The 71,498-nt window shown below is 39.8% G+C and overlaps 1 protein-coding gene across 1 annotated transcript; it reads left to right on the forward strand.

The window, feature by feature from the left end:
- The first annotated feature begins 42,429 nt into the window (after positions 1–42,429).
- LOC119722197 (ornithine decarboxylase-like) lies at positions 42,430–59,825 on the forward strand. The gene is made up of 11 exons (XM_038192243.1): positions 42,430–42,546; positions 44,896–44,992; positions 45,328–45,404; positions 46,117–46,289; positions 47,193–47,327; positions 50,866–51,031; positions 52,917–53,091; positions 53,497–53,606; positions 56,519–56,645; positions 57,759–57,846; positions 59,610–59,825. Exons 1-11 carry the CDS (start codon positions 42,430–42,432, stop codon positions 59,641–59,643), a joined length of 1,299 nt encoding a protein of 432 aa, XP_038048171.1. The 3' UTR covers positions 59,644–59,825.
- The last annotated feature ends 11,673 nt before the right edge of the window (positions 59,826–71,498 follow it).

Below are 71,498 nucleotides of genomic sequence, written 5' to 3' on the forward strand. Positions count from 1 at the left end.
AGCAAAATTCTTCCCAAAAAGTGAGGAAAAATGGCGTTATGGCTTTGGAAGGAAAAGTCTTTGAATTGATGTTGAAATTAAGTTGAGAATGGATGTAGACTCACAAACACCGTTTTCTTTTTCTCTTTGCAGTTTTTTTTTTTCCCTTTCTCTTGTTGCAGGTACTGACGACGGCCGGGACGGGATGTTCTCTACTGAGGGTGCTGTTGGCGGTTTCCGAGTTGAGTTCGTTCCATGTTTAATTTCATGTGTTTTTTTTCTTAGTGTTTTATTGTATCGTGGGCCCCTGTGTTTTGTATGTGTAGGTGTTGAAGTCAAAGACTTACTTTCCAAAATGCAATATAGCCATTTGGAATACTGGTGCCAAATGTCTCGAGTTTTAAGACTCCAGAGATTAACTGCCAGTAGAAAAGCTGGCTCTCAAGCAAAATTCTTCCCAAAAAGTGAGGAAAAATGGCGTTATGGCCTTTGGAAGGAAAAGTCTTTGAATTGATGTTGAAATTAAGTTGAGAATGGATGTAGACTCACAAACACCGTTTTCTTTTTCTCTTTGCAGTTTTTTTTCTTCCCTTTCTCTTGTTGCAGGTACTGACGACGGCCGGGACGGGATGTTCTCTACTGAGGGTGCTGTTGGCGGTTCCGAGTTGAGTTCGTTCCATGTTTAATTTCATGTTTTTTTTTTTCTTAGTGTTTATTGTATCGTGGGGCCCCTGTGTTTTGTATGTGTAGGTGTGAAGTCAAAGACTTACTTTCCAAAATGCAATATAGCCATTGGAATACTGGTGCCAAATGTCTCGAGTTTTTAAGACTCCAGAGATTAACTGCCAGTAGAAAAGCTGGCTCTCAAGCAAAATTCTTCCCAAAAAGTGAGGAAAAATGGCGTTATGGCCTTTGGAAGGAAAAGTCTTTGAATTGATGTTGAAATTAAGTTGAGAATGGATGTAGACTAACAAACACCGTTTTCTTTTTCTCTTTGCAGTTTTTCTTCCCTTTCTCTTGTTGCAGGTACTGACGACGGCCGGGACGGGATGTTCTCTACTGAGGGTGCTGTTGGCGGTTTCCGAGTTGAGTTCGTTCCATGTTTAATTTCATGTGTTTTTTTTTTCTTAGTGTTTTATTGTATCGTGGGGCCCCTGTGTTTTGTATGTGTAGGTGTTGAAGTCAAAGACTTACTTTCCAAAATGCAATATAGCCATTTGGAATACTGGTGCCAATGTCTCGAGTTTTAAGACTCCAGAGATTAACTGCCAGTAGAAAAGCTGGCTCTCAAGCAAAATTCTTCCCAAAAAGTGAGGAAAAATGGCGTTATGGCCTTTGGAAGGAAAAGTCTTTGAATTGATGTTGAAATTAAGTTGAGAATGGATGTAGACTCACAAAACACCGTTTTCTTTTTCTCTTTGCAGTTTTTTTTCTTCCCTTTCTCTTGTTGCAGGTACTGACGACGGCCGGGACGGGATGTTCTCTACTGAGGGTGCTGTTGGCGGTTTCCGAGTTGAGTTCGTTCCATGTGTTTTTTTTTTCTTAGTGTTTTATTGTATCGTGGGGCCCCTGTGTTTTGTATGTGTAGGTGTTGAAGTCAAAGACTTACTTTCCAAAATGCAATATAGCCATTTGGAATACTGGTGCCAAATGTCTCGAGTTTTAAGACTCCAGAGATTAACTGCCAGTAGAAAAGCTGGCTCTCAAGCAAAATTCTTCCAAAAAGTGAGGAAAAATGGCGTTATGGCCTTTGGAAGAAAAGTCTTTGAATTGATGTTGAAATTAAGTTGAGAATGGATGTAGACTCACAAAACACCGTTTTCTTTTCTCTTTGCAGTTTTTTCTTCCCTTTCTCTTGTTGCAGGTACTGACGACGGCCGGGACGGGATGTTCTCTACTGAGGGTGCTGTTGGCGGTTTCCGAGTTGAGTTCGTTCCATGTTTAATTTCATGTGTTTTTTTTTTCTTAGTGTTTATTGTATCGTGGGGCCCCTGTGTTTTGTATGTGTAGGTGTTGAAGTCAAAGACTTACTTTCAAAATGCAATATAGCCATTTGGAATACTGGTGCCAAATGTCTCGAGTTTTAAGACTCCAGAGATTAACTGCCAGTAGAAAAGCTGGCTCTCAGCAAAATTCTTCCCAAAAGTGAGGAAAAATGGCGTTATGGCCTTGGAAGGAAAAGTCTTTGAATTGATGTTGAAATTAAGTTGAGAATGGATGTAGACTCACAAACACCGTTTTCTTTTTCTCTTTGCAGTTTTTTTCTTCCCTTTCTCTTGTTGCAGGTACTGACGACGGCCGGGACGGGATGTTCTCTACTGAGGGTTGCTGTGGCGGTTTCCGAGTTGAGTTCGTTCCATGTTTAATTTCATGTGTTTTTTTTTTCTTAGTGTTTTATTGTATCGTGGGGCCCCTGTGTTTTGTATGTGTAGGTGTTGAAGTCAAAGACTTACTTTCCAAAATGCAATATAGCCATTGGAATACTGGTGCCAAATGTCTCGAGTTTTAAGACTCCAGAGATTAACTGCCAGTAGAAAAGCTGGCTCTCAAGCAAAATTCTTCCCAAAAAGTGAGGAAAAATGGCGTTATGGCCTTTGGAAGGAAAAGTCTTTGAATTGATGTTGAAATTAAGTTGAGAATGGATGTAGACTCACAAACACCGTTTTCTTTTTTCTCTTTGCAGTTTTTTTTCTTCCCTTTCTCTTGTTGCAGGTACTGACGACGGCCGGGACGGGATGTTCTCTACTGAGGGTGCTGTTGGCGGTTTCCGAGTTGAGTTCGTTTCATGTGTTTTTTTTTCTTAGTGTTTTATTGTATCGTGGGGCCCCTGTGTTTTGTATGTGTAGGTGTTGAAGTCAAAGACTTACTTTCCAAAATGCAATATAGCCATTTGGAATACTGGTGCCAAATGTCTCGAGTTTTAAGACTCCAGAGATTAACTGCCAGTAGAAAAGCTGGCTCTCAAGCAAAATCTTCCCAAAAGTGAGGAAAAATGGCGTTATGGCCTTTGGAAGGAAAAGTCTTTGAATTGATGTTGAAATTAAGTTGAGAATGGATGTAGACTCACAAACACCGTTTTTTCTTTTCTCTTTGCAGTTTTTTTTTCTTCCCTTTCTCTTGTTGCAGGTACTGACGACGGCCGGGACGGGATGTTCTCTACTGAGGGTGCTGTTGGCGGTTTCCGAGTTGAGTTCGTTCCATGTTTAATTTCATGTGGTTTTTTTTTCTTAGTGTTTTATTGTATCGTGGGGCCCCTGTGTTTTGTATGTGTAGGTGTTGAAGTCAAAGACTTACTTTCCAAAATGCAATATAGCCATTTGGAATACTGGTGCCAATGTCTCGAGTTTTAAGACTCCAGAGATTAACTGCCAGTAGAAAAGCTGGCTCTCAAGCAAAATTCTTCCCAAAAAGTGAGGAAAAATGGCGTTATGGCCTTTGGAAGGAAAAGTCTTTGAATTGATGTTGAAATAAGTTGAGAATGGATGTAGACTCACAAACACCGTTTTCTTTTTCTCTTTGCAGTTTTTTTCTTCCCTTTCTCTTGTTGCAGGTACTGACGACGGCCGGGACGGGATGTTCTCTACTGAGGGTGCTGTTGGCGGTTTCCGAGTTGAGTTCGTTCCATGTTTAATTCATGTGCTTTTTTTTTCTTAGTGTTTATTGTATCGTGGGGCCCCTGTGTTTTGTATGTGTAGGTGTTGAAGTCAAAGACTTACTTTCCAAAATGCAATATAGCCATTTGGAATACTGGTGCCAAATGTCTCGAGTTTTAAGACTCCAGAGATTAACTGCCAGTAGAAAAGCTGGCTCTCAAGCAAAATTCTTCCCAAAAAGTGAGGAAAAATGGCGTTATGGCCTTTGAAGGAAAAGTCTTTGAATTGATGTTGAAATTAAGTTGAGAATGGATGTAGACTCACAAACACCGTTTTCTTTTTCTCTTTGCAGTTTTTTTTCTTCCCTTTCTCTTGTTGCAGGTACTGACGACGGCCGGGACGGGATGTTCTCTACTGAGGGTGCTGTTGGCGGTTTCCGAGTTGAGTTCGTTCCATGTTTAATTTCATGTGTTTTTTTTTTCTTAGTGTTTTATTGTATCGTGGGGCCCCTGTGTTTTGTATGTGTAGGTGTTGAAGTCAAAGACTTACTTTCCAAAATGCAATATAGCCATTTGGAATACTGGTGCCAAATGTCTCGAGTTTAAGACTCCAGAGATTAACTGCCAGTAGAAAAGCTGGCTCTCAAGCAAAATTCTTCCAAAAAGTGAGGAAAAATGGCGTTATGGCCTTTGGAAGGAAAAGTCTTTGAATTGATGTTGAAATTAAGTTGAGAATGGATGTAGACTAACAAACACCGTTTTCTTTTTCTCTTTGCAGTTTTTTTCTTCCCTTTCTCTTGTTGCAGGTACTGACGACGGCCGGGACGGGATGTTCTCTACTGAGGGTGCTGTTGGCGGTTTCCGAGTTGAGTTCGTTCCATGTTTAATTTCATGTTTTTTTTTCTTAGTGTTTTATTGTATCGTGGGGCCCCTGTGTTTTGTATGTGTAGGTGTTGAAGTCAAAGACTTACTTTCCAAAATGCAATATAGCCATTTGGAATACTGGTGCCAAATGTCTCGAGTTTTAAGACTCCAGAGATTAACTGCCAGTAGAAAAGCTGGCTCTCAAGCAAAATTCTTCCCAAAAAGTGAGGAAAAATGGCGTTATGGCCTTTGGAAGGAAAAGTCTTTGAATTGATGTTGAAATTAAGTTGAGAATGAGAATGGATGTAGACTCACAAACACCGTTTTCTTTTTCTCTTTGCAGTTTTTTTTCTTCCCTTTCTCTTGTTGCAGGTACTGACGACGGCCGGGACGGGATGTTCTCTACTGAGGGTGCTGTTGGCGGTTTCCGAGTTGAGTTCGTTCCATGTGTTTTTTTTTCTTAGTGTTTTATTGTATCGTGGGGCCCCTGTGTTTTGTATGTGTAGGTGTTGAAGTCAAAGACTTACTTTCCAAAATGCAATATAGCCATTTGGAATACTGGTGCCAAATGTCTCGAGTTTTAAGACTCCAGAGATTAACTGCCAGTAGAAAAGCTGGCTCTCAAGCAAAATTCTTCCCAAAAAGTGAGGAAAAATGGCGTTATGGCCTTTGGAAGGAAAAGTCTTTGAATTGATGTTGAAATTAAGTTGAGAATGGATGTAGACTAACAAACACCGTTTCTTTTTCTCTTTGCAGTTTTTTTTCTTCCCTTTCTCTTGTTGCAGGTACTGACGACGGCCGGGACGGGATGTTCTCTACTGAGGGTGCTGTTGGCGGTTTCCGAGTTGAGTTCGTTCCATGTTTAATTTCATGTGTTTTTTTTTCTTAGTGTTTTATTGTATCGTGGGGCCCCTGTGTTTTGTATGTGTAGGTGTTGAAGTCAAAGACTTACTTTCCAAAATGCAATATAGCCATTTGGAATACTGGTGCCAAATGTCTCGAGTTTTAAGACTCCAGAGATTAACTGCCAGTAGAAAAGCTGGCTCTCAAGCAAAATTCTTCCCAAAAGTGAGGAAAAATGGCGTTATGGCCTTTGGAAGGAAAAGTCTTTGAATTGATGTTGAAATTAAGTTGAGAATGGATGTAGACTCACAAACACCGTTTTCTTTTTCTCTTTGCAGTTTTTTTTCTTCCCTTTCTCTTGTTGCAGGTACTGACGACGGCCGGGACGGGATGTTCTCTACTGAGGGTGCTGTTGGCGGTTTCCGAGTTGAGTTCGTTCCATGTTTAATTTCATGTGTTTTTTTTTCTTAGTGTTTTATTGTATCGTGGGGCCCCTGTGTTTTGTATGTGTAGGTGTTGAAGTCAAAGACTTACTTTCAAAATGCAATATAGCCATTTGGAATACTGGTGCCAAATGTCTCGAGTTTTAAGACTCCAGAGATTAACTGCCAGTAGAAAAGCTGGCTCTCAAGCAAAATTCTTCCCAAAAAGTGAGGAAAAATGGCGTTATGGCCTTGGAAGGAAAAGTCTTTGAATTGATGTTGAAATTAAGTTGAGAATGGATGTAGACTCACAAACACCGTTTTCTTTTTCTCTTTGCAGTTTTTTTTCTTCCCTTTCTCTTGTTGCAGGTACTGACGACGGCCGGGACGGGATGTTCTCTACTGAGGGTGCTGTTGGCGGTTTCCGAGTTGAGTTCGTTCCATGTTTAATTTCATGTGTTTTTTTTTTCTTAGTGTTTTATTGTATCGTGGGGCCCCTGTGTTTTGTATGTGTAGGTGTTGAAGTCAAAGACTTACTTTCCAAAATGCAATATAGCCATTTGGAATACTGGTGCCAAATGTCTCGAGTTTTAAGACTCCAGAGATTAACTGCCAGTAGAAAAGCTGGCTCTCAAGCAAAATTCTTTCCCAAAAGTGAGGAAAAATGGCGTTATGGCCTTTGGAAGGAAAAGTCTTTGAATTGATGTTGAAATTAAGTTGAGAATGGATGTAGACTCACAAACACCGTTTTCTTTTTCTCTTTGCAGTTTTTTTTTTCTTCCCTTTCTCTTGTTGCAGGTACTGACGACGGCGGGACGGGATGTTCTCTACTGAGGGTGCGTTGTTGGCGGTTTCCGAGTTGAGTTCGTTCCATGTTTAATTTCATGTGTTTTTTTTTTCTTAGTGTTTTATTGTATCGTGGGGCCCCTGTGTTTTGTATGTGTAGGTGTTGAAGTCAAAGACTTACTTTCCAAAATGCAATATAGCCATTTGGAATACTGGTGCCAAATGTCTCGAGTTTTAAGACTCCAGAGATTAACTGCCAGTAGAAAAGCTGGCTCTCAAGCAAAATTCTTCCCAAAAAGTGAGGAAAAATGGCGTTATGGCCTTTGGAAGGAAAAGTCTTTGAATTGATGTTGAAATTAAGTTGAGAATGGATGTAGACTCACAAACACCGTTTTCTTTTTCTCTTTGCAGTTTTTTTTCTTCCCTTTCTCTTGTTGCAGGTACTGACGACGGCCGGGACGGGATGTTCTCTACTGAGGGTGCTGTTGGCGGTTTCCGAGTTGAGTTCGTTCCATGTTTAATTTCATGTGTTTTTTTTTCTTAGTGTTTTATTGTATCGTGGGGCCCCTGTGTTTTGTATGTGTAGGTGTTGAAGTCAAAGACTTACTTTCCAAAATGCAATATAGCCATTTGGAATACTGGTGCCAAATGTCTCGAGTTTTAAGACTCCAGAGATTAACTGCCAGTAGAAAAGCTGGCTCTCAAGCAAAATTCTTCCCAAAAAGTGAGGAAAAATGGCGTTATGGCCTTTGGAAGGAAAAGTCTTTGAATTGATGTTGAAATTAAGTTGAGAATGGATGTAGACTCACAAACACCGTTTTCTTTTTCTCTTTGCAGTTTTTTTCTTCCCTTTCTCTTGTTGCAGGTACTGACGACGGCCGGGACGGGATGTTCTCTACTGAGGGTGCTGTTGGCGGTTTCCGAGTTGAGTTCGTTCCATGTTTAATTTCATGTGTTTTTTTTTTCTTAGTGTTTTATTGTATCGTGGGGCCCCTGTGTTTTGTATGTGTAGGTGTTGAAGTCAAAGACTTACTTTCCAAAATGCAATATAGCCATTTGGAATACTGGTGCCAAATGTCTCGAGTTTTAAGACTCCAGAGATTAACTGCCAGTAGAAAAGCTGGCTCTCAAGCAAAATTCTTCCCAAAAAGTGAGGAAAAATGGCGTTATGGCCTTTGGAAGGAAAAGTCTTTGAATTGATGTTGAAATTAAGTTGAGAATGGATGTAGACTCACAAACACCGTTTTCTTTTTCTCTTTGCAGTTTTTTTTCTTCCCTTTCTCTTGTTGCAGGTACTGACGACGGCCGGGACGGGATGTTCTCTACTGAGGGTGCTGTTGGCGGTTTCCGAGTTGAGTTCGTTCCATGTTTAATTTCATGTGTTTTTTTTTCTTGTGTTTTATTGTATCGTGGGGCCCCTGTGTTTTGTATGTGTAGGTGTTGAAGTCAAAGACTTACTTTCCAAAATGCAATATAGCCATTTGGAATACTGGTGCCAAATGTCTCGAGTTTTAAGACTCCAGAGATTAACTGCCAGTAGAAAAGCTGGCTCTCAAGCAAAATTCTTCCCAAAAAGTGAGGAAAAATGGCGTTATGGCCTTTGGAAGGAAAAGTCTTTGAATTGATGTTGAAATTAAGTTGAGAATGGATGTAGACTCACAAACACCGTTTTCTTTTTCTCTTTGCAGTTTTTTTTCTTCCCTTTCTCTTGTTGCAGGTACTGACGACGGCCGGGACGGGATGTTCTCTACTGAGGGTGCTGTTGGCGGTTTCCGAGTTGAGTTCGTTCCATGTTTAATTTCATGTGTTTTTTTTCTTAGTGTTTTATTGTATCGTGGGGCCCCTGTGTTTTGTATGTGTAGGTGTTGAAGTCAAAGACTTACTTTCCAAAATGCAATATAGCCATTTGGAATACTGGTGCCAAATGTCTCGAGTTTTAAGACTCCAGAGATTAACTGCCAGTAGAAAAGCTGGCTCTCAAGCAAAATTCTTCCCAAAAAGTGAGGAAAAATGGCGTTATGGCCTTTGGAAGGAAAAGTCTTTGAATTGATGTTGAAATTAAGTTGAGAATGGATGTAGACTCACAAACACCGTTTTCTTTTTCTCTTTGCAGTTTTTTTTCTTCCCTTTCTCTTGTTGCAGGTACTGACGACGGCCGGGACGGGATGTTCTCTACTGAGGGTGCTGTTGGCGGTTTCCGAGTTGAGTTCGTTCCATGTTTAATTTCATGTGTTTTTTTTTCTTAGTGTTTTATTGTATCGTGGGGCCCCTGTGTTTTGTATGTGTAGGTGTTGAAGTCAAAGACTTACTTTCCAAAATGCAATATAGCCATTTGGAATACTGGTGCCAAATGTCTCGAGTTTTAAGACTCCAGAGATTAACTGCCAGTAGAAAAGCTGGCTCTCAAGCAAAATTCTTCCCAAAAAGTGAGGAAAAATGGCGTTATGGCCTTTGGAAGGAAAAGTCTTTGAATTGATGTTGAAATTAAGTTGAGAATGGATGTAGACTACACAAACACCGTTTTCTTTTTCTCTTTGCAGTTTTTTTTCTTCCCTTTCTCTTGTTGCAGGTACTGACGACGGCCGGGACGGGATGTTCTCTACTGAGGGTGCTGTTGGCGGTTTCCGAGTTGAGTTCGTTCCATGTTTTTTTTTTTTAGTGTTTTATTGTTATGTGGGGCCCCTGTGTTTTGTATGTGTAGGTGTTGAAGTCAAAGACTTACTTTCCAAAATGCAATATAGCCATTTGGAATACTGGTGCCAAATGTCTCGAGTTTTAAGACTCCAGAGATTAACTGCCAGTAGAAAAGCTGGCTCTCAAGCAAAATTCTTCCAAAAAGTGAGGAAAAATGGCGTTATGGCCTTTGGAAGGAAAAGTCTTTGAATTGATGTTGAAATTAAGTTGAGAATGGATGTAGACTCACAAACACCGTTTTCTTTTTCTCTTTGCAGTTTTTTTTCTTCCCTTTCTCTTGTTGCAGGTACTGACGACGGCCGGGACGGGATGTTCTCTACTGAGGGTGCTGTTGGCGGTTTCCGAGTTGAGTTCGTTCCATGTTTAATTTCATGTGTTTTTTTTTCTTAGTGTTTTATTGTATCGTGGGGCCCCTGTGTTTTGTATGTGTAGGTGTTGAAGTCAAAGACTTACTTTCCAAAATGCAATATAGCCATTTGGAATACTGGTGCCAAATGTCTCGAGTTTTAAGACTCCAGAGATTAACTGCCAGTAGAAAAGCTGGCTCTCAAGCAAAATTCTTCCCAAAAAGTGAGGAAAAATGGCGTTATGGCCTTTGGAAGGAAAAGTCTTTGAATTGATGTTGAAATTAAGTTGAGAATGGATGTAGACTAACAAACACCGTTTTCTTTTTCTCTTTGCAGTTTTTTTTCTTCCCTTTCTCTTGTTGCAGGTACTGACGACGGCCGGGACGGGATGTTCTCTACTGAGGGTGCTGTTGGCGGTTTCCGAGTTGAGTTCGTTCCATGTTTAATTTCATGTGTTTTTTTTTTCTTAGTGTTTTATTGTATCGTGGGGCCCCTGTGTTTTGTATGTGTAGGTGTTGAAGTCAAAGACTTACTTTCCAAAATGCAATATAGCCATTTGGAATACTGGTGCCAAATGTCTCGAGTTTTAAGACTCCAGAGATTAACTGCCAGTAGAAAAGCTGGCTCTCAAGCAAAATTCTTCCCAAAAAGTGAGGAAAAATGGCGTTATGGCCTTTGGAAGGAAAAGTCTTTGAATTGATGTTGAAATTAAGTTGAGAATGGATGTAGACTCACAAACACCGTTTTCTTTTTCTCTTTGCAGTTTTTTTTCTTCCCTTTCTCTTGTTGCAGGTACTGACGACGGCCGGGACGGGATGTTCTCTACTGAGGGTGCTGTTGGCGGTTTCCGAGTTGAGTTCGTTCCATGTTTAATTTCATGTGTTTTTTTTTCTTAGTGTTTTATTGTATCGTGGGGCCCCTGTGTTTTGTATGTGTAGGTGTTGAAGTCAAAGACTTACTTTCCAAAATGCAATATAGCCATTTGGAATACTGGTGCCAAATGTCTCGAGTTTTAAGACTCCAGAGATTAACTGCCAGTAGAAAAGCTGGCTCTCAAGCAAAATTCTTCCCAAAAAGTGAGGAAAAATGGCGTTATGGCCTTTGGAAGGAAAAGTCTTTGAATTGATGTTGAAATTAAGTTGAGAATGGATGTAGACTCACAAACACCGTTTTCTTTTTCTCTTTGCAGTTTTTTTTCTCCCTTTCTCTTGTTGCAGGTACTGACGACGGCCGGGACGGGATGTTCTCTACTGAGGGTGCTGTTGGCGGTTTCCGAGTTGAGTTCGTTCCATGTTTAATTTCATGTGTTTTTTTTTTCTTAGTGTTTTATTGTATCGTGGGGCCCCTGTGTTTTGTATGTGTAGGTGTTGAAGTCAAAGACTTACTTTCCAAAATGCAATATAGCCATTTGGAATACTGGTGCCAAATGTCTCGAGTTTTAAGACTCCAGAGATTAACTGCCAGTAGAAAAGCTGGCTCTCAAGCAAAATTCTTCCCAAAAAGTGAGGAAAAATGGCGTTATGGCCTTTGGAAGGAAAAGTCTTTGAATTGATGTTGAAATTAAGTTGAGAATGGATGTAGACTCACAAACACCGTTTTCTTTTTCTCTTTGCAGTTTTTTTTCTTCCCTTTCTCTTGTTGCAGGTACTGACGACGGCCGGGACGGGATGTTCTCTACTGAGGGTGCTGTTGGCGGTTTCCGAGTTGAGTTCGTTCCATGTTTAATTTCATGTGTTTTTTTTTCTTAGTGTTTTATTGTATCGTGGGGCCCCTGTGTTTTGTATGTGTAGGTGTTGAAGTCAAAGACTTACTTTCCAAAATGCAATATAGCCATTTGGAATACTGGTGCCAAATGTCTCGAGTTTTAAGACTCCAGAGATTAACTGCCAGTAGAAAAGCTGGCTCTCAAGCAAAATTCTTCCCAAAAAGTGAGGAAAAATGGCGTTATGGCCTTTGGAAGGAAAAGTCTTTGAATTGATGTTGAAATTAAGTTGAGAATGGATGTAGACTCACAAACACCGTTTTCTTTTTCTCTTTGCAGTTTTTTTCTTCCCTTTCTCTTGTTGCAGGTACTGACGACGGCCGGGACGGGATGTTCTCTACTGAGGGTGCTGTTGGCGGTTTCCGAGTTGAGTTCGTTCCATGTTTAATTTCATGTGTTTTTTTTTTCTTAGTGTTATTGTATCGTGGGGCCCCTGTGTTTTGTATGTGTAGGTGTTGAAGTCAAAGACTTACTTTCCAAAATGCAATATAGCCATTTGGAATACTGGTGCCAAATGTCTCGAGTTTTAAGACTCCAGAGATTAACTGCCAGTAGAAAAGCTGGCTCTCAAGCAAAATTCTTCCCAAAAAGTGAGGAAAAATGGCGTTATGGCCTTTGGAAGGAAAAGTCTTTGAATTGATGTTGAAATTAAGTTGAGAATGGATGTAGACTCACAAACACCGTTTTCTTTTTCTCTTTGCAGTTTTTTTTCTTCCCTTTCTCTTGTTGCAGGTACTGACGACGGCCGGGACGGGATGTTCTCTACTGAGGGTGCTGTTGGCGGTTTCCGAGTTGAGTTCGTTCCATGTTTAATTTCATGTGTGTTTTTTTTTCTTAGTGTTTTATTGTATCGTGGGGCCCCTGTGTTTTGTATGTGTAGGTGTTGAAGTCAAAGACTTACTTTCCAAAATGCAATATAGCCATTTGGAATACTGGTGCCAAATGTCTCGAGTTTTAAGACTCCAGAGATTAACTGCCAGTAGAAAAGCTGGCTCTCAAGCAAAATTCTTCCCAAAAAGTGAGGAAAAATGGCGTTATGGCCTTTGGAAGGAAAAGTCTTTGAATTGATGTTGAAATTAAGTTGAGAATGGATGTAGACTACAACAAACACCGTTTTCTTTTTCTCTTTGCAGTTTTTTTTCTTCCCTTTCTCTTGTTGCAGGTACTGACGACGGCCGGGACGGGATGTTCTCTACTGAGGGTGCTGTTGGCGGTTTCCGAGTTGAGTTCGTTCCATGTTTAATTTCATGTGCTTTTTTTTCTTAGTGTTTTATTGTATCGTGGGGCCCCTGTGTTTTGTATGTGTAGGTGTTGAAGTCAAAGACTTACTTTCCAAAATGCAATATAGCCATTTGGAATACTGGTGCCAAATGTCTCGAGTTTTAAGACTCCAGAGATTAACTGCCAGTAGAAAAGCTGGCTCTCAAGCAAAATTCTTCCCAAAAAGTGAGGAAAAATGGCGTTATGGCCTTTGGAAGGAAAAGTCTTTGAATTGATGTTGAAATTAAGTTGAGAATGGATGTAGACTCACAAACACCGTTTTCTTTTTCTCTTTGCAGTTTTTTTTCTTCCCTTTCTCTTGTTGCAGGTACTGACGACGGCCGGGACGGGATGTTCTCTACTGAGGGTGCTGTTGGCGGTTTCCGAGTTGAGTTCGTTCCATGTTTAATTTCATGTGTTTTTTTTTTCTTAGTGTTTTATTGTATCGTGGGGCCCCTGTGTTTTGTATGTGTAGGTGTTGAAGTCAAAGACTTACTTTCCAAAATGCAATATAGCCATTTGGAATACTGGTGCCAAATGTCTCGAGTTTTAAGACTCCAGAGATTAACTGCCAGTAGAAAAGCTGGCTCTCAAGCAAAATTCTTCCCAAAAAGTGAGGAAAAATGGCGTTATGGCCTTTGGAAGGAAAAGTCTTTGAATTGATGTTGAAATTAAGTTGAGAATGGATGTAGACTCACAAACACCGTTTTCTTTTTCTCTTTGCAGTTTTTTTTCTTCCCTTTCTCTTGTTGCAGGTACTGACGACGGCCGGGACGGGATGTTCTCTACTGAGGGTGCTGTTGGCGGTTTCCGAGTTGAGTTCGTTCCATGTTTAATTTCATGTGTTTTTTTTTTCTTAGTGTTTTATTGTATCGTGGGGCCCCTGTGTTTTGTATGTGTAGGTGTTGAAGTCAAAGACTTACTTTCCAAAATGCAATATAGCCATTTGGAATACTGGTGCCAAATGTCTCGAGTTTTAAGACTCCAGAGATTAACTGCCAGTAGAAAAGCTGGCTCTCAAGCAAAATTCTTCCCAAAAAGTGAGGAAAAATGGCGTTATGGCCTTTGGAAGGAAAAGTCTTTGAATTGATGTTGAAATTAAGTTGAGAATGGATGTAGACTCACAAACACCGTTTTCTTTTTCTCTTTGCAGTTTTTTTTCTTCCCTTTCTCTTGTTGCAGGTACTGACGACGGCCGGGACGGGATGTTCTCTACTGAGGGTGCTGTTGGCGGTTTCCGAGTTGAGTTCGTTCCATGTTTAATTTCATGTGTTTTTTTTTTCTTAGTGTTTTATTGTATCGTGGGGCCCCTGTGTTTTTGTATGTGTAGGTGTTGAAGTCAAAGACTTACTTTCCAAAATGCAATATAGCCATTTGGAATACTGGTGCCAAATGTCTCGAGTTTTAAGACTCCAGAGATTAACTGCCAGTAGAAAAGCTGGCTCTCAAGCAAAATTCTTCCCAAAAAGTGAGGAAAAATGGCGTTATGGCCTTTGGAAGGAAAAGTCTTTGAATTGATGTTGAAATTAAGTTGAGAATGGATGTAGACTCACAAACACCGTTTTCTTTTTCTCTTTGCAGTTTTTTTTCTTCCCTTTCTCTTGTTGCAGGTACTGACGACGGCCGGGACGGGATGTTCTCTACTGAGGGTGCTGTTGGCGGTTTCCGAGTTGAGTTCGTTCCATGTTTAATTTCATGTGTTTTTTTTCTTAGTGTTTTATTGTATCGTGGGGCCCTGTGTTTTGTATGTGTAGGTGTTGAAGTCAAAGACTTACTTTCCAAAATGCAATATAGCCATTTGGAATACTGGTGCCAAATGTCTCGAGTTTTAAGACTCCAGAGATTAACTGCCAGTAGAAAAGCTGGCTCTCAAGCAAAATTCTTCCCAAAAAGTGAGGAAAAATGGCGTTATGGCCTTTGGAAGGAAAAGTCTTTGAATTGATGTTGAAATTAAGTTGAGAATGGATGTAGACTCACAAACACCGTTTTCTTTTTCTCTTTGCAGTTTTTTTTCTTCCCTTTCTCTTGTTGCAGGTACTGACGACGGCCGGGACGGGATGTTCTCTACTGAGGGTGCTGTTGGCGGTTTCCGAGTTGAGTTCGTTCCATGTTTAATTTCATGTGTTTTTTTTCTTAGTGTTTTATTGTATCGTGGGGCCCCTGTGTTTTGTATGTGTAGGTGTTGAAGTCAAAGACTTACTTTCCAAAATGCAATATAGCCATTTGGAATACTGGTGCCAAATGTCTCGAGTTTTAAGACTCCAGAGATTAACTGCCAGTAGAAAAGCTGGCTCTCAAGCAAAATTCTTCCCAAAAAGTGAGGAAAAATGGCGTTATGGCCTTTGGAAGGAAAAGTCTTTGAATTGATGTTGAAATTAAGTTGAGAATGGATGTAGACTCACAAACACCGTTTTCTTTTTCTCTTTGCAGTTTTTTTTCTTCCCTTTCTCTTGTTGCAGGTACTGACGACGGCCGGGACGGGATGTTCTCTACTGAGGGTGCTGTTGGCGGTTTCCGAGTTGAGTTCGTTCCATGTTTAATTTCATGTGTGTTTTTTTTTTCTTAGTGTTTTATTGTATCGTGGGGCCCCTGTGTTTTGTATGTGTAGGTGTTGAAGTCAAAGACTTACTTTCCAAAATGCAATATAGCCATTTGGAATACTGGTGCCAAATGTCTCGAGTTTTAAGACTCCAGAGATTAACTGCCAGTAGAAAAGCTGGCTCTCAAGCAAAATTCTTCCAAAAAGTGAGGAAAAATGGCGTTATGGCCTTTGGAAGGAAAAGTCTTTGAATTGATGTTGAAATTAAGTTGAGAATGGATGTAGACTAACAAACACCGTTTTCTTTTCTCTTTGCAGTTTTTTTTTTCCCTTTCTCTTGTTGCAGGTACTGACGACGGCCGGGACGGGATGTTCTCTACTGAGGGTGCTGTTGGCGGTTTCCGAGTTGAGTTCGTTCCATGTTTAATTTCATGTGTTTTTTTTTCTTAGTGTTTTATTGTATCGTGGGGCCCCTGTGTTTTGTATGTGTAGGTGTTGAAGTCAAAGACTTACTTTCCAAAATGCAATATAGCCATTTGGAATACTGGTGCCAAATGTCTCGAGTTTTAAGACTCCAGAGATTAACTGCCAGTAGAAAAGCTGGCTCTCAAGCAAAATTCTTCCCAAAAAGTGAGGAAAAATGGCGTTATGGCCTTTGGAAGGAAAAGTCTTTGAATTGATGTTGAAATTAAGTTGAGAATGGATGTAGACTAACAAACACCGTTTTCTTTTTCTCTTTGCAGTTTTTTTTCTTCCCTTTCTCTTGTTGCAGGTACTGACGACGGCCGGGACGGGATGTTCTCTACTGAGGGTGCTGTTGGCGGTTTCCGAGTTGAGTTCGTTCCATGTTTAATTTCATGTGTTTTTTTTTTCTTAGTGTTTTATTGTATCGTGGGGCCCCTGTGTTTTGTATGTGTAGGTGTTGAAGTCAAAGACTTACTTTCCAAAATGCAATATAGCCATTTGGAATACTGGTGCCAAATGTCTCGAGTTTTAAGACTCCAGAGATTAACTGCCAGTAGAAAAGCTGGCTCTCAAGCAAAATTCTTCCCAAAAAGTGAGGAAAAATGGCGTTATGGCCTTTGGAAGGAAAAGTCTTTGAATTGATGTTGAAATTAAGTTGAGAATGGATGTAGACTAACAAACACCGTTTTTCTTTTTCTCTTTGCAGTTTTTTTTCTTCCCTTTCTCTTGTTGCAGGTACTGACGACGGCCGGGACGGGATGTTCTCTACTGAGGGTGCTGTTGGCGGTTTCCGAGTTGAGTTCGTTCCATGTTTAATTTCATGTGTTTTTTTTTTCTTAGTGTTTTATTGTATCGTGGGGCCCCTGTGTTTTGTATGTGTAGGTGTTGAAGTCAAAGACTTACTTTCCAAAATGCAATATAGCCATTTGGAATACTGGTGCCAAATGTCTCGAGTTTTAAGACTCCAGAGATTAACTGCCAGTAGAAAAGCTGGCTCTCAAGCAAAATTCTTCCCAAAAAGTGAGGAAAAATGGCGTTATGGCCTTTGGAAGGAAAAGTCTTTGAATTGATGTTGAAATTAAGTTGAGAATGGATGTAGACTAACAAACACCGTTTTCTTTTTCTCTTTGCAGTTTTTTTTCTTCCCTTTCTCTTGTTGCAGGTACTGACGACGGCCGGGACGGGATGTTCTCTACTGAGGGTGCTGTTGGCGGTTTCCGAGTTGAGTTCGTTCCATGTTTAATTTCATGTGTTTTTTTTTCTTAGTGTTTTATTGTATCGTGGGGCCCCTGTGTTTTGTATGTGTAGGTGTTGAAGTCAAAGACTTACTTTCCAAAATGCAATATAGCCATTTGGAATACTGGTGCCAAATGTCTCGAGTTTTAAGACTCCAGAGATTAACTGCCAGTAGAAAAGCTGGCTCTCAAGCAAAATTCTTCCCAAAAAGTGAGGAAAAATGGCGTTATGGCCTTTGGAAGGAAAAGTCTTTGAATTGATGTTGAAATTAAGTTGAGAATGGATGTAGACTAACACAAACACCGTTTTCTTTTTCTCTTTGCAGTTTTTTTTCTTCCCTTTCTCTTGTTGCAGGTACTGACGACGGCCGGGACGGGATGTTCTCTACTGAGGGTGCTGTTGGCGGTTTCCGAGTTGAGTTCGTTCCATGTTTAATTTCATGTGTTTTTTTTTCTTAGTGTTTTATTGTATCGTGGGGCCCCTGTGTTTTGTATGTGTAGGTGTTGAAGTCAAAGACTTACTTTCCAAAATGCAATATAGCCATTTGGAATACTGGTGCCAAATGTCTCGAGTTTTAAGACTCCAGAGATTAACTGCCAGTAGAAAAGCTGGCTCTCAAGCAAAATTCTTCCCAAAAAGTGAGGAAAAATGGCGTTATGGCCTTTGGAAGGAAAAGTCTTTGAATTGATGTTGAAATTAAGTTGAGAATGGATGTAGACTAACAAACACCGTTTTCTTTTTCTCTTTGCAGTTTTTTTCTTCCCTTTCTCTTGTTGCAGGTACTGACGACGGCCGGGACGGGATGTTCTCTACTGAGGGTGCTGTTGGCGGTTTCCGAGTTGAGTTCGTTCCATGTTTAATTTCATGTGTTTTTTTTTTTCTTAGTGTTTTATTGTATCGTGGGGCCCCTGTGTTTTGTATGTGTAGGTGTTGAAGTCAAAGACTTACTTTCCAAAATGCAATATAGCCATTTGGAATACTGGTGCCAAATGTCTCGAGTTTTAAGACTCCAGAGATTAACTGCCAGTAGAAAAGCTGGCTCTCAAGCAAAATTCTTCCCAAAAAGTGAGGAAAAATGGCGTTATGGCCTTTGGAAGGAAAAGTCTTTGAATTGATGTTGAAATTAAGTTGAGAATGGATGTAGACTAACAAACACCGTTTTCTTTTTCTCTTTGCAGTTTTTTTTCTTCCCTTTCTCTTGTTGCAGGTACTGACGACGGCCGGGACGGGATGTTCTCTACTGAGGGTGCTGTTGGCGGTTTCCGAGTTGAGTTCGTTCCATGTTTAATTTCATGTGTTTTTTTTTCTTCTTGTTTTATTGTATCGTGGGGCCCCTGTGTTTTGTATGTGTAGGTGTTGAAGTCAAAGACTTACTTTCCAAAATGCAATATAGCCATTTGGAATACTGGTGCCAAATGTCTCGAGTTTTAAGACTCCAGAGATTAACTGCCAGTAGAAAAGCTGGCTCTCAAGCAAAATTCTTCCCAAAAAGTGAGGAAAAATGGCGTTATGGCCTTTGGAAGGAAAAGTCTTTGAATTGATGTTGAAATTAAGTTGAGAATGGATGTAGACTCACAAACACCGTTTTCTTTTTCTCTTTGCAGTTTTTTTTCTTCCCTTTCTCTTGTTGCAGGTACTGACGACGGCCGGGACGGGATGTTCTCTACTGAGGGTGCTGTTGGCGGTTTCCGAGTTGAGTTCGTTCCATGTTTAATTTCATGTGTTTTTTTTTCTTAGTGTTTTATTGTATCGTGGGGCCCCTGTGTTTTGTATGTGTAGGTGTTGAAGTCAAAGACTTACTTTCCAAAATGCAATATAGCCATTTGGAATACTGGTGCCAAATGTCTCGAGTTTTAAGACTCCAGAGATTAACTGCCAGTAGAAAAGCTGGCTCTCAAGCAAAATTCTTCCCAAAAAGTGAGGAAAAATGGCGTTATGGCCTTTGGAAGGAAAAGTCTTTGAATTGATGTTGAAATTAAGTTGAGAATGGATGTAGACTCACAAACACCGTTTTCTTTTTCTCTTTGCAGTTTTTTTTCTTCCCTTTCTCTTGTTGCAGGTACTGACGACGGCCGGGACGGGATGTTCTCTACTGAGGGTGCTGTTGGCGGTTTCCGAGTTGAGTTCGTTCCATGTGTGTTTTTTTTCTTAGTGTTTTATTGTATCGTGGGGCCCCTGTGTTTTGTATGTGTAGGTGTTGAAGTCAAAGACTTACTTTCCAAAATGCAATATAGCCATTTGGAATACTGGTGCCAAATGTCTCGAGTTTTAAGACTCCAGAGATTAACTGCCAGTAGAAAAGCTGCTCTCAAGCAAAATTCTTCCCAAAAAGTGAGGAAAAATGGCGTTATGGCCTTTGGAAGGAAAAGTCTTTGAATTGATGTTGAAATTAAGTTGAGAATGGATGTAGACTAACAAACACCGTTTTCTTTTTCTCTTTGCAGTTTTTTTTCTTCCCTTTCTCTTGTTGCAGGTACTGACGACGGCCGGGACGGGATGTTCTCTACTGAGGGTGCTGTTGGCGGTTTCCGAGTTGAGTTCGTTCCATGTTTAATTTCATGTGTTTTTTTTTTCTTAGTGTTTTATTGTATCGTGGGGCCCCTGTGTTTTGTATGTGTAGGTGTTGAAGTCAAAGACTTACTTTCCAAAATGCAATATAGCCATTTGGAATACTGGTGCCAAATGTCTCGAGTTTTAAGACTCCAGAGATTAACTGCCAGTAGAAAAGCTGGCTCTCAAGCAAAATTCTTCCCAAAAAGTGAGGAAAAATGGCGTTATGGCCTTTGGAAGGAAAAGTCTTTGAATTGATGTTGAAATTAAGTTGAGAATGGATGTAGACTAACAAACACCGTTTTCTTTTTCTCTTTGCAGTTTTTTTTCTTCCCTTTCTCTTGTTGCAGGTACTGACGACGGCCGGGACGGGATGTTCTCTACTGAGGGTGCTGTTGGCGGTTTCCGAGTTGAGTTCGTTCCATGTTTAATTTCATGTGTTTTTTTTTCTTAGTGTTTTATTGTATCGTGGGGCCCCTGTGTTTTGTATGTGTAGGTGTTGAAGTCAAAGACTTACTTTCCAAAATGCAATATAGCCATTTGGAATACTGGTGCCAAATGTCTCGAGTTTTAAGACTCCAGAGATTAACTGCCAGTAGAAAAGCTGGCTCTCAAGCAAAATTCTTCCCAAAAAGTGAGGAAAAATGGCGTTATGGCCTTTGGAAGGAAAAGTCTTTGAATTGATGTTGAAATTAAGTTGAGAATGGATGTAGACTAACAAACACCGTTTTCTTTTTCTCTTTGCAGTTTTTTTCTTCCCTTTCTCTTGTTGCAGGTACTGACGACGGCCGGGACGGGATGTTCTCTACTGAGGGTGCTGTTGGCGGTTTCCGAGTTGAGTTCGTTCCATGTTTAATTTCATGTGTTTTTTTTTCTTAGTGTTTTATTGTATCGTGGGGCCCCTGTGTTTTGTATGTGTAGGTGTTGAAGTCAAAGACTTACTTTCCAAAATGCATATAGCCATTTGGAATACTGGTGCCAAATGTCTCGAGTTTTAAGACTCCAGAGATTAACTGCCAGTAGAAAAGCTGGCTCTCAAGCAAAATTCTTCCCAAAAAGTGAGGAAAAATGGCGTTATGGCCTTTGGAAGGAAAAGTCTTTGAATTGATGTTGAAATTAAGTTGAGAATGGATGTAGACTAACAAACACCGTTTTCTTTTTCTCTTTGCAGTTTTTTTTCTTCCCTTTCTCTTGTTGCAGGTACTGACGACGGCCGGGACGGGATGTTCTCTACTGAGGGTGCTGTTGGCGGTTTCCGAGTTGAGTTCGTTCCATGTTTAATTTCATGTGTTTTTTTTTTCTTAGTGTTTTATTGTATCGTGGGGCCCCTGTGTTTTGTATGTGTAGGTGTTGAAGTCAAAGACTTACTTTCCAAAATGCAATATAGCCATTTGGAATACTGGTGCCAAATGTCTCGAGTTTTAAGACTCCAGAGATTAACTGCCAGTAGAAAAGCTGGCTCTCAAGCAAAATTCTTCCCAAAAAGTGAGGAAAAATGGCGTTATGGCCTTTGGAAGGAAAAGTCTTTGAATTGATGTTGAAATTAAGTTGAGAATGGATGTAGACTCACAAACACCGTTTTCTTTTTCTCTTTGCAGTTTTTTTTCTTCCCTTTCTCTTGTTGCAGGTACTGACGACGGCCGGGACGGGATGTTCTCTACTGAGGGTGCTGTTGGCGGTTTCCGAGTTGAGTTCGTTCCATGTTTAATTTCATGTGTTTTTTTTTTCTTAGTGTTTTATTGTATCGTGGGGCCCCTGTGTTTTGTATGTGTAGGTGTTGAAGTCAAAGACTTACTTTCCAAAATGCAATATAGCCATTTGGAATACTGGTGCCAAATGTCTCGAGTTTTAAGACTCCAGAGATTAACTGCCAGTAGAAAAGCTGGCTCTCAAGCAAAATTCTTCCCAAAAAGTGAGGAAAAATGGCGTTATGGCCTTTGGAAGGAAAAGTCTTTGAATTGATGTTGAAATTAAGTTGAGAATGGATGTAGACTAACAAACACCGTTTTCTTTTTCTCTTTGCAGTTTTTTTTCTTCCCTTTCTCTTGTTGCAGGTACTGACGACGGCCGGGACGGGATGTTCTCTACTGAGGGTGCTGTTGGCGGTTTCCGAGTTGAGTTCGTTCCATGTTTAATTTCATGTGTTTTTTTTTCTTAGTGTTTTATTGTATCGTGGGGCCCCTGTGTTTTGTATGTGTAGGTGTTGAAGTCAAAGACTTACTTTCCAAAATGCAATATAGCCATTTGGAATACTGGTGCCAAATGTCTCGAGTTTTAAGACTCCAGAGATTAACTGCCAGTAGAAAAGCTGGCTCTCAAGCAAAATTCTTCCCAAAAAGTGAGGAAAAATGGCGTTATGGCCTTTGGAAGGAAAAGTCTTTGAATTGATGTTGAAATTAAGTTGAGAATGGATGTAGACTAACAAACACCGTTTTCTTTTTCTCTTTGCAGTTTTTTTTCTTCCCTTTCTCTTGTTGCAGGTACTGACGACGGCCGGGACGGGATGTTCTCTACTGAGGGTGCTGTTGGCGGTTTCCGAGTTGAGTTCGTTCCATGTTTAATTTCATGTGTTTTTTTTTTCTTAGTGTTTTATTGTATCGTGGGGCCCCTGTGTTTTGTATGTGTAGGTGTTGAAGTCAAAGACTTACTTTCCAAAATGCAATATAGCCATTTGGAATACTGGTGCCAAATGTCTCGAGTTTTAAGACTCCAGAGATTAACTGCCAGTAGAAAAGCTGGCTCTCAAGCAAAATTCTTCCCAAAAAGTGAGGAAAAATGGCGTTATGGCCTTTGGAAGGAAAAGTCTTTGAATTGATGTTGAAATTAAGTTGAGAATGGATGTAGACTAACAAACACCGTTTTCTTTTTCTCTTTGCAGTTTTTTTTCTTCCCTTTCTCTTGTTGCAGGTACTGACGACGGCCGGGACGGGATGTTCTCTACTGAGGGTGCTGTTGGCGGTTTCCGAGTTGAGTTCGTTCCATGTTTAATTTCATGTGTTTTTTTTTTCTTAGTGTTTTATTGTATCGTGGGGCCCCTGTGTTTTGTATGTGTAGGTGTTGAAGTCAAAGACTTACTTTCCAAAATGCAATATAGCCATTTGGAATACTGGTGCCAAATGTCTCGAGTTTTAAGACTCCAGAGATTAACTGCCAGTAGAAAAGCTGGCTCTCAAGCAAAATTCTTCCCAAAAAGTGAGGAAAAATGGCGTTATGGCCTTTGGAAGGAAAAGTCTTTGAATTGATGTTGAAATTAAGTTGAGAATGGATGTAGACTAACAAACACCGTTTTCTTTTTCTCTTTGCAGTTTTTTTCTTCCCTTTCTCTTGTTGCAGGTACTGACGACGGCCGGGACGGGATGTTCTCTACTGAGGGTGCTGTTGGCGGTTTCCGAGTTGAGTTCGTTCCATGTTTAATTTCATGTGTTTTTTTTCTTAGTGTTTTATTGTATCGTGGGGCCCCTGTGTTTTGTATGTGTAGGTGTTGAAGTCAAAGACTTACTTTCCAAAATGCAATATAGCCATTTGGAATACTGGTGCCAAATGTCTCGAGTTTTAAGACTCCAGAGATTAACTGCCAGTAGAAAAGCTGGCTCTCAAGCAAAATTCTTCCCAAAAAGTGAGGGAAAATGGCGTTATGGCCTTTGGAAGGAAAAGTCTTTGAATTGATGTTGAAATTAAGTTGAGAATGGATGTAGACTAACAAACACCGTTTTCTTTTTCTCTTTGCAGTTTTTTTTCTTCCCTTTCTCTTGTTGCAGGTACTGACGACGGCCGGGACGGGATGTTCTCTACTGAGGGTGCTGTTGGCGGTTTCCGAGTTGAGTTCGTTCCATGTTTAATTTCATGTGTTTTTTTTTTCTTAGTGTTTTATTGTATCGTGGGGCCCCTGTGTTTTGTATGTGTAGGTGTTGAAGTCAAAGACTTACTTTCCAAAATGCAATATAGCCATTTGGAATACTGGTGCCAAATGTCTCGAGTTTTAAGACTCCAGAGATTAACTGCCAGTAGAAAAGCTGGCTCTCAAGCAAAATTCTTCCCAAAAAGTGAGGAAAAATGGCGTTATGGCCTTTGGAAGGAAAAGTCTTTGAATTGATGTTGAAATTAAGTTGAGAATGGATGTAGACTCACAAACACCGTTTTCTTTTTCTCTTTGCAGTTTTTTTTCTTCCCTTTCTCTTGTTGCAGGTACTGACGACGGCCGGGACGGGATGTTCTCTACTGAGGGTGCTGTTGGCGGTTTCCGAGTTGAGTTCGTTCCATGTTTAATTTCATGTGTTTTTTTTTTTCTTAGTGTTTTATTGTATCGTGGGGCCCCTGTGTTTTGTATGTGTAGGTGTTGAAGTCAAAGACTTACTTTCCAAAATGCAATATAGCCATTTGGAATACTGGTGCCAAATGTCTCGAGTTTTAAGACTCCAGAGATTAACTGCCAGTAGAAAAGCTGGCTCTCAAGCAAAATTCTTCCCAAAAAGTGAGGAAAAATGGCGTTATGGCCTTTGGAAGGAAAAGTCTTTGAATTGATGTTGAAATTAAGTTGAGAATGGATGTAGACTCACAAACACCGTTTTCTTTTTCTCTTTGCAGTTTTTTTTCTTCCCTTTCTCTTGTTGCAGGTACTGACGACGGCCGGGACGGGATGTTCTCTACTGAGGGTGCTGTTGGCGGTTTCCGAGTTGAGTTCGTTCCATGTTTAATTTCATGTGTTTTTTTTTCTTAGTGTTTTATTGTATCGTGGGGCCCCTGTGTTTTGTATGTGTAGGTGTTGAAGTCAAAGACTTACTTTCCAAAATGCAATATAGCCATTTGGAATACTGGTGCCAAATGTCTCGAGTTTTAAGACTCCAGAGATTAACTGCCAGTAGAAAAGCTGGCTCTCAAGCAAAATTCTTCCCAAAAAGTGAGGAAAAATGGCGTTATGGCCTTTGGAAGGAAAAGTCTTTGAATTGATGTTGAAATTAAGTTGAGAATGGATGTAGACTCACAAACACCGTTTTCTTTTTCTCTTTGCAGTTTTTTTTCTTCCCTTTCTCTTGTTGCAGGTACTGACGACGGCCGGGACGGGATGTTCTCTACTGAGGGTGCTGTTGGCGGTTTCCGAGTTGAGTTCGTTCCATGTTTAATTTCATGTGTTTTTTTTTCTTAGTGTTTTATTGTATCGTGGGGCCCCTGTGTTTTGTATGTGTAGGTGTTGAAGTCAAAGACTTACTTTCCAAAATGCAATATAGCCATTTGGAATACTGGTGCCAAATGTCTCGAGTTTTAAGACTCCAGAGATTAACTGCCAGTAGAAAAGCTGGCTCTCAAGCAAAATTCTTCCCAAAAAGTGAGGAAAAATGGCGTTATGGCCTTTGGAAGGAAAAGTCTTTGAATTGATGTTGAAATTAAGTTGAGAATGGATGTAGACTAACAAACACCGTTTTCTTTTTCTCTTTGCAGTTTTTTTTCTTCCCTTTCTCTTGTTGCAGGTACTGACGACGGCCGGGACGGGATGTTCTCTACTGAGGGTGCTGTTGGCGGTTTCCGAGTTGAGTTCGTTCCATGTTTAATTTCATGTGTTTTTTTTTCTTAGTGTTTTATTGTATCGTGGGGCCCCTGTGTTTTGTATGTGTAGGTGTTGAAGTCAAAGACTTACTTTCCAAAATGCAATATAGCCATTTGGAATACTGGTGCCAAATGTCTCGAGTTTTAAGACTCCAGAGATTAACTGCCAGTAGAAAAGCTGGCTCTCAAGCAAAATTCTTCCCAAAAAGTGAGGAAAAATGGCGTTATGGCCTTTGGAAGGAAAAGTCTTTGAATTGATGTTGAAATTAAGTTGAGAATGGATGTAGACTCACAAACACCGTTTTCTTTTTCTCTTTGCAGTTTTTTTTCTTCCCTTTCTCTTGTTGCAGGTACTGACGACGGCCGGGACGGGATGTTCTCTACTGAGGGTGCTGTTGGCGGTTTCCGAGTTGAGTTCGTTCCATGTTTAATTTCATGTGTTTTTTTTTTCTTAGTGTTTTATTGTATCGTGGGGCCCCTGTGTTTTGTATGTGTAGGTGTTGAAGTCAAAGACTTACTTTCCAAAATGCAATATAGCCATTTGGAATACTGGTGCCAAATGTCTCGAGTTTTAAGACTCCAGAGATTAACTGCCAGTAGAAAAGCTGGCTCTCAAGCAAAATTCTTCCCAAAAAGTGAGGAAAAATGGCGTTATGGCCTTTGGAAGGAAAAGTCTTTGAATTGATGTTGAAATTAAGTTGAGAATGGATGTAGACTCACAAACACCGTTTTCTTTTTCTCTTTGCAGTTTTTTTTCTTCCCTTTCTCTTGTTGCAGGTACTGACGACGGCCGGGACGGGATGTTCTCTACTGAGGGTGCTGTTGGCGGTTTCCGAGTTGAGTTCGTTCCATGTTTAATTTCATGTGTTTTTTTTTTCTTAGTGTTTTATTGTATCGTGGGGCCCCTGTGTTTTGTATGTGTAGGTGTTGAAGTCAAAGACTTACTTTCCAAAATGCAATATAGCCATTTGGAATACTGGTGCCAAATGTCTCGAGTTTTAAGACTCCAGAGATTAACTGCCAGTAGAAAAGCTGGCTCTCAAGCAAAATTCTTCCCAAAAAGTGAGGAAAAATGGCGTTATGGCCTTTGGAAGGAAAAGTCTTTGAATTGATGTTGAAATTAAGTTGAGAATGATGTAGACTCACAAACACCGTTTTCTTTTTCTCTTTGCAGTTTTTTTCTTCCCTTTCTCTTGTTGCAGGTACTGACGACGGCCGGGACGGGATGTTCTCTACTGAGGGTGCTGTTGGCGGTTTCCGAGTTGAGTTCGTTCCATGTTTAATTTCATGTGTTTTTTTTTCTTAGTGTTTTATTGTATCGTGGGGCCCCTGTGTTTTGTATGTGTAGGTGTTGAAGTCAAAGACTTACTTTCCAAAATGCAATATAGCCATTTGGAATACTGGTGCCAAATGTCTCGAGTTTTAAGACTCCAGAGATTAACTGCCAGTAGAAAAGCTGGCTCTCAAGCAAAATTCTTCCCAAAAAGTGAGGAAAATGGCGTTATGGCCTTTGGAAGGAAAAGTCTTTGAATTGATGTTGAAATTAAGTTGAGAATGGATGTAGACTCACAAACACCGTTTTTTTTTTCTCTTTGCATTTTTTTTTCTTCCCTTTCTCTTGTTGCAGGTACTGACGACGGCCGGGACGGGATGTTCTCTACTGAGGGTGCTGTTGGCGGTTTCCGAGTTGAGTTCGTTCCATGTTTAATTTCATGTGTTTTTTTTTCTTAGTGTTTTATTGTATCGTGGGGCCCCTGTGTTTTGTATGTGTAGGTGTTGAAGTCAAAGACTTACTTTCCAAAATGCAATATAGCCATTTGGAATACTGGTGCCAAATGTCTCGAGTTTTAAGACTCCAGAGATTAACTGCCAGTAGAAAAGCTGGCTCTCAAGCAAAATTCTTCCCAAAAAGTGAGGAAAAATGGCGTTATGGCCTTTGGAAGGAAAAGTCTTTGAATTGATGTTGAAATTAAGTTGAGAATGGATGTAGACTCACAAACACCGTTTTCTTTTTCTCTTTGCAGTTTTTTTTCTTCCCTTTCTCTTGTTGCAGGTACTGACGACGGCCGGGACGGGATGTTCTCTACTGAGGGTGCTGTTGGCGGTTTCCGAGTTGAGTTCGTTCCATGTTTAATTTCATGTTTTTTTTTTTCTTAGTGTTTTATTGTATCGTGGGGCCCCTGTGTTTTGTATGTGTAGGTGTTGAAGTCAAAGACTTACTTTCCAAAATGCAATATAGCCATTTGGAATACTGGTGCCAAATGTCTCGAGTTTTAAGACTCCAGAGATTAACTGCCAGTAGAAAAGCTGGCTCTCAAGCAAAATTCTTCCCAAAAAGTGAGGAAAAATGGCGTTATGGCCTTTGGAAGGAAAAGTCTTTGAATTGATGTTGAAATTAAGTTGAGAATGGATGTAGACTAACAAACACCGTTTTCTTTTTCTCTTTGCAGTTTTTTTTCTTCCCTTTCTCTTGTTGCAGGTACTGACGACGGCCGGGACGGGATGTTCTCTACTGAGGGTGCTGTTGGCGGTTTCCGAGTTGAGTTCGTTCCATGTTTAATTTCATGTGTTTTTTTTTCTTAGTGTTTTATTGTATCGTGGGGCCCCTGTGTTTTGTATGTGTAGGTGTTGAAGTCAAAGACTTACTTTCCAAAATGCAATATAGCCATTTGGAATACTGGTGCCAAATGTCTCGAGTTTTAAGACTCCAGAGATTAACTGCCAGTAGAAAAGCTGGCTCTCAAGCAAAATTCTTCCCAAAAAGTGAGGAAAAATGGCGTTATGGCCTTTGGAAGGAAAAGTCTTTGAATTGATGTTGAAATTAAGTTGAGAATGCATGTAGACTAACAAACACCGTTTTCTTTTTCTCTTTGCAGTTTTCTTTCTTCCCTTTCTCTTGTTGCAGGTACTGACGACGGCCGGGACGGGATGTTCTCTACTGAGGGTGCTGTTGGCGGTTTCCGAGTTGAGTTCGTTCCATGTTTAATTTCATGTGTTTTTTTTTTCTTGGTGTTTTATTGTATCGTGGGGCCCCTGTGTTTTGTATGTGTAGGTGTTGAAGTCAAAGACTTACTTTCCAAAATGCTATATAACCATTTGGAACACTGGTGCCAAATGTCTCGAGTTTTAAGACTCCAGAGATTAACTGCCAGCAGAAAAGCTGGCTCTCCAGCAAAAAGTGAGGAAAAATGGCGTTATGGCCTTTGGAAGGAAAAGTCTTTGAATTGATGTTGAGATTAAGTTGAGACTGCATGTAGACTAACAAACACCCTTTTCTTTTTCTCTTTGCAGTTTCTCTTTCTTCCCTTTCTCTTGTTGCAGGTACTGACGATGGCCGGGACGGGATGTTCTCTACTGAGGGTGCTGTTGGCGGTTTCCGAGTTGTTCGTTCCATGTTTAATTTCATGTGTTTTTTTTTTTCTTGGTGTTTTATTGTATCGTGGGGCCCCTGTGTTTTGTATGTGTAGGTGTTGAAGTCAAAGACTTACTTTCCAAAATGCTATATAACCATTTGGAACACTGGTGCCAAATGTCTCGAGTTTTAAGACTCCAGAGAGTAACTGCCAGTAGAAAAGCTGGCTCTCCAGCAAAAACTTCCCAAAAAGTGACGAAAAATGGCGTTATGGCCTTTGGAAGGAAAAGTCTTTGAATTGATGTTGAAATTAAGTTGAGACTGCATGTAGACTAACAAACACCCTTTTCTTTTTCTCTTTGCAGTTTTTCTTTCTTCCCTTTCTCTTGTTGCAGGTACTGACGACGGCCGGGACGGGATGTTCTCTACTGAGGGTGCTGTTGGCGGTTTCCGAGTTGAGTTCGTTCCATGTTTAATTTCATGTGTTTTTTTTTTTTAGTGTTTTATTGTATCGTGGGGCCCCTGTGTTTTGTATGTGTAGGTGTTGAAGTCAAAGACTTACTTTCCAAAATGCTATATAACCATTTGGAACACTGGTGCCAAATGTCTCGAGTTTTAAGACTCCAGAGAGTAACTGCCAGCAGAAAAGCTGGCTCTCAAGCAAAATTCTTCCCAAAAAGTGAGGAAAAATGGCGTTATGGCCTTTGGAAGGAAAAGTCTTTGAATTGATGTTGAAATTAAGTTGAGACTGCATGTAGACTAACAAACACCTTTTCTTTTTCTCTTTGCAGTTTTTCTTCTTCCCTTTCTCTTGTTGCAGGTACTGACGACGGCCGGGACGGGATGTTCTCTACTGAGGGTGCTGTTGGCGGTTTCCGAGTTGAGTTCGTTCCATGTTTAATTTCATGTGTTTTTTTTTTCTTAGTGTTTTATTGTATCGTGGGGCCCCTGTGTTTTGTATGTGTAGGTGTTGAAGTCAAAGACTTACTTTCCAAAATGCTATATAACCATTTGGAATACTGGTGCCAAATGTCTCGAGTTTTAAGACTCCAGAGAGTAACTGCCAGCAGAAAAGCTGGCTCTCCAGCAAAATTCTTCCCAAAAAGTGAGGAAAAATGGCGTTATGGCCTTTGGAAGGAAAAGTCTTTGAATTGATGTTGAAATTAAGTTGAGACTGCATGTAGACTAACAAACACCTTTTCTTTTTCTCTTTGCAGTTTTTCTTTCTTCCCTTTCTCTTGTTGCAGGTACTGACGACGGCCGGGACGGGATGTTCTCTACTGAGGGTGCTGTTGGCGGTTTCCGAGTTGAGTTCGTTCCATGTTTAATTTCATGTGTTTTTTTTTTCTTGTGTTTTATTGTATCGTGGGGCCCCTGTGTTTTGTATGTGTAGGTGTTGAAGTCAAAGACTTACTTTCCAAAATGCTATATAACTATTTGGAACACTGGTGCCAAATGTCTCGAGTTTTAAGACTCCAGAGAGTAACTGCCAGCAGAAAAGCTGGCTCTCCAGCAAAATTCTTCCCAAAAAGTGAGGAAAAATGGCGTTATGGCCTTTGGAAGGAAAAGTCTTTGAATTGATGTTGAAATTAAGTTGAGACTGCATGTAGACTAACAAACACCTTTTCTTTTTCTCTTTGCAGTTTTTTTTCTTCCCTTTCTCTTGTTGCAGGTACTGACGATGGCCGGGACGGGATGTTCTCTACTGAGGGTGCTGTTGGCGGTTTCCGAGTTGTTCGTTCCATGTTTAATTTCATGTGTTTTTTTTTCTTTGTGTTTTATTGTATCGTGGGGCCCCTGTGTTTTGTATGTGTAGGTGTTGAAGTCAAAGACTTACTTTCCAAAATGCTATATAACCATTTGGAACACTGGTGCCAAATGTCTCGAGTTTTAAGACTCCAGAGAGTAACTGCCAGCAGAAAAGCTGGCTCTCCAGCAAAATTCTTCCCAAAAAGTGAGGAAAAATGGCGTTATGGCCTTTGGAAGGAAAAGTCTTTGAATTGATGTTGAGATTAAGTTGAGACTGCATGTAGACTAACAAACACCCTTTTCTTTTTCTCTTTGCAGTTTGTCTTTCTTCCCTTTCTCTTGTTGCAGGTACTGACGACGGCCGGGACGGGATGTTCTCTACTGAGGGTGCTGTTGGCGGTTTCCGAGTTGAGTTCGTTCCATGTTTAATTTCATGTGTTTTTTTTTCTTGGTGTTTTATTGTATCGTGGGGCCCCTGTGTTTTGTATGTGTAGGTGTTGAAGTCAAAGACTTACTTTCCAAAATGCTATATAACCATTTGGAACACTGGTGCCAAATGTCTCGAGTTTTAAGACTCCAGAGAGTAACTGCCAGCAGAAAAGCTGGCTCTCCAGCAAAATTCTTCCCAAAAAGTGAGGAAAAATTGCGTTATGGCCTTTGGAAGGAAAAGTCTTTGAATTGATGTTGAAATTAAGTTGAGACTGCATGTAGACTAACAAACACCCTTTTCTTTTTCTCTTTGCAGTTTTTCTTTCTTCCCTTTCTCTTGTTGCAGGTACTGACGACGGCCGGGACGGGATGTTCTCTACTGAGGGTGCTGTTGGCGGTTTCCGAGTAGTGAGTTCGTTCCATGTTTAATTTCATGTGTTTTTTTTTTCTTGGTGTTTTATTGTATCGTGGGGCCCCTGTGTTTTGTATGTGTAGGTGTTGAAGTCAAAGACTTACTTTCCAAAATGCTATATAACCATTTGGAACACTGGTGCCAAATGTCTCGAGTTTTAAGACTCCAGAGAGTAACTGCCAGCAGAAAAGCTGGCTCTCCAGCAAAATTCTTCCCAAAAAGTGAGGAAAAATGGCGTTATGGCCTTTGGAAGGAAAAGTCTTTGAATTGATGTTGAAATTAAGTTGAGACTGCATGTAGACTAACAAACACCCTTTTCTTTTTCTCTTTGCAGTTTTTCTTTCTTCCTTTCTCTTGTTGCAGGTACTGACGACGGCCGGGACGGGATGTTCTCTACTGAGGGTGCTGTTGGCGGTTTCCGAGAGTGAGTTCGTTCCATGTTTAATTTCATGTGTTTTTTTTTCTTGGTGTTTTATTGTATCGTGGGGCCCCTGTGTTTTGTATGTGTAGGTGTTGAAGTCAAAGACTTACTTTCCAAAATGCTATATAACCATTTGGAACACTGGTGCCAAATGTCTCGAGTTTTAAGACTCCAGAGAGTAACTGCCAGCAGAAAAGCTGGCTCTCCAGCAAAATTCTTCCCAAAAAGTGAGGAAAAATGGCATATGGCCTTTGGAAGGAAAAGTCTTTGAATTGATGTTGAAATTAAGTTGAGACTGCATGTAGACTAACAAACACCCTTTTCTTTTTCTCTTTGCAGTTTTTCTTTCTTCCTTTCTCTTGTTGCAGGTACTGACGACGGCCGGGACGGGATGTTCTCTACTGAGGGTGCTGTTGGCGGTTTCCGAGTAGTGAGTTCGTTCCATGTTTAATTTCATGTGTTTTTTTTTTCTTGGTGTTTTATTGTATCGTGGGGCCCCTGTGTTTTGTATGTGTAGGTGTTGAAGTCAAAGACTTACTTTCCAAAATGCTATATAACCATTTGGAACACTGGTGCCAAATGTCTCGAGTTTTAAGACTCCAGAGAGTAACTGCCAGCAGAAAAGCTGGCTCTCCAGCAAAATTCTTCCCAAAAAGTGAGGAAAAATGGCATTATGGCCTTTGGAAGGAAAAGTCTTTGAATTCATGTTGAAATTATTTTGAGGCTGCATGTAGACTAACAAACACCGTTTTCTTTTTCTCTTTGCAGTTTTCTTTCTTTCCTTTCTCTTGTCTGTCGTGTACTTGCGGGTAATGACGACATCCTGGACTGGATGTTCTCTGAAGGCGCTGTTGTCGGTTTCTGAGTGAGTTCGCTCCATTTTTATTTCATGTGTTTTTCTTAGTGCTTTATATTGTATACATTGTAGGGCCCCTGTGTTTTGTAGGTGTAGGTGTTGAAGTCAAAGACTTGCTTTCCAAAATGCAACATAGCCATTTGGAATACTGGTGCCAAATGTCTAGAGTTTTAAGACTCCAGAGAGTGAAACCCAGCAGAAAAGCTGGCTCTCAAGCAAAATTCTTTGGTGTGATCCATGGACAGAAATTTCAAACGGTGGTTGTATTTTTAATTCCGTAACTTGAAAGGTACCTAGTTGATTTGAATAATTTTTAAACTAAAAGAAAGCTTATGATATTACTTATCCTAGATTTTGACAGTTCAACATGCAGAACTTCAATAAAACAATAGTCCTGATATTTGGGTTTCGTGTTTTTGACTCGCCCAGTATTTCGTTTCTGTACTTGCTGTGCCGTAAGGCCTGCTGTTATGGTTATTCACATTAATCTAGACAATCATGACAATGTGAATATCCTAAGATGTAATATTGTACTTGATCCTCTGACATGTCTGATGACCATTTAAAATGTAGAGTAGTTCATGTTCGATGACAGCCTGTATATATATTTTCTGTTCCTGATAGACTGTGTTTGGGGCCATTCAATGAGGAAGAATCAGGGCACTGTCGTATAGAACTCCTTCATAGCTCCTACAGGGAATTATTAAGGTAACAGCAGCTTCTCTGTTACGTGTGCATGTAACATGTTTAGTATATCAAATATTTCTACACGCTCACTTAAAGAATGCATAATGGATTGAAATCTTATTTGTAAAATTACTTTTTTTTTCATTCTCTTAGAGAAATCGAATCTAAAATTGGTGATCTAAGGGTAGTTTGCTTCTATACAGTATGCAAGATTGTGCTAATGGCACCATTTTACTATCATGCATTAAGTTTCATCTGTTTAATACAATTAAAGGCTGGATTGTGTGCAAGTGTTCTTAAGTGTTTTATTTCTGACTTGGATACAAACTACTAACAGCCCGCATTTCAGGTCTTATTATATTGTGGCTCATGTTTAGAAATGATTTGCTTTAATTGACTACAAAAACACATTTTGTATCTACTTCTCTGTCTACATTTATACAGGTTTCTATGGAAGAACACTAGCTACGCTAGGCATGTTGTATCAGCCTTTGGTAAACTGTACTGGAAGTTAATTAATGATTTTCATAAACATACATCCCACATGTTCTTTCATTTGACAGCCCTTTGAGTAACCACATATTTGTTTTCCTGTTTTTGTTGTTAAAAATAACATCACATGTATAATGATAACTTGTGTTTTATGTATATGCTTGAAATTTGCTTCAAGAACTACTGCGATTTATTTTCTAAACATATTTAATCCTCTTTAAGCAATAATACTTTTTACATGTTTTCCTAAAGTATGACTTTGTATTGTATTCCTTGATTTTGTTATGCTCTAAATTATCTCATTTGGCAGGCTCCATAAACATTATTATAACTGTGTCCATGAACATAAACGACCACTAAAATGATGCATACATTGGAGACGTAATCTTATAAATCCCACATTTTATGTATACAAATACCCAGGCCAATACTGCTGGCACTTTCAATGAATTCAGGTTCAAGGGTATACATCAAATACAATACTAAACTGACCTTTTCATTTTAAATTTGTAAAATATTTTTGGGAAAGATACCACAATAAAGCCAATGTGTTTATGAAATGCTTGTTTTTTCTTGTCAAAGGATATATGTTGATAAAAAAAATTCAAATTCAAATTTTAAAAGAATTTATCATCCAGTGTTGAAATCTTTTTACAGAAGATGAATAAACTAGCATTCATGTGTACATCACCTCAAATACATGTGACTCAAATGTTTCTTCTTTATTAATGTATGGTGTTAAAGGAGGAAATCAACACATGCGTCTGTATGATCCATGGTTAACCGTTGATTGCAACCAGTGGTATTATCCATGGTATACCATTCACTTGAACCGATGGTATGATCTATTGTATACCATGTAGCGTGTCACCATTGGTGTTATCAACTAGTGGTATACCATTGGAACCATTGGTGGTATCAGTGCAATACTATTGATTTGAATTTTATCTATAATTATGCATACCATTGAGTGGAACCAGTGGTTAAATCAATGGTATACCATTCAGTGAATCAAATGGTGTTATCAGCAGTTCAAATGGTAAACTCACTGGTATTCCAATGGTAGCGTTCCAAAACACCATTGAAATGGTAATCAATGGTAAATCAATGGTAAAAATCTATGGTTAGTTCAATAGTAGTTACCATTGGTAAACGATTGTCTTAATCAATGGTAAAGTGAATGGTAATTTCAATGGTTAACCATATGGTGATAACTTAAATAATTTGATCGCACCATCAATAGCGGATCCCATCACCGAAATTGGTGCAGTTTTGGTGTAAGGATTTAGTACATGCTGCTAAAATGTTGCCCGTGCAGCAAATCTGCAACCCCATGTAAAGTTCTCTGGTTCAAATTTTACAAGGTGCACCGAAACTACACCATGTACAACTTGAGGTGTCAATTTGGTGCAGACAAGCTTTTAGAAAACACCTGCACTAAAATTAAACCATAATGTGCACCAAATCTGCACTCCTGTTGGGTGAGGGTTTAGACTGATATCCGTATAAACTTTTGTATCTGTAACATGGATTTCAAGGTTATGCTACTGTATGTGTGCATCGGGCCGCGGATAGCTTTAGGGCTTAAAAAGTGAACGTGTGTTGACCGGAGTAGGTTGCGCCGGCCCTTGAGTCCTTGTAATTTGACACCCACAATTTAACCATAATATTATCAGTTGAATTATAAATGTCATTAACATAAATAAGAAACAATAACGGTCCTAGAACTGAACCACCACAAATTGTTTTATGTTGCGATGTTAAGGAATCAAATACGACATACTGCTTTCTGTCTTTCAAATAACTCCTAAACCAGTTCAAGGCAAGGCCTTGGAAAGGTCCAAGAAAATTCCCATTGAAAATTCTTTATTTTCAATTTAGCTTCAGTGATTGTGTTGATAACACTTGTAAAAGCCAGCTCAGTTGAGCGTTTAGCTCTGAAACCATACTGTGAATCTGTTATACTGTATTTCTTTTTACAATAAATTCCATCAGTCGTTTGTAGACAATTTTGTTTAAAAACTTTAGACAACACAGATAATATTGATATTGGTATATATAGTTACAAATACTATATTTACTACCATTAATATATATATATACTATCTTTGGTATTTTCATACTGTCACGCATGCCTTACTTCTTTGATAACAAATGAGCTTAATCCGTCATGGCCTGGAGCTTTCCCATCGGGAAGTTTCGAAATGACGGTTGCCACCTCCGCTTCAGTGACTAGGCAAACGCGAATCTCTTGTTCTCGCGAAACAGAATCTGGGGGTGATGAGGTGTTATAATAGCATCTATAGACCTTTCTGCGCTTGGTTGGCAAACTGCATTTTTGCCAACCACGGCCTGCAAAACTATGGAAGGTCCTACACTGCAAAAATGAAAAAGAGTTATTACAGATCACCAAAATATAATTTTTTACTATGTGTTGGTGGCGTTATGAGGACTTTTTTGGGAAAATATGTTGCCAACCACGGCTTCAATTTATTCGCTTAAGGCAGCCCCTACAAAATGGCGCCAAAGTTTACAAACAAAAGAAAGGCCTATAGGCCTAGACTTGAGGACAGGTCATTAGGCAGTCGTGTTTTGTCCGCCGGGCCCCCCATATTTACTAGCACGGGGCCTGCTGTGTATCGTGTTGACATTAATTCCCAGTCTCGACATGTCTAACGACTAATATGAATTCGGATGGTTACTCACTTATGCACCCAGCGAAATGATTAAAATATTCAATTATAACGGAAGAAGACATTCTAAATTTCATGTCGGTGAAAAAAAAAAATGTCGTCAATGATGCCGAAAAGTCAATATGATAAAGCTGACCTTAAAGTCGGGAAGAAATCGTTCGAAAACGTCCCCAAATCTATGTATTTATCTCAGTATCTGGGAATCTCCTCAAGTTCTTATTTCACGAGTAGTTGAACAATTATCATCTTAGCATATTCCGAATTTCAGCTTGATTTGTTGAACTACCTTGAACTATCTCCAAGCAAAATTTTGTCGAGGGTTTTTTTCCGACCAAACTCACGTGCTTGTTTTTTCTAGGTTAGCTTGCATGCTTGGCCGATTTTGAGGCAACGATGACGAAGCGATTATTAGCATATTCATTAGCGTCACTCGGCGTGACTTCGTGTGGGTCTCGGTATCGACCAATGGAAGCTGGCAAAAGGGTGATATTTATTAATAATTAACTTGTGAAGGAGGCTATTCTGCAAATTTTTACTGTATACCATAATTGACAGGAACCTGATTAATATTCGTGAGGTTTGAAAAATTGATAGATGTTGCAAACACCAGTTTTACAACTTTTAAAAAAGCACGTAACCAGGCCTATTTTTCCAATTTCAACGAAAAGTAATAACATATCAAAGCGATATTTTAGCACATATATAGTTGGATCATTATAAGGGAAACAATCACTGAAAGTTGCATGATGATTCGGTCTCCCAACCTGAGAAATTAATTTTCAAAGATATCGCCCGTCAACGTAAACATGTACGTGTGCATGTTGTTTTATTCAAAATAAAGTGTTACGTAACCTTTACAAATTAGCCTTCGCAACCACACGGCGTTTGGGAAGCATGGGGAAGCATCCATTATTAGAGTGAGATATAGTTCGCATGCATGATTGAACAATGAGCGCTTCTTTTTTTTTCTCTCTCTCTCTGTTTTCGAACGATTTTCGTTAAAATATTGCACTCAGTGGTAAATAAAAAATGAAATGTAAAAATCTTGTTTTCCAAACGACCATTAGCTTTCGAAGCCTCGAGCAATCGATTCGCTATACGTGTTGCATGGTGAGGCATTCACCACGCAAGTCACGTGTACACGCTTGCGCACGTTCTCCGAGACGTGTAAATGTCATGTGTAATAAAAATATTCGTATCCTTCTGATTCTTAGCCAATCAGAGTGCTCTGTCCAATTTTGGTAGCACGTTCCATGGACTTGTGCAGTCATTGTTAAGCAAAGCTAATCCGATTACGTACGTATAGACGCTATAGCAGAGCAGTGAAATTCATTCATCACATAAAAATGGCCCTTTGAACGTTGTGTTTCTCCGGAAATATGCTCAGTATGATTGAAATGTTAAATTATAACGGAAGACAACATTCTAAACTTCAGGTCAGTGAAAAAATCGCCGTCATCGATGCCAAAACGTCAATACTGGTTACTGGTAAAGCTGACCTTCAAGTCTGTAAGAAATCGTTCAAAAACTTCCCCAAATCTATGTTTTTATATCCATTTCTATGCATTTTCTAAATTGTTATTTCACGAGTAGTTGAAAACTTTTATCACCAAAGTACATGTATATTCCAAATTTCAGCTTAATCTGTTGTTGCAAACGCTAGTGCTACACCTTGAACTATCTCTTAGGAAAATGTCGACGAGGATTTTCTGCCGACCCAGTTCACGTGCATTGTTCAGCAAAAGCGCCGTAGGCGCTACGGTTGACCGATTCCGGCCAAGTTACATAATAACGTATGGTAGATTAGCATATTCATTACCATCACTCGGCGTGTTTTGGCGTGGGTCTCGGTATTGACCAATGGAAGCCGGCAAAAAGGGTGATATTTATCAATTAATAATTCGTGAAGGAGGCTTTTCTCCAAATTTTCACTGCACACCAGAGGGTTGAAAAGATTGACAGATATTTCAAACGCCAGTGTTACAACTTTCAAAAATGCACGTAGCAGGTCTGTTAAGTTAGAATGCTCTTTTTTTGATAAATAAATTATTTGTTATATTTCATCGATAGAGGGCGCTGTTAAATTGGACCGTCATCTAGAACTTTGCAGTCACGCTTTTGCAGTCCCCATATTTCATGTTTTGTTAGCACGTCATCCCAAAGTCGTAAGTGAAATATACATAACTCATCATTTATAATCCCTTTATTTGGTTATTATGGACACGCTTTGGGTTCTGGGATAAGTTTAAGGTACTGAATTTGGGGAAAAACACACACAAGTATAAAATAGAGACAGTTTATAATGTACATGTATGTGCATTGTGGTTAATTACATGTGACAATAGGGTTATTGCGTGTAATGGTACAAAATGTACATGTAGACCCACAGACAAGGCTGGTGTCATCGATCCTGTTAATTGCCTGATATTATGTGATTAGTTATGATTGCTTAACTTCAATTATAAAAAAAATTGTTGTTGATTCATACTTACAATTTACAACTGTTTAAATTAAAATTTGTATTTGTTATGGACAGATTAAACCGTGTTCACCCGATTACACATACAAGCCGTTGAAGTCTGAAGTTGAGATTTGGTACCCGACACCCCGTCACAAGGCCTATTTTTCCAATTTCAACGAAAGTAATGAATGTATCACTACGATTTTAGCACATACTTGGATCATTAAGGGAAATAAATCCTGAAAGTTGCATGAAGATCCGGTCTTCCAAACTGGAGAAATTAGTTTTCACTCGCCAACGTGAAGATGTCTGTGTACATTTAGTTTTATTCAAAATAAAGTGTTATGTAACCCTTAGAAATCTCCCTTCGCAACCACAAGGCTGTGTGTACAAACGCGGGTGCAGATTATTCAAGTCGGTATTGGAATCGACGTACGCGCATATTGGGGCCGAGGATGAATCCCGTGTGTTATTATACCGCGCGCTACACGTAACCCCGGAACGGTATGCGGTAGTCAACCCCGGTGGTTTCGCTCGTACCCCCACCCTGCAAACAGGGCGCTGGGAAGGGCTGATGAGCTTCACAGAATCTTGTGAAGGGAGTGGGGATGGCATTCTGGGTAATTTATCATGACCTATGCATAAAGCATGTAGCTGCAGCTGTTTAAGACCGTATAGTTACCCAATGCGCGCAAGTGCTATCCGAAAACCTCATAGAAATTAACACATTCCATACCGGATGTGATTTCTTTTTCATTGCAGACCATGCACGTGGACAAAATTTGAGCAGTCGCATGATATGCAAGTTGACCCTTCGTGAATTCAAAACGGACCCGAGCGAGTGACGGGAATTGAAAATGTACATTACATTTGAAGATCTTTCTATACATTATTACGCTTTTCAACCCTAAAAGAATGTGATGACCCAGTCTTAACGGCCGTTTAAAACCTTGCAGGGTCGTGGCCGCGAAGACTTGCATGTCACAGGTAAGGCAAAATCTATCCAATCAGAGCGTAAATTAATCAGCCCTTCCCAGCGTCCTGTTTGAAGGGCGGGGGGGGGGGGGGGGGGGCTATACGAGCGGCCATCTTTATTTTTGCCCATTGAAATCAACGTAACCTAAGCGAGGCTGGAAGGAATCATTAAGAGCCTTTTGCACAAACAAACCCCGTATCATTCAGTACTGTTATTGGATACAGAGAACGTGACCCAAACTGAGCAGACTTCGATCTCACATTGGCAAGTCAAACAAGATAACATCTCATCTGATGACCTTGTGGATTTGTTCAGTCTTTTTTGAGGAGGGTAACCCACATAAGCAGCAATAGAACTGGGATACTGATCCACATGGGCGGAAATCCCGGGGGGGACAGGGGGGACACGTCCCCCCCATGAATTTGGTAAGGGGGGACACAATGTCGAATGTCCCCTCCATGTTTTCATGTGTAGGTATGGGTGGGTGACCAACCATGGCAGAGTCTTAGGGAAAAGCCTCTTTGATATGTCGCTAAGTTGTGGCTGAGAACCAATTTGGTTTTCTTGTCGGTTCGACCACGGCTCTTGTACGCCTAGCCTACCCACGTACATGTACTGTACGTGCATGTTGGTTCATGCGGTATACGTTATACACAATGTTGCCTGCGTACGTCATATAATTTGACTCCTATTTCGGCCCCACTCCGGCCCGCAATCGCTATGGTAGACTTGATGACAAGTCGTTAGACTATAGTGGTTTATGTCCGTCATCGATCAGCGCCAAAATCCGCATACCACCGCCGTTCATGCAACGTCAGCGCTACACCATTCATGCAAAAGTCATGTACTAATGCGCGGCATGGTCAGTCTGTGTCTAACGACTTGACTAAGACGTTTTCAAGCGAATATTCATATATGCAGCCACTGCAATGCATATGCATGATGTTTCCATAGCGAGGGCCAATAGTAGCCCATCTGGCTTACGAAGAAACACCATTATAAATATGGGGGTAATTATTACACGATCATTTTCAAGTTTCCATTTTATTTGGCAGTCCTGTTTTTAAAATTACAGTAAAAAAGCGTATAACATTGTAGATAATATTAGTACTTTTGCAACTGTCTTTGAATAAAAGGAGTCATATTTAAGTAATTGTGGAAGTTGAAACTGTTACGAATAATTGTAAATCCCCTTCAAAAATGAGGTGCGCGCCGACTGTAAACGTAAGCTCCTTTTGGCCCATGTGGTTTGTTGTAGTTTAACTAATCACCCTGAAAACGAACTCGTCCGCGGTTTGTGCCCATTTTTAAGGTTACAGAACCGCAATGACAAAATGCCCGATGCACACAATGAGGTTTAGAAATATATTGTTGCATTATCAAGGGGCCATGACCCCCCCCCCCCAAAAAAAAAACGAAACCAATTTTTTTTTTTATGTGACATCGCAATAAAGGCAGGCAATGAGTACACCCCCATCTTTTCCTCAAAAAAAAATTGGTAAAAGTGGTCAGAAATTGCCTCAGATCGCACCACAGAGCATCTAGAATCCAATTTTTTTCGGGGCCCTTAAGCGGGCCCCGAAACCCAACGACGTAATTTTTTGGACCCACTTTTTTGGGGGACCAAACTTTTTTTTGCCCCCCCCCCTAAAAAAGTTGTGTTCTGGATCCGCCCTTGCGGCGGACGCGATTAAATTAAACCACTCATTACAGACTTGATTTCAAGTCTCTCGCTATGGCTGCCATACCCCATGGCAATATTACGAGTGGAAAGTTGTCCGTTCAGCAGTGGCGTAGCTACCGGGGGTGTGGGGGGGGGGGGTCGACCGCCCCCATGAAACCTTGTCGCCCCCCTAGTCGCCCCCCCCCCCCCCCCCACTGAGATTTTGAGTTTCTAAAAAAAATATCATTGATCTACATGACGCCATGGGCGTCAATCCTGGGGGGACAGGGGACATGTCCCCCCACACCTTTTGAAGAGTGGGGGACACAATATCAAATGTCCCCCCCCCATTTTTGAACTCGTGTCTCATTTACAGGGCCCAATTATGTACTGCGATGCATCTTTTGCTTAGAAAATATTGGTTAAAGTGGTCAGAAATTGCCTCAGATAGCACTACAGAGCATTCAGAATCTAAAATTTTTCGGGGCCCTTAAGCGGGCTCCGAACCCCATGCCTATAGCTCAGAATTCTGGTAGCTGATTCAATGACTCCAACCTCGAAAACAATGTTCACAAAATTTTCTTATGCCTTTAGCTGAGAAAACCTCGAAAATTATGTTTAAATTATTATCTTTTATGCTAAGATAATTATTGGTTAAAGTGGTAAGAAATTGCCTCAGATCACACCACAGAGCATCGAAAATCCAATTTTTTTCGGGGCCCATAAGCGGGCCCCGAACCCCACGCCAATAGCTCAGAATACCGATAGCTGATTCAATGTCTCCAACCTCGAAAACGATGTTCAAATAATTATCTTTTGCCAAGAAAATATTAGTTAAAGCATGGAAGAAAGTCGTAAGAAATTGCTTCAAGTCACACCACAGAACATGTAGAATCCAATTTTTTTTCGGGGCCCTTAAGCGGGCCCCGAACCCCACGCCATAAGGGCTTCGCGCTTCCCGCTTGAATCAGTTATGATCAAGGTATGTCCCCCCCCCCACTTTTGAGAAGCGATTGACGCCCCTGCTTGACCCCCCCCCCCCATGAAATGTTCCAGCGCCCCCCTCCCCCCACTGAAAAAATCCTATCTACGCCACTGCCGTTCAGCCTGTGACTTTTTGTGAGTAATATAATTTCGGGAGAAAAAAAAAACCTGTCCCCCCCACGTTCAAGGAGCGATTTCCGCCCTTGCTGATCCACACTTTGTAACGGGTGGGTAATGAGTTGAACCTTGGCCGGTAACCGGAGTTCAAGTAAGCGAGTGAATTTACCACCTGCCCGACTTTTATCTTTTAGTTTGCCTATTTTTTTTTTATTCTCCTCTCGAAACTCCCACCGTGAGGTATTAGCCTGTGAGTCATGGAACGTTACGAAACACCTGATCTACGAGTAACTCTTTATAAAAATGGAACCTCGATTCGAGACATTGCTAACGAGAAGGTTAAAGACGAAGACCAAGACGAACCAAAAAGGGAGGTAAGAAATGAGAGCAGAATACAGTGGCGTAGCAAGGTCAGTTGGAAAGGGCACTTGCACCTCCGTGCTGAAATGTAGACACATTTTTTATTCTACAAACATAACAACACACTCCAACTCCAAAGCGAGCAGTGACTGGGAAGTGTTGAAAACAAAAGAGTTAAAAGTCCAAAATCTACTACTTTAGAGCGACGACTATACGCCGGCAGCTAGGCAGCTAGCCAGTATAGAGGGTCAGGGATTGGTTTTTAGACTTTATTTGAGTGGTAGAAGGTTGATTGCGAGCAAGTTGAACGTGACCACAGCTTTGCAACCAGCTACCCGGTGGTTACACGAGTTGCGGGGTATTCTGAAACGACGTTTTGAGCTCACGCACACTCACCCACACACACGGCGGAAGCTCACTCACACGACGTTTAAGCTCACGCACGCGATGTTTCATACTCACGACGTTTGCCTGTCCCTTTTAATAATTCCCATAATTCTGAGTTTAGGCAAATACAATTTTTTTTAACCAGAATTAATTTCTTGGGCTGAAATTTGGACTTAATATTACTTACATAAAATACTTCAATTTGCGACACATCAACACACCTTGGAAATTCCCAGGTTTTTCTTTAGTAAAATCCATATAAACATTTCATGATAACCTTGTGGAGACGTATTCACCTATAGAAATTGCTCTGTGGAGACTTACACAGTCTTTTGTTTCCTATTGTGCACATGTCTCCAGATGGTACCGTGTAACAGATCACGACGTTTGAAACTCACACACAGGACGGAAGCTCACGCACACGACGTTTCAAACTCACGCACACGACATTTGTCTGTCCTTTTTAGAACACCATAATAATTATTCTGAGTTTAGGCCAATAAAATAAATAGGCCCGAAATTGCCTACGCCGGAAATCAAGATTTGCATGCCCTCCAATTCTCCGTTATTATTAGAGTATTTTGAGGGCCATGACTCTTGAGGGTTTGTACAACAGAAGGCTGGAAGCCAGAGGACTGCGAGCTTTTATTTCTGTTAAACTCGGATGAAATTAGCCTCCAACATTGGTCTATTTTGCAAAAATGGTTCGAGCGTAGGCGTCATTTTAGGGTTGATCATCTTTGGATGGATTTGTCGCCCAAAAGTAATATTTGTTCAACCCTAAAAAACGAACAGAAAATGAAAGATGATGAAATAAGCTTAAATTTGATGTATATTTCAAACACCTTGGAGAGTTGTAAGTATTCCTAAGTGCGCATAACTATCATTGAGGTCTATAGAAGTTTATTTACTGGTCTGTTTATTTACTGGTCTTTTAATTTAAAATAAAATGACGTACCGGTAACGATTTAATAAAATCGACTCCGATTGGTCGCGGAAATCAGAAAAGCAGATTGAACGTTTTGTTGAAGTGCACTTTTCTACTTTTTCTGGGTTTTTTTTGGCTACCAGAAAAGCTGATTGAACATTTTGCTAAAATGCATATTTCTACTTTTCTGCTACAAGAAAAGCATGTTTAGCTTTTAGCCCTTCCCTGGCGGTTCAAAATGGGACATCTGCTTTTCTGCTACCAGATTGAACGTTTTGTCACGGTGGTTCAATTTAATGGTCATCTGCTTTTCTGCTACAGAAACTGAGCAGATTGAACGTTCCCGAACGCAACTATGCCAATGTAGTACCCACCAATAATGGACAGTTCTAAATATCACAATGTTATCATTGTTCACAGATTTTCCATTTGGTTTGAATAGGGAAACTGGGCCAGTTAGCAACTTAGTGAATTTGAAGCTCATCAATACTAAGGTTTGGGAAGACTTCTTGATGATATCTGGAGACAACGTAAATGCGCACAATTTTCGGGTCAAAAAAGTTGCCATTTTGGATCGTTACTATGTCCTCATGATTATTAAGTCACTTATATGTTGAAGAAAATGTTATTTAAGTAAGGTTTTTAATTAGAATCACCAAAATAAGGCTTTTCAAAAAATAAAAAATAAAGAATATACCCTAATATGGGAATTAATATAGGCCTATTACACTGCAGGGATTAACAATTTATGCAAATTAGGTATATTTAGGGTCAAAATTAAGGGTGGCATCCACCTACATTGTCTTCTCCACCCTTTGACTGATTGATCTGACATGGTTGCCTGCTATTACCACAAAATGCCGTCCAAAATGTAATATTCCACTTTGGCTGGTCCACTATAAGCCACGAAAAGACTAGAGTTTGTTTAGCGACAGATGCAGAAACCCCTTCTAGGCCTATTTAGATCAAGATTTTGTTATCGGTAGTTGGCACCGATTTTACTACAGTATAAGACATTCTATTTGAAACGTCTTGGTTTTTTTTTAAGGACGTAGATGATCCATTCTACCTCTACGACCTCGGCGATGTAGTGACGAAAGACAAGTTGTGGGCGAAGTTATTGCCAAATGTCGAAGTATTCTTTGGTAAGTGGACTTTAAATACGCACCCACGTGCTTCATATGCTACACGGTCGCTCTTCTCCCTCCCTCGTTTGTTGCTCGAAATATTTACAAAATTGCTCGAAATATATATAAGGGTGTATGAAACTAATTTGTTGATGTTTTAGCTTAGCTGTACTAGACATCTCGTAACTGAGTTCCGTTACTTTATTTCATTGTCATGTTTTCACTGTGAGCAAGGCTTTCTCATTAAATTGGTAAGTATACATTTGGAGGATAATTACCAAAGTTCCTACGTGCCTTTAATTCCAGTCCTGTTTTTTGGTTCCTTTAATTGCTGTTGTATGCATTTTTTCCAGCCGTGAAAAGCAACCCGGATCCAGTGATCATTCGTCTCTTGATTGGACTTGGTAAATCGTTTGATTGTGCTAGCAAGGTACGCATTTTTGGTTTTTTCTTTGTGTCAAAAGTAATTATCTGAAAATAACGTGTTGACAACAACCCTGATAGTATAAAGATACACACAAGTACTTAGAAAGTTCGTGATTTCCATCAGATTTATTTTAATGGTTGGCCATGATATTCGAAATGTTCAAGAATGATAAGTAGAAATGTTCCAAAAGATCTAATTTCATCAAACGGGCACTCAAAATCACTGATCATCTCTTCACCACATCTAAAATGTAAAACTTACAATCGTCAAAGACCAAACGGTCAAAACCGCTTAATTCGAATCTGCAGAATACAATGTTGCCCAAGAATATGATTGAGCTTCGAATTCAAGTTCATCTGCCCAAGTAACAACATCAGTCTATCGGGATTTACTCGCTTTTAACGATGGGTATACTTATAGAGGTTTTCAAGCCGAGAGGATTTATCGCCTTGCGTTTGAGTTTGCAAGTGGTATTAGTCATTATGCGTAACGGCCATCTTACAGGGCATCTGTTGTTAGTTATTTTCATTCAGTAACTTTGAATGCACAAACAGTTCTCTCATGCATATCCCAGCAAGACAAAGGCATTGCCCTCTAAGATGGCTGCTATGTATAATGTATATTTGTTGTAAAGTTTACTAATCCCAATACTATAGGTTAACCGGTTAGGCCTATACTATCCAGTAATGTATTTTGTTTTAACCGTTCCTTGAAGAAAGAGATCAAAATGGTTCTAGATCTAGGAGCAAGCGCTGATCGCATTATCTTCGCTCATCCCTACAAACAAGAATCACATCTTCGTTTTGCGAAAGAGAAAGGAGTACGACTCATGACATTTGACACGGCGGAAGAACTGCAGAAAGTCAAACGGGTTCACCCTAAAGCGCAGTAAGTTTTGACTAAGGATTGTAACCCATAAATGACATTTGGATTCATCATAATTGCAAAGTATTCACAAAACATCGTATGGAATAGAATTAACTACGCTTTACATAGGCCTACCAACGTACAGAGTGAGTCATAAAAAAGCCCAAAAATTTTATTTCATATCTAACAAATATGTAGCACCAAAACAAAATAATGACTGGAAAGCCAATTTCATAAGCTACTTTAAAATAAAAAAATTACTGAAATTGTTCAATCCGTTCTAAGAATATCACCATTTAAACCCAATGACTCGAAAATCTCTTTCGTCCATAAATGCGATGTCAAGAATCGTCGTCACAGTGTCTTCAAACATCACCAGCGATAAAACCTCCTTTAAAAAGTAAAAAAAAGTGGATTTTATAAATCATATGGTTTGCCTAAGCAGGGTTGTTAATCAAGATATTGTGTACTACAGTTATTGACAGTTGTTGAAACAAGTATTCTGTGTCATTATTGTCGTTGTTTGAAACAGTAAGAATGCACAATAAATTGCTTTTTCTCTTTTTTTTTGCTGGACGAAAGAGGTTTTAGGGTCATTGCGTTTAACTCTTGATATTCTTTGAACGGATTGAGCAATTTCAGTATTTTTTTCATCTAAAAGTAGTGTATGAAATTGGCTTTCCAGTCATTATTATTTTTGGGAAAATATGAAATATAATTTTGGGGGTGTGGGTTCCGCTTTTTTGACTCGCCCTGTATTATAATTATTGTGTTCATTTATTTACGCGAAGCGAATAAAAGTTGATTCAGACAAATGCACCAAAGCCCTTTCAAGGGTCGGCTTTGAGGTAAAAACAAAACCCTGGTTATGCTGATGTTTTTTGGATGCCTTTTCCCGATACTTTTTATTCTCTTTGTACATAGGCTCGTACTTCGTATACGTTATGACGACAGCACGGCTACATTTAAGTATGGATCCAAATTTGGTTGTCGCGGGGAAGAAGTACGCCCCCTCCTGGAGATTGCCAAGAAACTAGGACTAGATGTCGTTGGTATCAGGTGAAACTATTTTACATGTAAATTATCAGAAATTTGCTGAATATTTCAGAAGGAGGCAACAAGAAAGAAAAAAAGGCCAGGATGTCCTCTATCCAATGATATTAATTTCAATACGTTATTGTATGGATGGATGAGAAAACTATGAAAGCGGTCAAAATCAGCATTGTGACAAGTTAGTGCACATTGGAAAAGTGATGATATAGGGACAATGATTAGGTACTTCATTGTAGGAATGAAATGAGACAATCTTTCTGATCACTAATAATGCACGTAATCACTGGTAATACACAGCTCACATCGTCGTCTCTGACCGCACGTTTTACCATTCCTTGGTCTTGACTCTGATTCACCTTACCCACTATCCCGGTACTTAACTCCTGAAAAAGGCACAAGGGGAGAGATCTGGTGATCTTGGGACCATTTAACTCGGTGGGAAAAAAATCACTCTGTCACCATAAGCCGTATACAGTTTCCATAAAGAAAACACTAACCAGTTAACCAAAGATATTTCACGTTTAATTTTATACTGAGAAAGCAAAAGAGAGCAAAAAAACAATCAAAATACAACCAGAGTACAACTTGGTCCGTGGGTTAATTGCCGGTTCCAAAAATCGCCAATTCTCGATGAATTTGTACACCATCCTGTTTACTTATTAAAAGCAGTTACATGCTATCCCAGTATTTTCCCAAACATCGGTGAGCTTAAGCGGGCCACATTTAAGAAAAAGTTCCGATTAGGAATTGATTTGGAAGCCAAGCAAGGTTTTTCAGGTACATGTATCGGTATAAATTGTTGACGTTATTCGAGTTAAACCTATCGCACTTCTTTTTCAACAGGGCATGATTTAGGCACGCTATAGCCTGGCCAAGCTATATGCGATTTGGTATATAACAAGAAATAATTTACGATTTAATAATAATTTATTAATAATAGAAATAATTTCTTTCAGTCGGCATGTATAGCCCTAGTCGGCAAATGAAACACCAAATGAAATAGCACATAGCATAAGTTTTTTTTTCACGGGCGCCGCTAAAGAAGTGTATGGGGTGTCACACCCCCACCCCTTCGTCGTTTCTGTTGGCAAAACCACCATGTGTCCTTTCGGCAAATGTGCCGCAAAGAAGAGCGCTACCTTTTGTCCCTGTTCATGATCATCTTGAAAAATGCTTGATTTTTCATAGTGAAGCTACCACTTGGAAAAGTCTATCATCTTTTGTTTATTTATTAATTAATTATTTTATTTATTAATTTCAAAATATTTATACAGAATACAAAAATATCAGATCAAAGGCTGTTTCACATTATGGTCCTGTGATAGGAAATTAAAATACTAAGAATAGTGAGAGAAAAAACAGCAATTAAAATGATAAAATAGCAAAATGAACAATTAAGATACTAACAATAAAAATGATTATCTATTAAGATGGAAAAGATGTACATTAAAAAATAGTTTCTTCAACCCCATTTTCCCACCCTTTAGGTTTATAAAACCGCTATTGATTCATTGTTGACCTAAGCAGGTCAACATCTGCAGCTGTCAAGTTGTTCTGTAGAATAGCACTGGTAAAATTGTAAAATAAGCAATTATGAGCGTAAAAAAAATATTTTAAAAATAAAGTTTCTTATACATGTATTTAAAACCATCAATAGAAGATGCATTTTGGACCTTAGCAGGTAAGCTGTTCCATATAACCGCACCAGAATAACTAAAAGATTGCTTAAAACATTCAATGATAGGTTTAAGGGGAACAACATTAAGAGAATCGGCGTTCCTTGTATTAAATCCATGCCTATCAAAATACATCTCAATATTATTACAAAGTATGTCTGGGGCTAAACCATGAACACATTTATACATATTACAAGCTAAATAAAAATCCCTTCTTTGATCAAAGGTCTGCCAGGAAAGCGCTCTAATAATTTCCTCACCATGAGAGTTAACATAATCAAAGTTATTGGCGACAATCCTGGCTGCCTGCTTGTGCAGTCTAAGAAGAGTCTTCCTTTTCAGCCATGTGGTTGCGAAGGGCGATTTCTAAAGGTTACGTAACACTTTATTTTGAATGAAACTGGCGTGTACACACACGTTCACGTTGGCGGGCGAAATCTTTAAAAATTAATTTCTCCCGTTTGGAAGACCGTATCTTCATGCAACTTTCAGGGTTTATTTTCCTTATAATGCTCCAAGTATGTGCTAAAAATCGTTGTAATTATGTTCTTTACTTTTCGTTTAAATTGGAAAAATAGGCCTGGCTACGTGCATATTTGAAAGCTGTAACACTGGCGTAAGCAATGTCTGTCAATCTTTTCAAGCCTCATAAATATAAATAAGGTTCCTATCCATTATGGTGTGCATTAAAATTTTGCATAAAAGCCTCCTCCACGAGTTATTAATTGATAAATATCACCCTTTTTGCCGGCTTCCATTGGTCAATACCGAGACCCACACCAAGTCACGCCAGGTGATGAATATGCTGATATAGGCCACCCGTCGTTATTGTGCTGTGCCAGGCCGAAATCGGTCAACCGTAGCGCCTACGGCCAAGGGCGGATCCAGAACACAATTTTGGGGGGGGGGGGCCAAACAAAATTTTGGTCTCCCAAAAAAGTGGGTCAAAAAAAAATACGGCGTGGGGTTCGGGGCCCGCTTAAGGGCCCCGAATTTTTTTTGGATTCTAGATGCTCTGTGGTGCGATCTGAGGCAATTTCTGACCACTTTAACCAATGTTTTTTTTAGGAAAAGATGTTGGTGTACTCATTGCCAGCCTTTATTGCGATGTCACATAAAAAAAAAATTGGTTTCGTTTTTTTTTTGGGGGGGGGGGGCATGGCCCCCTTTGGCCCCCCCCCCCTGGATCCGCCCTTGCCTACGGCGCTATGAAAACCATGCAAGTGGGTTGGGTTGGAAAAGATTTTCGTCGAGATTTTCCTAGAGCTAGTTCGAGCAGTAACACAAGCGTTGGCAACAACAGATTAAGCTGAAATTCGTAATATACTTAGATGATATAAGTGTTCAATTACTCGTGAAATAACAACTTTCGTAAATTCATAGAAATTGATATAAATATATAGATTTGGGGACGTTTTCGAACGATTTCTTCCAGACTTGAAGGTCTGCTTTTCCAGTAACAAGTATTGAGGTTTCGGCATCGATGATAACGATTTTTTTCACAGACATGAAGTTTAGAATTTCTTCTTCCGTTATAATGTAACATTTCAATCATACTGAGCATATTTTCTGAGAAACACAACGTTCAAAAGACCATGGTTTTGGGGGGTTCACGAATTTCACTGCTCTGTTACAGCGTCTAAATACGTAATCGGATGGACTATAAACGCATCAATTATAATGATTATAAGACACTTACACATGTATTCGGTGCACATTATCAGTATTAAAAGCAATATGTAGGCCTATAAACATTTCTAGGCCCAATGATTATTTTTTGTCAGGTCTACCTTCACAGAAGAAGGGTTTTTCAATTGTTTTCTCACCACTTTGCTCTTATCAGTATTCATGTTTTCTTCCTGCTACAGTTTCCATGTAGGCAGTGAGTCTTCCAACCCTCAGATTTTCAGGGATGCAATTCGTTTCACTCGGCCGTTGTTTGATATTGGCACATCTCTCGGATTTAACATGAAGCTGCTAGACCTGGGTGGTGGGTTTCCCGGAAGATTGTACCCAAAGGCAACCTTCGATAAGGTAAGGGATGAAATGTTTGCTTTCAGAAATGTGACATTCGAATTATCAAGTTTTCCTGCAAAAGAGAGGCACGTTTTCCTTACTCAAAGTTTCCTACACAAAAGGTTTCCTTTGGGCAAAATATATGAGTTGCGAACGTTTCGATGAAGTTGTCCCCTTACATGCACAGTTTCACGATAAGGTTCCATTGTAGAATACTCGTAGACCAACTTCACTATTAAAAACATTAACTTCTTCAGCATGGCACCTAGTCTATGTAATAGACCATGGCTATAGCCATGGTCTAAATTACATTTGAGCAAATTCGCTTATTAATTAGGCAAGGCAACCGCATTTTTACCGCTAGATTTTACCTGCAAATAAACTCCCATAGACACTAGTGCTAAATGCCCATACTTCAAAATTCTTTGAAAAATACTCAAAACTCTCACAGGTATTCAAGCTGCACAGAAAAATGATGATCAATGTGTCATCTTTCAATTTCTTTTCAATTTATGGTGGGCTGACCATTGACTTTTCGAGATATTATCACGCAAAGAAGACGACCCCTATTTTCCCCAAAGCGGAAAAGTAGCCATCTTGAAAAACGATCCCTCCACAACATGGCAAAATAGCGCCACTTTCGAGCACAATATCATCCAAAATGCTCAGAAATGGAAGCCCCAAGTCCGGGCCAGAGGTTCACTACCATATCTCTTCAATTCCCTAATTTTACGGCGCTCAGAACTCTCTAATATGGAATATTTTGAGGGTATAACTTTTATTCATGAGCTTGGCGGATCGATTTACCGGTGTGCACCCCTAATATGTTACGCGATACGCGCCCGGCTGCTGTTATATTACAAATCACTCCATTCGAATTGACCAATCACAAGTTTAGTCCTGATTTGGGAATGAAATGACGGCACGATTAAGTAAAGTCGACTCCGCTTGGCTGAGGCGCGAGATCGCTTAAATCTGCATGCTTTGACATATCAGACGTTTTACAGGAGACATGGCTCCGTGGATAACGGGTGATCATACTCAGAATACATGGCACCCCGGTTCATTGGTAAAAAGGTTAAAAAAAAAAATTTAAAAAAAACACTCAAGAAAGTAAAGAGACGGGCAGCGAAGTTCATCACAGGAAACTACAGGAAAAAGGAAAGTGTCGCATGCATGATAACCAACTCAGATGGTCCTCCATCGAGGAAGTGAGACGACCCATCAACACAGATGACTACTGCAAACCAAAGCCGGGAAGTTATCGGGAAATTTGAGATGATTGGAGTGAGACGTACCCTAGAACGTTTACCATATGTTTTCAGTACAGATTTGAGAAACTAGTCATTGTTTGATACTTGTTTTTATTAGTATTGGTATAAAAGATTCATTCATGCATGCGCACATTTCCTTTTCAAGGTTTTTTTTTTCTGTGTGTGTATAAATCCCCCTTTGTAGGAAAATTTCACCCGTAACTTTTAAGGTTGGAATATATCATGTAGTATGTGAAGTACCGTGGCCTCGTGGTCTGGAGCATTTAATTCGTGGTCTGCGGGCAATTCTGCAGGTTGTGGGTTCGAGTCCAGCCTGGGGTCATGGTGCGTGTGCCCTTGGGCAAGGCACTTTGTCACCCATTGCTTCTCTCCACCCAGGAGTAAATGGGAACATGACTGTGAGGGCAGAGATGGTTATTGTGATCGATTCTAGCTTCCTTGCGCCTAACAGGCTGCATCCAGCTGTATACTCCCCATGGAGCTGGTATGGTATTTGGAATGTTTAATTGGCCCAATGATCAGGGGTAATAATAATGTAGAGCGCTCTAATCATAGTCAAAAGCGTTATATATAAAAACCCGTCATTTTTGTTATTATTAAGTAACTTGATTTCGTTGTTGTGTTGCCAGTTTGCAGACGTCATCACCCGGGCACTAGACGAACATTTCCCCGCCAGCAGTGGCGTGCGAATTATTGCCGAACCGGGAACATTTCACACTCGTTCAGCAGGATACCTAGTGGCGAATGTCATTGCCAAACGTGTGAACAAAGTTGACATCAATGAACGGCGTGAAAGAGTATCAGGTAAGCTGGCCTCGAGGCCATTGGTACACATTGTACTATTTTTGAGAGCTATCGTTTAGCTGTCGTCTTGTCTATCATTCTGTAAGTTTCCGTGTTAACTTCTGTTATTCTAGTCCTCCATACCTCCAAACGTTAGTGTCCGTGCACCACTCATCGCGTAGAAAGAAAGCACATAGTGATAACGTTACTCAGACGTGAAAACGGTAAGGATACCTGAAACAGCTAAAAACTCCCTTATATAACAACAATGCTTTTGAACGCTTGGACAAGAAACACTTGGCATTCTTCTGCCAACAAAATATCATTTCATATTCATCATTCATATACGGTTTTGGAAAGCTGGCAGTTCTGGAAAGACAAGAAGATTCAGAAGATTCCTAAATATTTGCTTTGTCTTTATTTCAGATGGCGATGAACCGTTCATTTGGATATACTACTTGAACGTTGGTGTTTTCAGTGGATTGAATGGGAAACTGTTCGACCCCGAATATTTCGACCTTCCAGAACCCTTACACGTAATGTATAATCATAACATTAGAAACGGGTTTGATGTGATTTATGCATGTGAATTTCGGCAATAGTTGTTCAAAAACACTTTAGGCGCATGCCCCAAGTTCACGTCCCCTTCCAAATTCACTATGGCTACGTGCATTTTTAAAAGATGTAAAACTGACATTTGCAATATCTGTTCAAGCCTCACGAATACTAGGCGGGCTAATTTTGGGCAGTATAATATCAGACGCCTGCAGGGAATCAATCCATGACATGTAATTTGAGTTACCCGGCCCTCAAAGTCCACCATTCACCCCAGATTAACCCCTGGTATCCCTCAGGCCCTAAACAGTCAATAAAACCAGACACTAACCTCCCCAATGCCAATTGACAGTTCCATTTTGGTCACAAGGGTGATCGAGGTAATTATCCCTATGTGAACAATGCATTTGTACACAAGCCTATGTAAATGCGCACAAGCACACTACGTTTTCCATCCAACCCCTCCAGTAGGATCACAAGACTGACACCCCCTCTGGTGGATGTACCATGGTCCATACTAGGATCTGGTGATAGATGACCTGGGCATGGCTACCACGTGGCTGGGACAATAAAAAACAAAGAAATGTGGAAGCGATTTTATTCACACTGACTCCGAGTAAGGTTTTTAATAAGGGTCCTATCCATTATGGTGTGCAGTAAAAAAAAATTGAGAAAAACCTCCTTCACGAGTTATTAATTGATAAATATCACCCTTTTTGCCGGCTTTCATTGGTCGATATCGAGACCCACAGCAAAACAGGCTGAGTGACGCTAATGAATTTCGCTCGTACCCCCCGCCCTGCAAACAGGACGCTGGGGGTACGCTGATGAGCTTCACAGAATCTTGTGAAGGAAGTGGCCTATGACCTTTGTATAAAGCATCTGGCTGCAGATGTTCAAGACCGCAGTTAGACAATGTGCGCAAATGCTATCCGAAAACTTCCCATAGAAATGCACACGTTTCATATCGGATGTGATTTCTGTTTCATTGCGGGCCATGTGGACAAAAGTTTGAGCGTCGCATAATGCAATCCGACCGTTCGTGATTCGAAACGGAGCCTGAGCAACTGTGACGGGAATTGTAAATTTACATCAAATATAAACTTTACAGAATTTCCTACATTATTACGCTTTTCAACGAAAAAAATTTCTCTTAACTGGAATAAAAGAGTAATGAAAGTTCGTCTTAACGGCCGTCCGTTTCAAACCTTGCAGAATCATGACCGTGATGACGCGCAGGTTACAGGTCACGCAAATTCCAACTAATCAGAGCGTGAATTCATCAGAGTATCCCAGCGTCCTGTTGAGCGAACTAATGAATTTGCTAATCTACAATACGTCATTGTGTGGCTTGGCCGGAATCGGTCAACCGTAGCGCCTAAGGCGCTTTACTGAATAATGCATGTGGGTTGGGACGGCAGAAATCATCGTCGAAATTTGCCATGGAGATGGTTCAAAGTGTAACACTAGCGTTTGCAACAACATATTTAGCTAAAATTCGGTATATATACTTAGTTAATATAAGTGTTCAACTACTCGTGAAATAATAATTTTGAGAAATTTCTAGAAATTGATATAAATAGAGAGATTTGGGGAAGTTTCCCAACGATTTCTTCCAGATTTGAAGGTCAGCTATACCAGTAACTAGTATTGACGTTTCGTCATCGATCACGGCGATTTTTTGACATGAAGTTTAGAATTTCTTCTTCCGTTATAATTTAACATTTCAATCACACTGTGCATATTTTCTGAGAAACACAACGTTCAAAAGGCCATGTTTTTTTGTGGTGTATGAATTTCACTGCTCTGCTATGGCGTCTAAGTACGTAATCGGATTAGCTTTGCTTAACAACGGCAGCCGCTTTGCCTTAGCAACCACATGACTGCTAGGCACCAGTGTTCCGTAGGCCCTTCTCCGCCCTAGTCAACGGCACCAAATTCAACGTACAAAGCACTGTACAAACTGGTATATGTCCTAGCTGTAAAAGCCTGTTGGCATCACCAAGGGCGTCAATCGATTCTCAAAAGTGGGGGAGGGGGGCGGGAGGGGGGTACAAACGTGTATCCTGATGATAAGTACTTCGAGGGCGAAGCCTAAACGGCGTGGGGTTAGATGAGCCAAGGTGTTGGCCTTTATTTATTCACATCATAATTATAAGTAATATCGGTCCGCATTATTTTCATTTGCACGACGAAACTGGGCCAATGCTACCAAAACAGGCTCCAAAAGCAATGAAAACTAGCCTTAATTAAAGGAGAAAAATATTTAAGGTTGAAAATGATGTAAAATATTTGCTTTATCAAAATTTAGAAACTTCAAAACCTACAAATTCTGAAAAACACATTTTCGAAACCAGAAATGCATTTGTTGCCATGATAATTAAGGGGCCACCTTTATTTCCGGCTGGTCTTCAGTGTTTTATCAACCGTTTAAGACCCGCCACCTGACGGGCTTTCGACCAATAGGAATGGGTAAAATATCTTTATAAATAGCCTATAATGGGAAGACCACAACTATTATTAATGTTCGTAGGGCCTACTTGCATAAGTCCCGGCTTCGTTCCGAATTCGTCTAAGTCGCTGCTGCGACCGTTTCTAATCCTTTCATGTTCTATCAAACAAAAAGACTCCAAAATGTTGTTTCGTATTCAGAGGATTTCGCAGCAGAAAATGGACCGACAAAGTGATCAATATTCTCTCAAGGCAAGGGACCCAATGACGTTAAAGCTCGTTGCCGGAACGAAGCCCGTGGTTGAGAAATGGGGGGAGAGGCAAAAGTCAACAGCAATATAACCACAAGTTGGTGCAACGAGTATTGGTCTCGCCGAAGTTGTTTCGACCTCTCAGATTTCATATATGACTTTTTCTTCATTGTTACGTAATCAAAACACAGGAACCACTTAGAAACCGCGATTTGAAGCCATCTACAATTTTCGGGCCAACTTGTGATTCTAATGACGTCATCATGGCTAACTGTATGTTGCCTGAGTTGGACACTGGAGAGTTTGTCTTGTTCCATGGTGAGTATACGTCTTTCTTTAAAAAAAAATGGGAATAATTATGTTCTATAAAGTGTATAATGTTTACGTTAGGCCTATCGCCAAAGATGGCCAATTATTCTGATCACTCATTGGATGTATCCTGCATGCATTATGAGACGTACGCACTTAATCTCTGCCATTGACGTACATTTTTTATGACAAAATTAGTGATCCGCATTGGCGTATACAATGCTTGCGACACCTTAAAACTGGTGTGTATATATATACGAGATTTTTTTTAATATTCAAAACCTATAACACATTAATGTGCTTGTTTGCGTCAGTTTTAAATGGCGCGCCCCAGTTCAGAAAGTTTTCAGCGAATATTCATATCTATAGTGACGTATCAGCTCATTTATGTTAATTTTGGAATCACGCGAAAAAATATTCGCCTGTTCCGATCGCGGCCGGTTCACCCACAACTGCATATAAATCTTTTACCAATGGGGCACACCGTAAAGGGGCTTACTAAACGCTCGAAGTTGCTTTCAATACGCCAAACCATGTGATTATGAAACTCGAGAATGGGCGTCGCCAGGTTTTTTTTCTTGAGGGGGGCAAACACTCACCAGAGCGAAGTGACCGGCCGTGGAAAAATCGAGAGTGTGCAGATATTTCTCTTCGACGCTTTGTAAGAAAAACGTCCATGTTGTAAAATATACATTAAATTAATAATAATATGCTTCGCCCCTCGTTTTCTTTTTTCCCCTCTTTCTCCTTTCCCCTCCCTTTTCTCTTTTTGTCCTTTTGGCTTTTCCAGCCCCGCCCCCTCACTGCGCCCTTGAACTCAAGGCATTCTTTACGAGTAAATTGTCAACCCAAGAATGTTTTACACAAACAGTAGTAACTATGATAACCTAAGTATGCCAAAGGAACGCCTATTAACGTAAGTAATCAATCGACTACACCTGTAGGATGGGGCCAAATAAGAAACAGCTAACTTACCAGTATACATAAATTCAAAACAGTAAATTCTGGTTAGTACCGTTTTGAATTTATTTCTAATGCAGCTACATAATATTGGATGATTAGATTACTAGTTTTTATCCGAAATATTTTGTCCAATTTTGTGTTATTTTTTTCTGTCATCAGATATGGGAGGCTATACCGCTACGTGTGCATGCGATTTTAACGGTTTCAGCCTGCCGCCAACGTGGTACATTGCACCCAAAGAGATCCGGTAAACTATACAAATCGATCTTTTCATTCAAGGAAAGTACTTAAGACTAGAATTGATTTGTTACGGAGATGCTGCATACAACCTTTGCATGTCCTATTCCCGGCATTTCTGCAACACTGAAAATGCAAGGTCAGGCGTGGTTCTGGGGGGGGGGGGGGGGGGCTATAGCCCCAACGTTTGTCTAGCGCCCCCCCCCCCCCCCAAAAAAAACACTTCATACCAAAAAAATGGCAGTAGAAAATGTTAGAAGGTGACGTCACACGTTAATGGTCTCCCCCTAAAAACATAGTTGTGAAAAGGGTGCATTTGTACACTATTGGGTAATGTGATTGATTGTACGAATTTATCAGCGCACCCCAATGAAAATAGGGTAGGAGCCCCCCCCCCCCCTAAAATATAGGCTCTAGAACTACGCCTGTGCAAGGTACATTTTGTTCTTTTCCATTGACAACGGGAACACGAGATGTCGCTGTGATGACTTCTCGCACATAAGCTCTGTTCTCACCAAACAAATCCCGGCGAACGACACTATGCCCTCAGCGGCGTAGCCAAGGGGGGGGGGGGGGGGACGTGTCCCCATAAAAAAAATCGTCGCCCACCCCCAGTCGCCGCTTGGAAATGTATTATATAACTGACCACCAACGGGTTGAACCGAAATTGGGCGCCCCCACCCCTACACTGTAACATTCAGCCCCTTCCCACACACGCACATACTGTATTTGCCTGTAATCGGGGATCTCCCATTGTCCCTCTTTTGTTTGTTCACCAACTTTTTAGGAAGACCTCCCATGTGTTTTGTACATGAATCCAAATTGGGGACCTCTCGGGAATTGGGGACCCTATTGTCCTCTATTGTTCAACGTCCCCTATTGAATGCAGAAACAAACTCACACACACTCACCCATGTTTACGTTATACATGCCTGGTGTGGACATTCTTGTGATTTCGCGTAGTTAAGAAAAACCTGTGAAAAAAATCATTTTACTTACATTGTGAAAACTCTTTCAACCCCAATTTTTTTCTAAGATTCCCTTTAGTGTTTCTCTTCATTTTGCCACGGATAAACCTAACCCCAAAATGCCTCTAAACCTGTTTTCCAGAGAGGGGAAAACATTGTGTGGATGTGGGAAAGTCCACACAACATTTCTTTGTTCTCGTGCTGCTACTTGCTGGTTTATGTGGACATCTTTTGTTCGGAAGTCCACACAGTGAATGTAATGCTTGTACATTGTGTAACAGTAGGCATTGTTATTAAGTCTTCGGTAGCGTTTATTGGTCCACTGATATGTTTGGAAACATGTATAACTACTCTGATGTTGCGATGTTGACGTCGTGGTTGGCAACAAAGTGCCCTCCACGGGTTGGCAAGAAAAGTCTGTTTAGTGTGGGCGATAGAGAACGCACTTCAGCGTATAACTTAATGGCGCTGAAGTGCCAATCAAAATCGGCGCTCTTAAAGTTGTCCAGTGAATGTACAAATTTGCTCCTTTCAACTTTTTATCATTCATAATCAAAGCTTTACCGTCTGTGCTTGCCAACAAATTATAACATCAATTTGTATAATTATTTCATTTAAACAAAAAAACAAAACTGTTTTGATTTCTATCGTCCGCAACTTGCAAAATGCAATTGAAATTTGTATTACACCTTTGTGTAAACATGGGTGGATTTTCCTTTGATGTTTCGATCAAAAGTGAATAACGTTTGAATGAGGGAATAACAACTTTAGCATTAATATTATTTGCTCGATATCTTATTTGCAGACTCGTTCTGGAGAAGACTTTTCCAGCACAATAGACTTTTGGTTTAGGCTTAAGCCAGAAGTCAGTTCCCGAGTGAAAGTCTGACGTTGCAATAGGGTGTGCAACCAATTCCCAGCTTTTCGTCATGATGGATGTTCATGGTCGGGGCAGTATATTGTTGATGTACCCTAACGTGGCACGGCCCCTATAACGTGGCACACTTTGATTTTTTGCCTGTAGCGCCTAGCTAGAGTAAAAGGTTTAACTGAAATTTCACAGAAAGTGCAATTTCATCAAGTTCTAAACACTCCCGTTGATAAATCACGAGTTTATCTACCTGTTACAAAGTTAGAAGAACAATTTAGTTCGGCGTGATTTTCCGATTTATTTCGAAGTGAACAGTAAACCCATTGAAATGCCCCCCAAAAATAAGAAAATAATTTTCTGACAAACATTTAGTTGGCTATGTAAGTAGAGATAAAAAATGGTCATCAGAATTTATCAACTTTACAAAAATTCTTAAATGTTAATTTGAAATTTTCGAGATGTATTCAAGTGCGCCACGTTGGGGAACACTCAGACGATTTTGTGCCCAATTTCCGGACACCACCGGGTTTTTTAAATTTCGGATTAAATTTCGTGACACCGAAATTGTTTACAAAGATGAAACAGCAAGCCTTATTAAGGCTGTTTTCAAAGCACTATTTTTGCTATTGGTTTTTACTAGTTTTTTTCGGTTAAATTCTTGTTCTGAGTTTTGTTGTATACAATTTTTTTTCAGTCAATAAATTCTTTTTGATTTTTTTTCGGCAACTTAGAATGAATCTCATGTAGTATTAATTCAATTCCTTGCGACTTTTACTTCCCTTAAAAAAACTGAGATAAGTAAAGTTTGGTTAGTTGTTGGTAGACCTTGGCAATGCTACTGTTCAGAGCGATCATGTTAAAGTTGGGCGGCAGCGATGGGTCTCCTTTATTGTATACAGGGTGGTTAAAAAAAAAGGACACCCATCCATTTGACAGCAATTTTCACCTATTTTTTAAAATTATTTTAACTGTCGATTAGTAGCTTTTAAAGTACTGGCCTTTAAGCAAATGTGACGAAAAAAATCGTTGCATTTGCACATTTTGTCGTTGAGCTATGCTAATTTGAACATTTCATGTGCGAAACCTGTTTGTCCACGGAGGTATACATTCCCTTCGCTTGACTGAGCTCAGCTATTGGAGCTTTATTTAAAGGAGCATGACATTTGATTGTTATGTTATGTTATGCAACAATGAACTTAACGCTCAGCTCATTGAGTAGATGATCTTAATAGTGACATGAATAATTGGACAGCTTCAATAAAAGTAACCAGGGCAAAATATATTTTGGTGGGAAGTTTTTAATTTTCATGAACTACGAAAACGTCCAATTTACAAAGAATAACCCGTGGACAGGACTGATTTTTGGTGACTTGTATTCAAATTAGCATAATATCTCTATTTTTGCGACTTTTACTAAGCTTTTTTCACCATGCATGGTTAAAGACCTATAATTGACAATGTTGTGATTTTTTTTTTTTTTTAAATAACTTCATTAAGTTGGTGAAAATTGCTGTCAAAAGTGGGTGTCCTTTTTTTTAACCACCCTGTGGAAGACTTACTTGGCAGCAGGAGCGGGATATCGGTGGAGTTCCACTTTGCAAAATTTTGGTGAAGAGTGTGGCAAGTAGGGCCTAGATGGTGTGTTGCTTGCAACTTCATTCTTGACAATATGGCGGGGCCAAATATTAATTGTATTTACCACGTTGTTTTCTGTGTTAAGTAAAGGAGAAGTTCTACCGGATGAATTTATCATGGAAGTTTAGTTAGGCCTATGCCCTTCACTTGTTTTTAGTAGCGTGTCTCCCTGTTTCCAATAGTCAGACCTCTTAGAAATGACACCCATGTGCCCTGCGTTGTTAAGGAACCATATGCGTTGCCCAATCTTGACCTCAGTCAACTTAAACCAGACCAGCAGAGATGAGAGTACAATGTGCATGTGCCCCATACACTAGACGCCATGCTAATTAATTAGAGTGGTGTGTCGATCCTGTTCGGGTTCTAACACCATCAAGTAATTGATTTTTAGCCAGATTGTACTTTAAGATAAATCATTTTACACTACTTTTTGGTCTTTTCTGGTGATTTTTTAACATACTGTTTTTGCTATTGGTTTTAGTTTTTTTCGGTTTAAGTCTTGTTTCAGTTTTGCTGTAGGTTTTTTCAGTCGATAAAGTCTTTTTGATTCTGGTTTGGCAACTACGAATGACTTTCATGTCTCTATTCATTCAATTCCTTGTGACTCTTCCCTTAAAAAAATCAGAGATTAGTAAAGTTCGGTTAGTTATCCTGATAGAGAGTTTCTTTTGGGCGTGTTCCCCCAGTTTCCAGAATACACAAGCATCACGGAAAAATTGTGGTTGTAGCAACCATTCTCAAGAGAATAAAGTGATCAAGGGCGTATCCAGAACAAAATTTGGGTGGGGGCCAGTAGTAATTTTCGTCCCTCAAAAAGTGGGTCAAAAACTTATGGCGTGGGGTGCGGGCCCTCTTAAGGGCCCCGAACTTTGTTTTGATTCTAGATGCTCTGTGGTGCGATCTGAGGCAATTTCCTACCACAATTCCTGAACAATTTTTTTGGAGGAAAAGATGGTGGTGTACGTTGTGCCTGCCCTTATTGCGACGTCACTTAAAAACAAAATTTGGTGGTTTTTTGGGGGTGGGGGCACGGCCAATTTCACCAAGTTTTCATTCAATTTAACGCCTGGCTCATTCGATTTAGATTGAAATTGAAAGAACACGCAGATCGGCATTCGACAATCAAAAAGAATCATTCAATTTCACTATCCGAGCAAACTATCGCCTTTTAGCTTCACTCGTCCTTATCAAAGATGCATTCATATTAAAAGCATCGCGTTGTTCATTCAATTTCGTCTAAACCAGCAGTAAACGGTTGATCGGGCATTCGTTTTCATTAATGGCAAACATATTTCACATTTTGTCAAACATCTGTTAAGACTTCATACGTGTCCGTATTCCTTAGCGTAAATTATGAGTTTTTCTCAGGAATTCTTTTTGTGGAACTCTTTACTACTGTGAAATGTAAGAAAACTACACATTTGACAACATTTTGGGGTTAATCTTATCGCCAAAGTGCACTTCTTTAACCCTTAAGGGACCGAGGCGGAATGGTCAAAATAACCCGGCCCTTTTAAGGTTAAACACTTAAAGTTTCCGTGCTTTCCGGACTACGTATGAACGCGCTGTTACTGTCATGTCATTTCAGGAAGACACTGTTCAGTTTTGGGGGTTTTCTTTCAAATTATTTATCCTAAATTTGCTAATTGAAAACATTTGTGGGAAAGGGTTGCTCACTGGCTTACTGCCATGCATACTGACACATCAAAGAATCACTAAATGAAAGAAATTTATGACAGCAAAATATCAAAAATTCTAACAACATTTTCGTGCTTACATAGCCATGTAACATTAATCATGCCCGGAATGCCATCACACGTTTTCTAATGAATATGAAACTTTGCATTAGCATAAAAACGGAGAAGGCACCAAAAACATCCTTCAAAAATGAAAAATGAAATTTGCAAATAAGGTTAAATGTGACACAAAGTTGTATTTTCAAGGTTTGCATTGCAAACTAACTTTGCATGGGCCCTGTGAATACAGTAAGTGTTCGGTCAGACATGCGCAAGAAAACATTTAAGAAATAACTCAAGAGAAATGTTCCCGATGGTACATCCATTGCCAAACATAGGTGTTCCGATGTCTTGCACGTCAAGAAATCGTCAACGTTAAGATGCCCCTTGCTCAAACGTTTAAACAAGTAGTAAAGATAAACAGTGAAAAACAAATTATCTTAGTCACTTATCTTAATTCGTAATTACATCTTGTTTCCCTCATAGGGCCTATCAGTTAATTTGTAACATTGTAAGTTTTACAGTTATCAAGTTTTGGAAGGAAATGAACCTCGGAGAAAAATAGGAAATGTATCGATTACAATTTTTTACAAATTTAAATGACAAAACGATGAAAGCGATTGCCCATAAACGAATAAGAAACGAAAAGCATGGTTATACTTTAGAAGCGCACAGATGTTCGCTAATTTGAATGCGTCAACCGTCAAAAGGTTTCAAAGACTTAATTTAAGACTGCTACAAGTTAAGTCTTGAATGCACTAAAACGAAATAGGATGCCCGAAAATGAAAACGAACATTCAGAGCAAAATCCTGGCTGCCTAAAAATGAAATTGAACGAACCCAAAACGAAAAAGAAACCCCAATTTGACCACATGTGCAAAACTCGCAGGAAATTGAATGGCTGATAATGAAACTGATTGGAAAAATTCGGAAATTCGCCGGGAAAACCTATATTATTACATCACTTCTCGTGATGTTAACAATGACATCTTGTAATTGCGAAAAGTACCGTGATATTCCACAGTTAAAGAGTTAAGAAATGCAAAATATAAACCAATAAATCATGCAATAAATAGAAACTGATTCAAAATGAAGCTTTAGCCGCCATGAATAACATACGGTACGTTAAAGTGCTATATAAATGGAAATGTTTGTAACCTGTGAAATCTCAAACCTTGAATTGACGAGTTGGCGTTAAACAGTATATAAGTCCCGTTGTATCCTGAGCATGATTGGACGTATTTCTATTGAAATGCCCCAGAAGATTACCGCGCGACCAGAAATATATCGGTATCCGTGAAACTGAATAGGGCTTGATATGTATTATTTATTTATTTATAGTTTTATTTAGACAGGGTAGCCTCATCAGTTAAAAATAAAATGATAAGAATAAAATGAAATAAAGAAATATATGATGTAAAATCACCAAGAACATTAAGTAAAAGTAAAACCTAGAATGAAGAAACAAAAATGCAAATATGTAAAATATAGGGGTGTGAATACAAAAATTAGAACAAATTTAAACACTAAGATACACATATAAACACTGACGAAATACAACACAGAAATTAAATTAACATAACAAAAACACAAATAAATTTTAAATTTATATTACGAATTGAAAATTTAAAAAAAAGGAAAAACTTGCCAAATAAAATTTCCAAAAAGCAAAAGAACAAACACCCCAACACCCCTACTACCCAATACCCACAATGTCAGGACCAGTCATTGGGTCCCAACTATATCACAAGTATAGGTACCAGTTGGCAACCAATGCACATTTCCGGGACTAATATTTTCAGCAATCGTATTTATTTAAAAAACATCAAAAATAATTGAATCAAAAGTCAATCCAGTCAATTATCATATATTGTGTTTGTCCGGTCCCGACATTGATGGTTGGATGCATATTTTTGTTTGTCCGGTCCTGACATTGAGGGTATGATGTATACTTTTGTTTGTTCGGTCCCGACATTGAGGGTAGGATGCATAAATTTGTTTGTCCGGTCCCGACTTTTCAAAATGTCCCGACTTGATTGGTTTGTTTTCCAACAGTGGTCCCAGGATTGTAGGTGTTGGAGCAAACAAACAAACAAACAAAAAACAAAACAGATACGTAAAAGATAGGAATGGGAATAACAATTAAACTTTGATATTAAAATACTGAAATAAACAGTGACTAACAACAGCACAGAAATAAAATTGAGCTAAGCAAACAAAAAACAAATAAAATAAAAATATTACTATATGAAGATTACTATATGAAATAAACAAGAAATGAATAAAAACAAAAACAAAGACCGTGGGGAATGCTTTTTTTAAAAGTAACTATAGGTATTCTCGTAAATTAAAACCATAAAAATCTATAGAAAACTTTAAAGTAATGAAGTAAAATGAGAAAGCCATGCAAAATTAGTTTAAAAGAGATTTAAAGGGAAAATACAACATTTGCAAACATCAAAAAATAAAACTACCAAATCATTTTGAAATACCTTGCTGGACTGTTAGTGAATGAAAGTGTAAAGCATCCTGTAAAATCATGGCACCTGGTATACTGTCACTTTCAAGAAAAGTGGTATTTTTGTATCAATTTCCAACGCTGGTCGGCCGACCAGTGTTGGACAAAACTGGCTTTTTTTCAAATACTGGCCCCAATTGACCATCGCACTTGTTTGCAATCGATTACACACCTATGAACGGGTACAAGCCAGCTAGACTGGTTCCCTGACCTTACAATTCCCCAATGTATGTAAACTGCTCTGTTTCTTCTTATATGGAGTCAGGGAACCAGACCACAGGAAAATGATTGTTTTTCTTGGTTTTTATAGCATTTTCGAACCCAAAACCTAAAAAAAGTCAGTGTAACTATATTTGCTATATATTTCCAACCCCCCAATTCCATCCATTTCTGAAAATTACAGCAAAAGCAAATGATGTATATTCCCTTTAAAAATATTTTAAGACTTGGCCTTTCGCTGGGCTGTGGTAAGGTTGTTCCATCCCAGGGTCCCACAATACTGAAATGTGTGCTTGGCGGCATTTGTTTTGGGAACAATGGGCAGATGTAATGAGCCGTTTGACTTCGAACGAGTGTTGGCAGTATGAGATGGCATTTCAAAACGTGCACTGAGATACGCTGGACTGAGGTTATTGAGACATTTATAAACCTTCCCTAACGAGATGGTAATGATGACCAAGAGAGTGCCTCATGTAAGTCGCTAATATGGATTCTAAGATGAGCATTAAGAATCATTCTGGCAAGACGATTATGCAGTTTTATCAATTTGTCGGAATGACAGTGTACACAATTGGACATTTGGAAAGCAGGTCTTTGACTTCAACACCTACACATACATGTACAAAACACAGGGGCCCCACAATATATACACAATAAAGCACTAAGAAAACACATGAAATTAAACATGGAACGAATTCAACTCAGAAACCGCCAACAGCACCCTCAGAGAACATCCAATCCAGGCCGTCGTCATTACCTGCAAGTACACAGACAGACAAGAGAAAGGGAAGACAGAAAAACTGCAAAGAGAAAAAGAAAACAGTGTTTGTTTGTCGACATGCAGTCTCAACTTGATTTCAACATCAATGCAATTAAACATGGAACGACTTTTCCTTCAAAAGGCCATCACGCCATTTTTCGTCACTTTTTGGGAAAAATTTTGCTTGAGAGCTAGCTTTTCTGCTGGGATTCACTCTCTGGAGTCTTAAAACTCTAGACATTTGGCACCAGTATTCCAAATGGCTATATTGCATTTTGAAAAGCAAGTTTTGACTTCAACATCTACACATACAAACACCGAGAGGACCTGCCCCTTGCCTTATTTTGTTCCCTTTTGTTTGTCCACCAATTTTTCCTAGACAGCTCCCATTAGGTTTGTTCATGAATTCCCCCGAGGACTTGTGTCCAGCGTCAAGCCCATTGTTATCACACACATGGTATTGTCCTATGTCCTCAGTCGTATACGATAACCTGTACACCCTATACTCTCTTTTTTGTAAGCACTGGCAATAGTCTACCCCATTGTCAATGATCCCCATTCATAATCCATGCTGGAAATAGCCCAAAATACGCAGTCTTGCAACTTGTTTTTCGAGAAAAAGTGGTTTAGGCCTACTTTTCTTGGAAATCACCAGCGGTTAAAAGTAATTGATCAGATTTTGGATGCGGATGCAAAAATAATTAAACTCATCAATATTGAAAAATATTAGAACACGTGACAAATATCTTGGCAGTTCCATTTCCTCCCCTCTGTATGCGTGGGGATTTAGTGAATTATCTGTAGTCGCCACGCATTCGTAAAAATAATAACAACATATAAATACAAACTAAAAAATAAGCACACAAATTCCAGTTAAATGGGCTTTATTTATTTTCAGGACCCTTGTCTCTCAAGAATGTGATTTCATTGTGAAATCTCTTGATCTTTTGAAGAAAAAAATGATAACTCGGGGAAAATAGAACAAGTGGAAACTCTATATACCATACGTAAAAAATGTGATTGGAGATCAAACCGATTGATAGGTCTGCTATCTGCATACACGCACACACCACTGTTGCACAATGCCAGCACAAAAAATGTAGTTTGGATTATTATGCGCCTATCAATTGTTTCCCCCCCCCCCCCCCCGGGCTGCCCCAGCCAAGACGTGGGGATTGTCACTTTTGAAGTGACAAAATCCCCACCCCTCGGGCAAAATTTAAGTGACAATCCCCGACCATGCCCATGCGGGGGGGGGGGGGGGGACATTTGATAGGCGCATTACAGTTGAGTCTTAGTATGACCCCCCCCCCCCAAAAAAAAGTACATGTATTTGGATAAAATCGTCAAACCTCACGCCACTTAGGCGATTGTGTACAAGGTCTAGTGAGTCAACAAAATTTTTAAGTATTTCCTATCAAAATTGGAACTATTTCTCAATCCCTAATTCGTGTCTTATCTTCATATTTGCAATGAATGACCTTCATTGAGATGATATGTGACGAAAAAAGTGGCGTCAGATTGCAACTTTTTTTCCAAATGACCCCGGCCAGAGCTTAAAACTGCGACGCCTATATAGCACACATGGAACACCATGCATACTTTGGTCAATTTTCGGTGACTGACAGACTGGCCACCAAGTGACACATAGAAGCTCCTACCATAATTTGAAAACTCACTGACCCCAAAAAATCAAAAATAGGGGAAAATGCGACGACAAGACTTTGTTTCCTAACAGTACAAAAATGCCCAGTGATATCCTCAAAACTGCACACGGTGTAAAACCCACATAAGGGGGGGGGGGGTCTACACGAAGTGTACATAATCATTATCCAGCTCCATGGAAAGAATATTGCATCCCGACACCACCTTTGTCATTATAAAGTATATTATCTCAATGAACGTCGGTCATTTAAAAAATGTTGAAAATAAATCTGAAATTGAGAAAATGCTTTGAAAAGCAGCTTTCCATAGACTTTGTGCACACCAAAAAAGAAGTGTACATTCGTTCCCAAGCAATGTTTGGACTTTAAATTCAATTACACTTTACTTACACAAAAAATTAATAAGGTTGATTTTTTTACTGTTTTTTTCAGACATTTCTGGTTCAATGCGCGTTGGTGATTTTCAATCATGGAAAGAATGTTGCAACCTGACGCTGCTTTTTCTTCATCATCTCAATGAAGATCAGTCATTGAAAAAAATGGTGATAAGACATGAATCTCGGACTGAGAAATATTTTCCAATTTTGTTAGGAAATACTTAGAAAATGTTCTTCACTTTCCATAGATTTTGTACACAGCCGCTGAAGTGGCGACAGGTTGCAATATTCTTTCCTCAATCCTTAGTTCCCCAACCCCTTGTAAACCTGTATACCCCTTGTAAACCTGTATAACCCCTTGTAAACCTGTAGAGCCCTTGTAAACCTGTTTGGCAGGAAGGACTTTGGGCAGCCATGAAACACCTAGGGTACCCACGCAAGATTGTTTGTCTCCTCCAGGCTCTCTACAAGACTTCAAAAAGCGCAGTAAGAGTCGACAACAACACAGCACAGTGGTTCGAGACTCTAACAGGAGTAAGACAAGGATGCATCCTATCGCCCCAGTTATTTAACATTCTACTGGAAGTTGTCATCAACTTGGCAATAAATGATGTGGACATCGGTATCAATTTACAGGGTCTCATTATCAACAATCTCCGCTATGCCGACGACACTGTCCTAATGGCTGATTGCAAAGAAGACCTGCAAACTCTTGTATCCAAAGTCCACATGGTGAGCAAGCAGTTTGGCCTGACAATCAACATCGGCAAATCTGAAGTCCAAGTGATTGGCAGACAAAGACATGATATATCAATCTGCATCGGAAGTAAGAAGCTAAACCAGGTACAAACCTTCACTTTTCTTGGTGGTGTCATATCCGACAATTCCTCAAGCTCAGACGACATAAAACGGAGAATTGGCCTAGCAATGGGAGGAATGCAAAAACTGACATCAATTTGGAAATCCAAAGAAATAACCACCAGCACAAAAATGGAGCTCTACAGAGTACTCATCTTATCAATTGCAACATATGGCTCTGAGTCTTGGACCCTGAAGAAAAAAGATGAACACACACTACTGGTGTTCGAAATGTCATGCTTGAGAAGAATCATGGGCGTTTCCAGAAGGGACAAGATAAGAAATACTAACATCAGAGAAAAAAAACAACTCCCAGACCACCATAGTAGACAAGATCCAAGCCAAACACTTGTCCTACTTTGGACATATCATCAGGTTGACAAACGACAGATATCCTAAGCTAGCAGTTGAGGGAAGGATCCAAGGTCACCGACCCAGAGGTAGACCCCCTAAACGTTGGTTAGACAATATCAAATCAAGCTGCCACGAAATTGGGATACCAACTGTATGTGCAGCGAGACGTCTGGTTCAGGCGCAGTTCTACGGGGGGGGGGGGCTAAATTTTGTCTAGCCCCCCCCCCCCCCCCAAATGTGATGTACATGCGAACGGTCTCCCCCTAAAGAAATAGTCGTGACAAGGGTGCATTTGTAGTTAATATAGTGTGAATGATTTTAGGATTTCATTGGCGTTCCCCATTGAAAATATGGCATGAGCCCCCCCCCCCCCCCCCCACACACACACACACCCCTTCTCAAATTTGTATCCTTGTGGAGACATTCCTTTGTTCTCGTGTAGTAAAGTGTTCAATTTTGAAAGTGAAGTTTCAAAATGCTCTTATTTTAACCAGAATTAGTTTCCTTGGCTGAAATTTGGACTTAATATCCCTTTTCTAAAACTCTTCCATTTGCGACAGATCAACCCACCTTGGAAATTCCTAGTTTTTGAGTAAAACCCATATATCTATTTCGTGAAAACCTTGTGGAGACCTATTCATCTACAGAAATTGCCCTGTGGAGACCTTTACAATGTTTTGTTCCCTATTGTGTGTGTGTCTCCACAAGGATACAAATTTGTAGTCACCCATTCTCACCCCCACACACCCACACACACACCTATTGATTTTCGGAGGCCTAAGTGTCTGGAGAAAATAACCGGTGTACATTGCTGCACGCCTCCCTGAAAAAATTCTGGATCCACCCTGCTAGCCCCCAAAATATTGGTTCTAGAACCGCGCCTGGTCTGGTTGTAAACAGAAGGGAATGGTCCTCCATAGTGAAGCGGCTGCTAGCTCCAAGGATTCTTACAGAAGCCAAGGGAGGACAGCATTAAGTCAAGTAAGTCAAGTAAGTCAATCCTTAGTTTACCATTCAGAATATATGAGGATAATCATGATTGTAAAATCCTTCCAATAGGTAGCAGGGATAAGCACATGTGTAGGTGATTGATTTAATATTCAAATCCAGATGGCGTTTCCCGCGATGTGGAGTGTCGTATTCGTCCAGGTTGTTTGTCAAAGACCAACTAAAACATCAACAAAAGCATATAATTACGACAAAAACTTGAATATTAGCCATCATTACACCGGGAATAATGAAAGAGCAAGGTTATATTAATATCAAATTCAAGATAAAAATACTGCACACAAACACGGAGAAACCTATGGCGGCGAAACTCGGGAACAGGTCTCAGCAGGAAACGCTATGCAGCGTGAAACTGGGAAGGAAACAATGGAGCCAATTGCTTATCATTCAGAGTATCACCTGTACCGCGTGTGTAGTCAGACAATTGACATATCTTGTACTGTGCTACCCGATCACAGCATCTCGATACGCGTCTTAAAGACAAAACAAAACATGAAATGAATATGTTTTACTTTACAATTGTTGATTGAATGTAATTTACATCTGCAAGGAGATTTCGCAAAACGTAACCAATGCGTGCCTGGACGAAACAAAACTGGACATTCCAGTCGGGGGGGGGGGGGTATATAACTAGTATCAAATAAAATAACTATTATAAAACTCATCTGGCGCAGGCTCCTGTGAGAAAAAAAAT

This window comes from Patiria miniata, unplaced genomic scaffold, assembly GCF_015706575.1.
Source record: "Patiria miniata isolate m_02_andy unplaced genomic scaffold, ASM1570657v1 HiC_scaffold_14, whole genome shotgun sequence".
Classification (NCBI taxonomy): domain Eukaryota; kingdom Metazoa; phylum Echinodermata; class Asteroidea; order Valvatida; family Asterinidae; genus Patiria; species Patiria miniata.

Excerpts from the sequence above, each read along its gene's own strand:
- LOC119722197 (XM_038192243.1), top strand. The coding sequence starts at position 42,430 with ATGGAACGTTACGAAACACCTGATCTACGAGTAACTCTTTATAAAAAT. Across the intron at positions 45,405-46,116 it reads CGTTTGATTGTGCTAGCAAG|AAAGAGATCAAAATGGTTCT; the intron begins GTACGCATTTTT and ends CGTTCCTTGAAG. Across the intron at positions 47,328-50,865 it reads CTAGATGTCGTTGGTATCAG|TTTCCATGTAGGCAGTGAGT; the intron begins GTGAAACTATTT and ends TTCCTGCTACAG.